The sequence below is a fragment of the Corvus moneduloides genome, chromosome 1, assembly GCF_009650955.1.
Source record: "Corvus moneduloides isolate bCorMon1 chromosome 1, bCorMon1.pri, whole genome shotgun sequence".
NCBI lineage: Eukaryota > Metazoa > Chordata > Aves > Passeriformes > Corvidae > Corvus > Corvus moneduloides.
In genome coordinates, this window is record NC_045476.1 from 151,271,425 (window position 1) to 151,343,513 (window position 72,089).

General features: G+C 42.1%; 2 protein-coding genes across 2 annotated transcripts; one reads left to right on the top strand and one right to left on the bottom strand.

The window, feature by feature from the left end:
• Positions 1–3,712: 3,712 nt before the first annotated feature.
• UTP23 (UTP23 small subunit processome component) lies at positions 3,713–7,846 on the top strand. The gene is made up of 3 exons (XM_032131923.1): positions 3,713–3,945; positions 6,036–6,210; positions 7,088–7,846. The coding sequence occupies exons 1-3, from the start codon at positions 3,758–3,760 to the stop codon at positions 7,472–7,474; spliced, it is 750 nt and encodes a 249-aa protein (XP_031987814.1). The 5' UTR covers positions 3,713–3,757; the 3' UTR covers positions 7,475–7,846.
• A 28,114-nt stretch (positions 7,847–35,960) lies between these two features.
• On the bottom strand, positions 35,961–61,224 carry RAD21 (RAD21 cohesin complex component). Its single transcript, XM_032131935.1, has 14 exons — positions 61,000–61,224; positions 52,780–52,953; positions 51,260–51,389; positions 49,004–49,103; positions 47,908–48,014; positions 46,806–47,009; positions 46,232–46,357; positions 45,916–46,038; positions 44,088–44,311; positions 43,606–43,765; positions 43,137–43,288; positions 40,147–40,296; positions 39,607–39,690; positions 35,961–37,750 (listed from the first exon to the last, which is right to left on the bottom strand). Exons 2-14 carry the CDS (start codon positions 52,921–52,923, stop codon positions 37,559–37,561), a joined length of 1,896 nt encoding a protein of 631 aa, XP_031987826.1. The 5' UTR covers positions 52,924–52,953; positions 61,000–61,224; the 3' UTR covers positions 35,961–37,558.
• Between the last annotated feature and the right edge of the window lie 10,865 nt (positions 61,225–72,089).

The window sequence follows — 72,089 nt, forward strand, 5'->3', positions numbered from 1 at the left end:
ACACATGGGAAAATGAGACGTAGGGGGGTGCACATGTGAGCTGGCAGCATTCAGTACATTTGTCTTACTGAACTCTTTGCCTGACCACAGCAACTAGTCCTACCTTTTTATGAAGCTTGTTCCTAGCTATTCTTTCTCATCTAAATATCCTGCCCCAGTGTATTTAATCCTGTGGATGTGTAATCTGCTATCAGATTTAAACTGGACTAGCTAGTTAGCAGGAGGAGACACACATACATGGATAGGAGGGTCAGTGTTCAGGCATGGGCATTAGATGGACCGAGGGGCCACGGTGATTTGTGAATGAGGGTGTTCTGGTGAGTCCAAGGAGTGAGGGTGTGTGAGTGATTACCTGGGCATTCCAGTCCTGTTCAGCTGGAGAGGGGGAGCAGGACTTCACTCTCTACTTACGTGTTGTGGCGAGGGTGGATGGTGACCTTCTGGAAGTGCCTCCAACAAAGGGAGTCACTCGGCAGGCCACTTCTCACGCACTCACACACACACTGGATAGCTTATAATCCACAAAGAGGCCGACGACAAGGAGCAGGGGAGGGGCATCGTGTGGGGTTCCACAAGGCAGTTTACTGCCACACAGGCGAAGCGATCCAGGGATGTAGATAAAGGAACAACGAAGGGTCCAAGATTTAAATATGGGACCGGATAGGGGCGGAGAAAACACCAGGGACCAATGGTCGGGGAATGCAGGGGTGGAGCATAGGCGGGGTTAAGGTAGGGGAGCCAGTAAGGGAGTAGCGAGGGAGGAGCAAGGGAGCAAAAGCCAATGGGAGAACCGGGAAGGGAGAACTTTCCACAGGGAAGACCTATAGGGTAAAAAGGGGGCAGGAAGGCCAACGGGCCAACCAGGAAAACAGAACCGGTGTATATCAACGTAATTGGTATAGTTAACAGAAAGCCTCTTAGAAGAGACCCTTTTCTTTCACCCTAACCTAGTAAAGCCCTAGGGCTCATCCTTCCGGGGGGCTGTTGTGGTTCCTTCATTGACAGGCTCACCGGCCTCCACAATTATGTGTCATTTCTGGTAGAGTTCTGTGTGCCATGGTAGTCTGAATGGCTGGCTCTGTTAGTGTCCTGTGTGTGTGCCACGCTTGTCCAGGACACATGGGAGCATAAGAATCCTGCTGGGTCCAGAGAGGATGGATGGTGTGTGGATGGATTTCAGCAGCCAGAAGCAGCAAACCCCACGCACCAGAGATGTCTGGATTCAACACCTCTCATAAGATCCCTAGGCTTTTTTTTTTTTTTTTTTTTTTATATCCACTTTACAGATGGCTCATGGGAATAGTAAAATAATTGAACTTGAAAGAAATAAGGTGAATTTTAGTATATGCAAAATATTGTCAAAGTATGAAAGAAAATGCTGAGAGAACTGTACTTCTCTGCACTGCTATAGTAGGCTTATAGACATTTTTAACATTTTAAATTTAAATTTAAAAATAAATTTTAAAATAATTGCATAAAAGTGAAATGCAATTTACATAATTATACTGAAAGTAGTTTATCATCCAATTAATGTCATCTTCTGACCAATGGAGCAGGAGGAATCTGTGCTGGTTTGCCTGCTAGCCTGCCTTCTGAACATACTCCACCATACCAGCTGCATTACAACTTGTCTGTAATGATGCTATTTACCAGGGGAACTGTATCTCATCACAATGGTATTTAACACCCTACTCTGGATTTTATCTTACTTTGCACTTATTTGAAAAACTAGTTCAAACTCTCATTTACTTGTTTTTCATTTTTAGGTCTATTTTGTAATAGCAGCTGTTATCTATCACTGGTGATTCCTCATTCTAGCTGTAAGATGTGGGAAGTGTTTTTAATATGGAATAACTGCCTGTCTTTGGGCAGTTACTTAGTTGTCATCACATACACACAAAGCAAAAACAAGCAAGCAAAAACCTACTTGACGAAAAAATAATTTGTCTAGTAAGGTTTTACTTTGGAGTTTTTCTGAATGTTTTTGTTTAACATTTTCAATAATGAAACTGTGCAGTTAGATAGGAGAACTGGGTCATCGTGGCATTATGGAAACGTGTCAGCCACAGGACTGAAGTTTAATAAAGATCTTTAGATATAAGACTATGTCTAATAATGAATTCAACATTTCACTTAGCTCATAAGGCGGCATATATCCATGTATGTCCATGATACGAGCACGCACAACTGTCCCCTGAAGACAGTTGGAAAGAAGGATTTAATGGCAGAAAAATACTGTCAACAGCACAACTGGATCCCATGGAAAATATTCTCAATCACCTGTTCTTTGCACTCTTCATTCTAAGTGCTTTGAAATATCTTCCCATGTAAACATTTGAATTCTAGAATAGTAATCAAATCCTTTATTTTTCAGTTTCTCTTAACACCAACTAACTTGCTTGGAAGCACTTATTTTCCATATCTATTTTCTAGCAAAAAGGCCAATATGACAGCTGGGTATTTGCTTAAACAACCTTAGAGCAGCCTGACTGATTACAGCAAACTGGCAGGTGCTTGCCGTGGTTTTGCTTGTAATACAGTTTTCTCAGGCAGAAAGATGTCTCCTGTGGAACCTGCATAGCAAGACAGATGTCTCCAATTATCATTTTGATGGTGTTAAGGTATCACATCCCCTTGCCTGCCTAAAACCAAGGGCATTAAGTTCAGTTTTTAATGCCAGATGCCTGGTGTGCTCATGTTTTGTGTTGGACAGGGAGGAGTTTGTGCAATGGCTTTTTCAATGACGGCTGTGTCCCCAGGCTGCAGTGTAATTAAATAGTCACAGAAAAAAAGTTATTAAAATGTAGAATGGGCTTTTCAACTTCGGTTTTGTGCACATTGAACTTAGATTGATGTAGCCAATACAGGCAAACAATATAAATGGGCACTGATTAAACGTTCCTAAGTATTCCTAAACCTTCCACGTAACCAGCATCAGGGTGAGAGGATGTAGTGTTAACCTGTGCCAGGAGAGGTTTACATTGGACATTAGGTGGAATTGCTCAACAGAAGGGGTGATTAGACATTGGAATGGACTGCCCAGGGAGGAGGTGGAATCACCGCCTCTGGAGATGCTTAAGGAAAGACTGAATATGGCACTCAGTGCCATGGTCTGGTTGACAAGTTGGTGTTGGGTCCTAAGTTGGACTCGATAACCTCTGAGGGCTTTTCCAACCGAATTGATTATGTGATTCTGTGTGCTGAAGTGTGATTAAACTACTGTCTCTGCGACAGCAACTGTGATTTTATCAATACAGTGAACTAGTAAAAAAAGAAAACTCTGCATTTCTGACCTCAGCAAACGGCAGGAACCAGCACAGCACCGCAAAACAAGGGGCAGTGAACCAGCCCTGAGGCTGCCCGTATGCTGGGATGGACGGGCAGGTGGGACCCTCCGGGGGCGGGGCAGCTCCCCGGCCACGCACCGTGACCCCGGCCGGTCCCGGCTCTGCGGGGCAGGCCCCGGCGCTGCCTGGCCGGTTCCGGCTCTCCGGAGGAGGCCCCGCGGCCCCGGCGCTGCCCGGCCGGTTCCGGCTCTCCGGAGGAGGCCCCGCGGCCCCGGCGCTGCCCGGCCGGTTCCGGCTCTCCGGAGGAGGCCCCGCGGCCCCGGCGCTGCCCGGCCGGTTCCGGCTCTCCGGAGGAGGCCCCGCGGCCCCGGCGCTGCCCGGCCGGTTCCGGCTCTCCGGGAGAGGCCCCGCCCGGGCCTGGCGCAGCTTCCGGGGCAGCCGCGGCCGTTCCGGGCGGCGGCGCGGGCGCCATGGGGGTGACGAGACAGAAACACGCCAAGAAGATAATGGGCTTCTACAAGCACAACTTCCAGTTCCGCGAGCCCTTCCAGGTGCTGCTGGACGGCACCTTCTGCCAGGCCGCGCTCCGCAACAAGATCCAGATCCGGGAGCAGCTGCCCGGGTACCTGGACGGCGCCGCGCAGCTCTGCACCACGCGGTACGGCGGGGAGCGCGCTCCGGCCTCCCGGGGCCCTGGGGAGGAGGTGGCGCTGGGGGCTGAGGGTGACTTGCAAGAGGTTGGGAGCATTCCTCAGACCCTGCTGCCTTTCCGAAGGTGGCATGAGGGGCCAGCGGTAAGCCCGCTGTGTGAGGGAGGGCCGGGTGGGTCTCTTCCCAGGCCCTTCCCACCCGCCGCGTCTGATTGGTGAAGTAACAGCAGGGGCAAGCTGAGATCTCCTGGGCCTGGCGAGTTCCTGCCTTGCTGGAGCTGCAGCCTACCAGTGCCAGGTTGTTTCCAAAGTAGCTGTTGACAAGAGAGGACAACAATGTGCTAGACAAAGACATGGAAGTAAAGCATGTACACTACATACTGAAGTTGCATCCAAGTTGCCTTTGTTATTACTTATGTTTATTGTATGTATTAAAATACAAAAACCCAGTTACATTGTATATCTGCAATAACACAGAATAGCCAACTGCCCACTAGGGAGGCAATTAGTGAAAATACCAGGAAGATGTATACCTTCGGCTTGAAAAACACACTGAGCCTTCTTGCACAGCATATGGAACTGGCCTGCACTTCCAAACAGTATGAAGTATTGAGTCATGTCCTTAGCTGTGAAGTGTTTGGGAATTGTTTTGATCCAAACTGTATTCCTGTCATGTAGAAATGTCACTTCTTGCTGCTTCTTTAAGCAATATCTGTTGGTCATTTTGACCAGGTTCCACGTAGGCCAGCTGAATGGACTCATTTTCTCTGCTGTCAGAACACTGAGTTGCTGAGACAGCACCTCAATGTTATGAAAAGAACCTTGCCGGGGAAATGAGCTGACTCGCTGTGACCCCCAGGTGGGGTCTCACTAGAGTGGAGTCATGGGGAGAATCCCCTTCCTCACCTTGCTGCCTACACTGCTTTTGATGAAGCCCAGGACACAGCCTTGGACACAGCCCAGGCTTTCACACTGCCAGCTCATGTTGAGTGTCTTGTCCACCAACACCTTCCAGGTCACTCATCAGGGCTGCTCTCAATCCATTCTCTTCCCAGCCTGTATTTGTGCTTGGGTTGCCCTGACCCATATACAGGACCTTGCACTTGGCATTGTTGAACTTCATAAGGATTACACAAGCCCATCTCAAGCCTGCCCAGGCCCCTCTGGATGGCATCCTTTCCCTCCAGAGAGTTAACTGCACCACACAGCTCGGTGTCAATGGCAAACTTGCTGAGGGTGCACTGGATCCCACTGTCCATGTCACTGACAAAGATATTAAACAGGTCCCAATACCAACCCTTGGGGAATGACACTTGTCACTGGTCTCCACTTGGACATTGAGCTGTTTACTGGAACTCTTCAAGTGCAACCCTCCAGTGAATCCCATATCCACCAAGTAATCTATCTGTTAAATCCATGCCTCCAGGTTAAAGACAAGGATGTTGTGTGGAGCAGTGTGAAAAGCTTTGCATAAGTCCAGTTGGGTGACATCTGTTGCCCTTCCTTATCCATCAGCACTGTAACTCTGTCATAGAAGGCCACCATATTTTTCATCATTTCCCCTTAGTGAAGCCATGTTGGCTGTCACCAGTCAGCTCCGTGTTTTCCACATGATTTATGTACTTTCCAGGAGGATCTGCTCCATAATCTTGCCAGACACAGAGGTGAGACTGACTGGCCTATTGTTCCCCAGATCTTTTATTTCCATTTTTTAAAATAAATTAAATTTTAAAGTTTTATAATAAGTTAATTTTAAAATAAATTAAATTTAAAAAATAATTTTATTTGTTAAGTAGTGGTTCATATGCTAGGTAGTATCCAAACTTAAATTTAAGGACTCAGCATTGTCACTGATGTGAATCATTTTTAAATCATTTAATATATCTTAATGTTATTACTGGTTAATCTTGTTTACAGCCAAGGAAACCTTGCTGATGTCTTCAGATGGGCTATTGCTTTTTTCTCGTTGCCATTTACAAATCATAGAGCCTGAACAACTGGGTGTTGCTCATTCCTAAGTAACTCACATCAGCCTTTTGCTGTTGTAAAAAGTATGAGGTTTTTTTGTTTAAAAATCATTGTCTCTTTTGGTTTTCAGATGTGTTATAAAAGAACTTGAATCACTGGGGAAAGCACTGTATGGAGCAAAATTAATTGCCCAGAGATTTGAAGTTCGAAGCTGTTCTCACCATAAGAATCCTGTGAGTGGTTCAACCTGTTTACTTTCCATGATTGATGATGGCAACCCTCATCACTTCTTTATTGCTACACAGGTAAAAGCTCATGGGAAATATAAGTCCATTTCTTTTGAAGTGATGCTTTGATACCTAAGGATAAAGAAGCCTACAATAACCTCGATTATGAGGTTTTTAAATAGTTTGTGGGAATTAATCATGTAAAGCCTTACTTGCTCTTTAATGTATTTCCTGATTATGAATCAGGTAATCTTTTCTCTTACTTGAACAACTAGATTTTTTTTACTTTGTAATGATATTGAGTAGTTGAGCTGAAAGTGTACAAAACATCATGACTACCTATTGACATGTAAAAAACAACTCGTGAATGCTAATTTGTATATTGCTTGTGTGTGCATCCCCTTCCCTGAACTGCTTTGCACAGTAGTCTGAAAAATGAAATTGTTAACATCCATATAACTTCAATTTTAAAAAATCTTGAAGTAAAGAATAAATAACTATACAAATAAGAAAGGCAGTTTTTTCTTGGGTTTGTTATTGGGACTGCATGTATAAATGATACACAATATATATAAAATGGTTTGTAGTAGAATTCTTCGTATTTATGTAAGACACAGGAGTTTGAAAATTATTACAGAAGAAATTATGTTACTTCTTGTGTTATGGTGGTCTGCATACAAGTGAATTGGGACTTTTTCCTCAAAAAATGTATGTATGCATATACGTGCAGGAAAAAAAAATGTTGATAAATTTTGCATCAGAAATACAGCTAGTCAGGAGAGAAGTTGAAATTTAGAGTGCTCTGAAAGATATACCAATGTATATCTGCTAGATTAAGTTTCTTATCTTTTTTATAATGTAATTTATCTTCATAGTTTTGTATTAAAAGTAGGTACATTTGAATTGCAAATACCATTTAATCCAAAAATATTGACTAAAGTATTTAATTTTGCAGGACCAGGACTTATCAAACAAAGTGAAAAGGAAGCCTGGCATTCCTCTCCTCTTTATTATTCAGAACACTATGGTGCTAGACAAACCTTCTCCTAAATCTTTGGCATTTGTTCAAAAGTTGCAGACAAATCAGCTTGTTCCAGAGTACCAAAAACAAAGTATTGTGGAGCTTAAAGAAAAAGAAGGACTAGTAAAGCAAGAAGGTGAAAAGAGAAGAAAACGCAAAAGGGCAGGCGGCCCCAATCCTCTCAGCTGTCTGAAGAAGAAAAAGAAGAAAACACAGGAGGGTCAGGAGCCTTCTGCTGAAAAGAAGAAAAGAAGAAAAAGAAAACGAAATAGAGTTAAAGCAGAAGCCATGCAGTCAGTGCAGAAGAATGAAGGAGAATAAACCCATCTTTGTAAACACCACAGAGCTTGAACATTGTTAGAACTTTGGAAAAAAAATATTAATATGCAGTCATATGAAATTGAGTTGTTAATATTAAAATTTATTTTTATGAGATGGTTCTGCTTATTACTGTATCACAACATTTGTAGGTTATTGTCCTAATAATTTATTGTTATTTAGTATTGGGTTTGTGACAAAATACTTAGGAACCCTCATATTTTGTTACTCTCTCCAGCATCTTGGTTTGTGTCAAAATTCACATGATATGTAGCAATTTTTTAGAAATGCTTCTTGGCTTACATGTGGATGTTGGTGGGATATTAGACTTCTTTCTAAATCGAGGTTGTTAATAAAACTAGTTTTTACAACTGGCTTGTTGGAGATCATGAAACTTACCTAAAATAACACAATATCTTATTTATCTCTATTGTTTGAATACAAAAGTTAACTCTTGCAAAGAGACCGCAAGCCCTCGAAAGCCCTGTCCAGCCTAAATTTCTCTGTAAGTGCCATATGAACCAATGTCTCTTGGTGTTGATCTTTATTTATTAAGAAAATCCTGGAGGGTGTGCAATGTGTTGATATTCCTGGCACTGTAAGGGCATCTTTAGTCTTGCCTATTTTATCTGTAGTTTGTTCTTAATTTTTAATAGGAAAAATGCAACTTAAAAATGCTAAATCAAAGCACTGGTAATGCCATCACAGTATAGCAGAGCCATGCAGGAGTCCTGGAAAACAAGCAGCTGAAGGTGATGGGACTCAGGCCCTGCTGCCTGTTCTGCTGTTTTGTAAGGTTATGAACAGAACAGAACTGGGTTGGGGGAGAGTTGTGGTTTAACCCCATATGGCAGCTCAACCCCATGCAGCCGTTCAGTCAACTTCCCCTGTGTTGGGATGGAGAGAATCAGAAGGGTGAAGCGAGAGAACTTCTGGCCTAAGATAAAGACAGTTTAATAGGGGAAGTAAAAAGCATGCAAAGCACACAAAACACACGCAAAGCAAAACAAGGAATTCACAACTTCCCATGGACAGGCGGGTGTTCAGCCATCCCCAGGAAAGCAGAGCTCCATCAAGTGTAATGGTGACTTGGGAAGACAAATGCCACCACTCTGAACATCTTCCCACTGTCTTTCCCAGCTTTATATGCTGAGTGTTATGCCATATGGTATGGAATATCCCTAGGGTCAGTTGGGATCAGCTGCCCTGGCTGTGTCCCCTTCCAACTCCTTGTTGTCTCCCCTGCCTACTTGCTGGTAGGGTGAGAAGCAAAAATGCCTTGACCCTTTATAAGCACTGCTCAGCAATAACAAAAACATCCCGACACTTAAGCACAAATCCAAAAACATAGATACTGTGAAGAAAACTATTCCAGCCTAAAGCAGCACCAGGAGAGAGTTTCCAAAACTGTTTCAAGTACCTGATTTTCTATAGTAACTCTTGCTTCCTATGCCTCCTTAAATGTTTTGTGGCATTAGAGTAGGAAGTGAGTGACTGAGATGACAATAGAGGTATGTGACATAGCACATGCTGTGGCATCAGTGTACTCTCACACTGTTCCAGTCATTTCTCGCCAGATTTTTAACTTTTCTCGATGCATTTCTTCTTAACTGAGATGTTCTTAAAAGGAAAGCTTTCTGTTTCTTGACCTACATGGGTTTAAGCTGTGTGTTCTAAACAATTCTTCAGCCTGTGTATCATGCATTTGCAAAGTAGTTCTTGTGCACTGTCTGAACAGCTTCTTGAACGTCTGGAGCACACACCTATAATGTATGATGCTTTCTGTTGGCTTTTCAAATTATATGGACAGTTGTTTCACAGAGTTTGAGAAACCAGCTCAAGTGATGGGAGTTGGCCAGTCTTAGCAGACTGTGTGGGGTCATGTCTTCAGAACGTTCCCTCTGGCCAGCACAGGGAGGTGTGTGGTGTGCTCTGTGCTTCCAGCATGGGACACTGCTGCTGTAGCCCCAGCACAGGCCTTCCTCGCAACACAGCTGCTAGAAGCAGACTGTGGCTGTATTGTTCCGTATGAGAGACCATATACATCTTTGGTACGGACTGTGAGAGACAGAAGCAGGGAAGAAGGGTGCTGTAGTCAAGATGAAAGCTTTAATTGACACTTAAAACAGTCACGCTCATCGTGGTATTGTTCCTACATGGATTGCTGAAGTGCGTCCTGAGGAGAAATTCAGTAACTCCTAGAAATACCTTAATGCAGCATATTTGTTTGATGTATATCCCCTTTCTCAAGCTGTCACAGTCCCTATACACTCATTTATTTGGGCACAGTCCCATATTAATGTAGTTTTGCTTCCCATTCCTCCATAAATATTGCTTATATTTTTTCCCACTCCCAAAACCCACCCACAGACATCACTGCTGTAAGTAAATCTTAGAGCAGACAGCAGAGTTGGTTCACCATCAAAATCTCATTCTGAGTCAAAAGTATATTAAAACCCAGAAACTTTACTAAAAATATTGTTTTTAAAAATAGAGCAGAAAATACTCTAATTATTTACAGTAGTCCCTTTCGTTGTCATTAAAACACAAAGCTTAAAAACGCCTTTTTTAAAAAACTGTAAACAGACAAAAACATAATTTCTGTAAAAAAAAGAGTAACAGTCCCCTGATGACTCCCACCTTAAGGAATTTAAAACAATATTTATCTATGTTTCCTTAGAATTTGAACACTAAGGACTCACGGTGCTGCCATTGGGAAGAACTGGAATACGAAGGGGAGTGAGCTCTTAAGAGAAAAACTGGAAAATTTATCTGCCGCATACCTGCAACTCTCCTCCAGCGTGGTAAGTAATTTGTCTGTCAGCTGTGGGGGAGAGCTCCCACCCAGGCAACAAGCAGAGGCAACCAGACCATGTGTTTTACCGCTCTGAAATTTGAAAGAGAAGCCCAGCCTAGTTTCCAAGTGAAGCAAGGCCTGCAGGCCGCAGCTGACTGGCTGTATTTATACCATTAAATCAGTAATCCCGGGAGCAGCCGGCAGCACCGAGCCCAGCTGGCAGGGCTGGCTCTGCCCGGGCTGGGCTCTCGCAGCTCACACCGCTGCGGCTCCCGGAGAGCGGGCCCTGCGGGTGCTCTGGGGCTGCGCTGCCTTTGCCTGCTGCGTTTGGTGAGGTTTAGCTGGCCCAGGCTATAAACCATGACAGGTCCCTCTAGGAATTCAGTGGTGTGAATCTCTAGGAGCATTCCTGGGCCTGTCAGAAACACCACTGTGGGAGTACCCATGGAGCTAACTTTGCTGCCATAGGTGTTCACTCCATGTACTGCCTTCTTCATCAATCAAAGGTCTGGAGTTGTGGCCACAACTCTGCTATAGACAGGGTTCCCAATATAACTTCTCTTATGAAGTTCAGGATTGTTTTGCTCTAGGGTGCTAGAGGGACTGGTTTCAGTTTTGAAACTACAGAAGCCAGAGGTAAATTAAAAGGAGCTTGACCAAAAACTTCTTTGGGGCTATTGATTTCGTCTTTTCTCAGACAGCATAAACATTTACCCCAAATCCTAGGCAGTAGCTCACGAAATCTTTTTCTTAAAAGAAGGGAAATAACCGGTGTTGTACAATACAGTGTATGCTACATGTGCAGAGTAATAGAAGAAGAAAACAATAATACATCAGCCACAGTCTGCAGGGCATTAATGCTGAATTTAGGACGGAATCTCATCTACCAGCAGCAGAAGATATTTACCTAGACTGCCTGCCAATTCAATTGGCTGGATTTATATGTTAGTGTGATCCAGTACTACACAATAAATCACTCCCTGAGCATCTGTTAATGACACTAAATAGATGAGTTAATTAGAAGCTTCTGGAACCTGGGATGTTGAATCATTAAAGTAAATATGAATATGGTATGACTTGAGGAATACATACATTCTGGTGGTGAAAGGAAAATAGGATGTCCAGATCAGTCCTGCTCATTTGTTTTCAGCTACACTGATACAGTGTGAATGACTTCACCATCAGCTTTATAGTGTTCCTGGAGTTTTTTGAACATGTTCTGTCAGATACAAGATGAAGAAGGTCGGAACAATACCATTATTTATACTCACTGCATCTTTCATATAGAAGTTTCACAAACAGCTACTGTATATTTCATACCTCTGTGTGGGCGTAATATCTCACACAGGGAGCAGCCAGAGATACGGGAATGAACAAATAAGAGCCCCAGCAGGTGTTATCATTTACAATTTAAGGGAGAAAAATTGCAGTATTCCGAGAGAGAATGACAGAAAGCAAAAGTTTTCGTACCCAGAGAGTCAGGAGTGAGAGAGAGATGGCACCTTGTGATTTAGGAATGGCCTAACTAATGCTGGGAAAGGAGCTTGTGATGTATTTCTGGTAATTATTATGTCTGTGCACTCCAAGCCCCAGATTTGTCTCAGAGAGCTCAGCTGTCTGAGCATGGAGGCAGTCATTTTGTAAAAGTTGCTACAGCTTGTTATAGAAGAGACAGGCTGGGCTCCCTTGGGGGGACTTTGTTTTCTGATTTCTTCTCCTGCGGTTGAAGGGAGCACATGCAGCTGTGCTTTGTGTATGGATACAGGAAAACAATGAAGCTGTTAACAAGGGTCCAATTAAAAACAACCCAGAGCTGAGAGCTGGGTGGAAGAAAAAAGACAATATATTAGTCACTGAGATTTAAAGAAACCAAGGAAAAGAGAAAAATATACATGAGGGTTTCAGGGTGTTAACTGGAGAAAAGAATTGGTCAGCAGTGAAAGATGAACCAGAAATGGCTCAGCAGAGTAGGGAACAGAATAATAAACTATAAACAAGTTTTATAAAAAATCCTTCTAATTACATTTAGAAAACCTCATTACCCTTTGTGGCTCAGTTTCTGCCTTTTCAAAACAGTGAGCTGGACTGACTAAACCACTCACAGATCCTGTGCTGATAGCCCAAGAAGTCCTGCAGAATGTCGGTCTCATGACACCAAACACTTGGTATCTTTATGGTTTTTCAATATCATACACTTTGCAGAACTGCAGGTTTGCAGCCAAATCATTCTGCTGTAGATCTTGCCTGACCTTGCGTGTGGCTCACTGCCCAGCATGCAGATATTACATCCAGGAGCACCCCTACTCATGCCATTACTGATAGGGTTAATTGCTCCTGAGGGTACTCACAGCAATACTCTGGGATAGCCAGCCAGAAGTTCTGGCATGGTATGGGTTCTTTTTAAAGTCTAATCTCCTTCCAAGAACTCAGTAGGGGACCTCAAAGTTTCTTGTCGCAGTCTTGACTTCTCGTTGATCCAGAATGATCATGTAGCCATGTTAATTCCTCTGGGGCCAAAGAAACTACTGATTTGACTCTTCAGGGCAGATACTCTTTTAGACCGTCTTGGAGAAACACTGAAGAAATTTTTCACTTTGTGAATTGGCACCCACTTCGATAGGCAGGTTTTCAGAACAAATGCAGGGAACACTATTCTAGAATTTCTGGCTCCCCCTTTCTACCCTGACCTCTCTTTCAGCTCCCAAGAATACAAGCAGGGCTGTTCTGGGATGGTCCAAAAATCTGTCTCAGCCAGCATCACGCCTCCAATAGTGGCTGAATGTTGTTCCTCAGGAGTAGAATGAAAATTGACAAAACATCTTTTTGGTGCTTCCCCAAATGACTTTCCAACTTTTTGACAATTTATTAGGGAGTTCCTGACCCAAGAAAAATATTTTGGTTTTAACAGCAGACAATGAATTTCTGTTTCACTGATTCGTTCAATCTCTCCTTGGAACCATGTAAACTTTAAACCTCTGATTTTCTGTGGCAAGGAGTTGCACAACTTGAACACATCTTATGAAAAATAATGTGTCAGTTTTGAATCTACTGCCTACCAGCTGGCTCTTATAATGGGTGAAAGTTTAAGCAGTCATTCTGATGCCTGAGATGGCCATCTAAAAACAGAGACTAGACAAGAATAAGGGAATAGAAGTAGGTATTTATTTGAAGGGCATTCAAGATACACCCTGGGGAGTTAAAAGGCTACACCCAAGATGAACCCTGGGTGACGAGTTCTTCACACTTTTGTAAGTTTGGTCCGTTTGCATATCAGGATCAATTCTCCAATTGCAACCCCAGTTAATGATGCAACTACCCCAAGTTTGCCCTCCTCTTCAGAGGCCTTAGTTTACATATTTTGGGGCCTGGGACAATGTAGGTGTCCTTGGAGAGCAAACCTAGAGTGGCTTATTATGTCTAACTGGCATAATAGAACAGTAGCTAACAGGCCACAAGAAACTTCAGAGTTACTAGGCAGTACAGGATTTGAAAAATATAGAAGTTAAAACCTAAAGCATCAATTCCTTAGTCACTCTTCCCATGCCACTTGTGATTGAAGAGACATCCGTGATATTTCCCCTCACTCATCTATTTTCCAAGCTGAAGTGTCACAAACAGCAGCACCTAACAGGAAAGCAAATTTCTGCTTAGTCAGGCACACTTGAGAAAACCAGAGTCTCTGCTTTCTGATGGATGTTCTTCAAGGAAGAGTGTGGACAGGAAGAGTCTTGTGAGAAAAGGTGCAGGACAGGAACTCTGCATTCAGCTCTTTGTTTGCCACGGACTCCATGGGTGCCTGAGCTGAATGCCATTGCCCTTGAACATGTCTGGGCTTCTTGCCCATGGAATGACAGTGTATGTGCTTCCCTGGGCTCCCAAGCCCTCCAGAGATTGGCATCACTAGCATTCACAACTCAGCTGGCTGCTGTGCTGATACTATTGTAAAAGGCCAGTCTTTGCCCAATACACAATAAATCTTAATATAACTGAGCTGCACACTAGGCTTAGGATTGTATCCCTGTACCCTAAAATTAAGATGTAAATGATAACTTGAATAAGGTAGAATCATAGAACAGCCCAGGTTGGAAAAGACCTTGAAAGATCATTTGGTCCAACCATTCACAGGACAAGAAGCCTAAAGGAGATTATCTAGCACCCTGTTCAATGATGTCTGAAAAACCTCCAGTAATGGGGACTCTATCCCATCCCTGGGTGTGGTGATCTGTTTACCCACTGCTTTTCTGATCCTATATTGTTCCAACCCCCCCCCCCCCCCTCCCCCCCCGCTTTCCCTTGCTCCTAGCCCTGGCCACTCCCTCGGGTTCTCCCTAGTGGTTCCTGTACCCCAACTCCACCCATGCACCGCCCCTGCAAAGTGACAAAACCCCCCTGTCCCCAGATCACGGGGTCTCTCTGCTTCTGGAGATCACTGGGACAAGATTTAAGATTAAAGATCCTCTTAAACCCTTATGGAGAGACCCTTCTCGCCTCCTTCGCCGTCACTGTGTTGTAGAGCTGATAGCTGGCCGGAGCAAGAGTGTGGAGCCGTCCGGAAAGGACTACGGGATGTCAGAATGGCTGTCCTGCCCTAAGCAGCTCCACTGAGCCCTCAGGGAACGCTGCAGCTTGCTAAACTAAACCTAGCACTACAACACCAGGGGAGATTGTTCCACTGAATGATTGCTCCTTGTGTAAAAAATGTCTTTTTTATATTGATATGAAACCTCTGCTAGTGCCGCTTGTTTCTGTTGCCCTTTGTATTCTCCATTAAACTCTTGGTGAAGAGGGAGTGTCCTCTTGTAACCACCATTTAAACACTGGAATACAGTGATGAGCTCTCCCTGAGCCTTCTCCACGGAAAAAAGACCTAACTCCTTCAGTCTTCCCTCACAGAACAGGTTCTGCAGCTCTCTGATAATCTTCATGGCCCCTCTTTGGACCCTCCTCAGTCTGTTTACATCTTTCTTGAATTGTGGGGGCCAGAACGAGACACACTACTCCAGGTGCAGCCTGACAAGCACTGAGTGGGATGGTGAAGTCCCTACCACTGCAAGTTAAGCCCCTGCAGATGCAGCCCAGGATCCAGTTTACCTTTGTGGCTGCAGCCACACGCTGCTGACTCGTGGTCAGCTTGTTATCCACCTGGACCCCAGGTCCCTTTCAGTGATGCTGCTCCCCAAGCACAGATCCTGGCCTGTTCTGGGCTCTTTGGTTATGTTTGGTTGTGTCCCAGGTGCAGGACCTTGCATTTGTTAAACTTCATCCAGTTCTTTCTCACCTGCTCTCCCAGCCTGCCCATGTCTCTGTGAGATGTCTCTCCCTTCTGACGTGTCCCCCTCACCATCTACTTTGGTGTCATCAGTAAACTTGTTGAGGCTGCTTTCAGTCCCAGCATTCAGATCTTTTATGAAGATGTTCAGCATCATGGGGCCCAGTGTTGATTCCTGGGGGATCCACCCCTGGTATCCATGACTTTTCAAATATTATAGACAGTGGCCTTGCACTGAGAAACAGCTAATTTTCCTGGCCTGTTTAGCAATGGTCCTGTGTCTTACCTGTGATTCTGCTTATTGGTCATGTGTCTGAAGAGCCATTTCTTGTTGTTCTTGACATCTCTGGCTAATTTCAGGTCTAGCCAATCCTTAGCTTTCTTGACTGCCTCTCTGCATGCCCTGCCATGGTTCTCTTAGTCCTCACAGGCTACATGGCTGCATGTCCATAGCTAGAATCTCCCCCCAAGTCCTGTGTTTGTATTTTTATCCCACTTGAAGGCCTTGCCTCTCAGTATCCATAATGACTTCTCAGAATATGAGTTGTCTCCTTATGTTAGAATGTTTTTTATTAATTAAATTGGATATTAAAAAAAAAAAAAAAGGAGTTCTGCATCATCACTAGAATGCCCACAGAACTGCAGTGTTTCTTTTTGTCTTGTGTAGAAAAGAAGTCAGATTTATTGTTGCCCTGAACACAAACACCACCACTTGTGTCAAGGTTGAGTGTGAGATAAATTTGCACAAAGATTGGTGCTATCAGAACCCAGGCAGACCTGCCAAGTTTCTGAGAAGAAGATAGTAAAATTAAAATGGGGATATGGCATTCAAACAAATCACTGCATTATGCCAAACAGTGGAATTTTCTTTCATCTATCTGGCCTTTTGTGATTTCTGGGGGACTTGCTTTCGTCTGTATTTACTCCTTAATGATAGTGAGAACTAGAACATTGTTATTACATATGCTTGACAATATCAAAATGGTAGGCAATTAGCTTCAGTTATGTAAAATATCTGAGGGGCATTTAATTTATTAGATTTTTACTTGGTCTCTGTGTGTAATGGACCCAGAAAAGATAAGAAATAAGGTTGTAAAATTAATCTGAAAAAAATCTTGTTTCCTCCCCCCACTCCTTCAATCATTGAGATTTTTTATTATTATTTTTTGGAGTTGTTGTTGCTGTTTTTGTTATTTATAACTTATTTAATTATGTGCTTTAGAATAATTTTTGGTGGGCACTTGCCAGTTTACTAATATTCATTGCCCACTACCTGATGGTGTCACAAACATACCATCTGTTCACTTGTGCCTTTCAGAACTCTCTGAAATAGCTAGCTGACTCAAGCTGCAGGTGGTAGGATTGCTCAAAATACATAATTACCAAACTTCTAAGTAACAATACTTTTCTTTCATGTATACTTTTATAAAATCACATTTGATTAAGGCTTTCTCAACTACCCTCCAGTTATATACAAACTTAACCTCCACCACAAATATATCTGATAGCATTATGCTGAAGAAAAAGGCTAATGCCCCACTTTCACATTTTTTTCTGAAGGATTTCTCAGCATGGCTTTTTTTCCATGATTGGGCCAAAACTGTATATCCCAGTCCCTGGACACATTTCTCTTGACATCGTGCTCACCAACTAGTGATAAGCACCACTTTTTTGGTATATTTGAGTGTGTCCCATCTTGGCTCTTCCATCTAACAGATTGTGGATGGGAGACTGGATCTCAAAGCCGGGAGCACTTGTGCAGGACCGTGCTTGTGGCTCGGCTGTTTTGTGGCTGCAGTGCCCTTCCCTTTGGTTACTAATGAATTAACCCCTGTTAGAACATTTTCAAAACAGAAATCTCAGCAGGTTACAATAATAATAATAATGTAATTCTATCAAAAGGGAAAATAAAGCAGTATTTTTGATAGTGGATATCTCTACAGGCTTTTACTTGAATTCTCTGAAACAGCCAGTGTTATTTCTGTGACCAAAGATTAATTTCTGTGCCATTATCAAATGTAACCCTTGAGGAATTAATTGCATTTGTATCTCATATTGAAGTCCTATTTATATGATCAAGCAATCTGGAACAGATAAGCCCCTTCTTGGGAAACCTCTGCTGCTCAACAATATTTGCCTTTGCCTCAGACAGGTTATGCCCCCTGGGACCGCAGGAGCTCACTAAAGCACCATTTGTAATGCAGCGTGACAAATCCCGGAGCCACGGCGATAATCTCTGCAAACTCTGTACAAACAGTCCCTGTGCCTCAGCAAAAGTGATTAATGGGCTCTGCGGAATCAGCATACGGCCCTCTGCATTAATTACTTCGGAGGGACGCTAAGTGGAAAGCCGCAGGATGTGGGGGAGGCCGCGGGCCGGGCGGGCCCCGCTGTGCTGGGGAAGGGGAGCGGGGCAGCCCGGGCTCCCCGGGCCCAGGGGCGGCTCAGGGCAGTGTGGGGTCCCGGGGCGGCTCAGGGCAGTGTGGGGTCCCGGGGCAGCCGGGACGGCTTGGCCTGGGTGGGCTCGGGACGGGCACTGAGCCGCAGCGCTGCTCCGCAGACGCCTCTTGTGCCCTGCTCACGCCGGGCGCTGTGGAGGAGAGAGAACCCCGCCGAGCCCGGCCTTGGAGTGGGGCCAGGGAGAGCACCTGGGGGGCCGGAGGGGACGTGGTCCTTCAGGAGAGACCCCGGTTTGCAATATTCCCTCTCTCTCTGCCATAACTGCCGTGATTTAAAATGCACAGGCCCTTTGTAAATTACTGCAGCTCTGCTGCAATGACTGAAACGGGGCCAGTTTATCTCCAGGGAAGATCTAAGCCTAAACGTTTTACAGAGAAAGAAAGAAGATGAGGAGAGAAGCATGTATTTATCATTCCAGTGTGTTCTCTGGGCCTCAACCAAGCCGAAAACTTCTACATCTTGTCTCAAGTCCTTCTAATCCCGGCTAGAGGATTCTGGTTAGAGACCCCCATGGAAAAGTCTTAATGAATTTACCATGCATTTTTTCAAATTCATTAAAAACATGTCAAATCCAGTAAAGCACACTAACCTGCCTGTATATTTTCCCCTTCTCTTACAGAAGTCTATGACAGGAATACCATGGCCTACCCAGCCCTCTTGAGTTACTCAGTGGTGGCACAGCCCCGGCCGCTCTGCCAAGTGTGATGAGTTTGTGCCCAGCTGGCTGAACCCCCAGTCCTTTAGCTGCAACAATGATTTCAGCTGGAGGAAGTCATTTGGTTATTCTGACTGTCTGATGTGATCCAGAGACCATAGAGGGCTTCACTGCACTCGGACAGGAACGATATTGATAGTACTACATCACGTGTGGAGCCACACTCTCTCGTGTAATAGCCTGTGCTGATGGACATCAGGAGGGGAACCTTTTGCTACCCTATGTTATACACAAGAAAACAAAAGCAGAAATATCTTTTCCACTTTGCATGTGAAGCATGAGAATTACAGCATTTTAGTTTCCTTGTCTTGTGCTGATCATAATATCCTAATCCATTCTTAAAGAGTGTGTTCATCTGACATTCACCCTCCTAACTGAAGCAATACACCAAAATGAATAAACATAGGAAAAGATACCTACTGAGACACTTAGCACACTAGCATGCTAAAGTAACAGAGGTTTGAAACATAGGTAAATGAATAGGAACAATTTTACATTTTTTCAAAGAACCCACCACTCATCAGGTGTAATTTGGCATTACACCCGATTTCTGACGGAACTCATCTGAGTGAGAGCTAGAAACTCAAAAGCTTACAAATCAGATGTAAAAATAGTACTAAAAATCCTGCAAAGCTGTCTGCCAGGATATTCAAGCATCTTAAAAAATGTGGCTCTCAAAAATTTACCAGTGAAGCCTGAACTAAATCTCCACAAGTAAAAGTTCACTGTTTTCCTTGCACTACTCTGTAATGAGAAGAAAATGCATGAAATATTTGGAAAATAGCATGGCATCTAGTTTTACAGAGTATAGCCTCCTGAAATTGCTGGGATAAAAACAGGGCAGCAAGAAAGTCACAGACACAGCAAGGAGGCTTAGGTCTCTCTTCTGAGAAATAAGACAGCTTGAGTTTTAAAGGGACTTTAAATAAAACAAGCAATAAAATAAAGTCATTATTTCAAATTGTTTTGAAGTTTTGCCACTTATTTGGCTAATCAGTGGGCACAGAGAGCAGGGACAGCAGGGAGGGTGATCTGTGTAGAGGCACTTAATCCAGAAGGTCTGGAGGGAGGATGTGCTGTGACATCCATATGAGTGGCTTTCTATGTGCCATAAACAATTAGATGGACATTCAGTACTGGAATAGCAAATTCAGAGTCATGGATATAATCAAAGGAAACGTGTCTCTAATCACAGGTGACTTTTCCACTTCCAAAGCCACACAGCTGGAATCATTACTACAGGACATGTCTAGCTCTGTGCTGGAATAGCCTTTCCACAAGGCAGATGGGTCCTGAGAGCAGTACCTGGCAATTTGCTGATGGGAAGAAATTGGGCAGATAGCCTGAGGGCACCAGGTCCACTTAGTAACCTTTATTATGCAACTTATGGAAGAAGTCTTTTTTCATCTTTGGGAAGTTTGTAGCTGTTGTGGTATTTGGAGAGAGCAGTTAACCCGAAACCACTGGCAGCAGCTCAGCATGAAGAGGCCATGTTAAAGAGGGACCTCTCAGAACTCTTTAAATCGGATTTCCTCAAAGTGAAACAGGATGGGACTGCAATGTTTTCTTGGCATGGCCCTGAAACCAAAATGATTCCTCACTGACTAAATAGTTTCATGAGCTGGTTAGACTACAGCCTGAAGCCAGAGATGGAAAGGAAGCTCCCTTTTCCTTGAATTCTGCTCCTTTTTCTCACGAAAGCTGGAAACAGGACTAACACAAAGTAGTTCCTTTCACTGCCAACATCAAACTCCAGTTTGATTACTCAGTGCATCAATTTACTGATTCTGTGATTTGAACCCATTGGTTTATTGATTTAGTCTTAATAGGTACACTAATGCAATCACGAGATTGTTCCACTTTAATTAACTTTGCAAAATTGTAGCAGATTTACCCTTGCTGCCTTAAAAACGAACCCTTGCTTATTCTTTTCAATAAAACGCACTTCAATAAAATCCACCACACCTGTTTGTTCTGTCAGACGGCTCCAGGCAACTAGCAATATGACAAGAGGACACAGGCTGCATCAGAGGAGGTTTAGGTTGGACATTAGGAAGAAGTTCTTCACAGAAAGGGTGAGGGGGCATTGGACTGGGCTGCCTAGGGAGGTGGTGGAGTCACCATCCCTGGAGGTGTTTAAGAAAAGACTGGATGTGGCACTCAGTGCCATGGTCTAGTTGACAAGATGATGTTTGGTCATAGGTTGAACTTGATGAGGTCTCAAAGGTCTTTCCCAACCTAGTTGAATCTGTGATTCTGTGATTCTGTCAATCAGAAATGCACATTTAGAATAAAGTATTTCCAGGCCACTGGACTCTTCCTTCAGACTAGGATGAATCCATCTTCTAATACACAGAAAGTGGGAAAGGCACAGAAGGCAGCATGGAAAACAAAGCTGAACAGAGGAAAATGAGCTTTTTTTCCTCATACCATTTATTTTTCCGGTAACATACTATTCAATCTCATAATTATTTCTAACTTAATGACTGACAGGTAGAAAAGGTTCAGAAATATGACTTAGGCATGGACAAAATAACTCTTCTCACTGGTAGATGAATTTCAAGGTGTTAGTATATGCAGTAGGGTGACTTTAAATAATGGCCATAGGTTTTATTTGTACAGTACCTCACAGTCTGCTTTGCCCTCTGTCAGGTTTGATAAGGAAATAGTCCATTTAGTGTATTGAGATTTCAGCTGCAAGCCTCTGCAGAGAGTAATCATACATTTTTAGGGCATTTTCCATCCTGGCTATCTGGTGCTATTCTTGAGCTTTGCAATTTGTTGCCCATGTTTTTTGCAGCGTGATCATACCTTTTTTCTTTCTCAGCCCTCTTTCTGTTCACTGTTGCTCACAGAATTCTCCAAGACTGGTGCCCAGGTACAAAGTAAGGCTGCACAGTCCAGACCTGTGGACTTCGTGTCTTAGACAGGAAGCTCCTACACGTACTGTGTGCACTCTCAGAAAAACTCTAGTTTTCTCTTTCAGTTTCCCAGGGCCTACAGGTATAATATTTACATCTGGTATTCTTTTTTATCTGAACCAGAGCCAAAACAACTAACCACAGGGTGAATATGTAGATGAAAAGCCCTATGAGTTGGTTCTCCAGTGTGATTTTCTGAATCAAAAAATGCATAGGAAGAAGCGGGATAAAGGGTGTATTATTGGCCTAGAAAAAGTAGGATGTCTCTAAATGAAAAGATGGGTAGAAAAGAACCAGAAATTAATGGAATGTTGATGCATCTCAATTTCAGTCTGCAAAGCTACAAGCAAGAAGATGAACTGCATCTCAATGACCTGTAAAATAAACCGGGGTATTGACTACTCTGAGCTTGAAGCTGATCTAATGAAATCATACCAAGAGATGTGAACAAACAGCTGGAAGAGGAAAACAAATGGTGAAAAGACCCTGGGATAAATTGCTCACCAAAGTAACAGCAACTGCAGAAATATGTCAAATTTGTTCAAGTTTCAAGAAGAATAAACAACTGCTGACCATTCTGTGCAGTGAAAAAGCCAAAAACAATCAAAGGTTATTAGCCAAGAAACATCCACAGCATCAACAAAGCAGATCCTCTCTTCTCAGCAGCTCTCACTGGGACTTTTGCCACTTCTGGGAGCTTGCAGCAGGGAGGAAAACCGGTGACTGGAGGTTTTGCTGATCTGCACGTTCATGCAGAAGGGAACCTCTACTGATGGCAAGGCTGCTCCAAGCAAGACCCTGCTGGTCCTGTTGTCGCAGCTGGGATGCACTGGGGAGCTTCTGAGACCTGCCCTGGGACTCTGCTGGTTCAGCAGATGATGGGGAAGTGCCATGGTTTAACCTCAGCTGGTAACTCAGCCCCACACAGACACTCAGTCACCACCCCCCCACGCCCCCCCCCCCGGTGGGATGGTGGCAAGAATATGAAGTGTTAAGAGAGAAGTCTTGTGTGGATTGAGATAAAAGAGAGTTTAATAGGTAAAGCAAAAGCCATGCACACAAGCAAAGCAAAACAAGGAGTTGATTCACCACTTCCCATGGGCAGGTGGGTGTTCAGACTTTCCCAGGAAAGCAGGGCTCCATCACACGTAGCAGTGACTTGACAAATGCCACCACTCTGAATGTTCCCTCCTTCCTTCTTTTCCCCCCAGCTTTATACACTGACGATGACAGCATATGTTATGGAATATCCCTTTGGTCAGTTGGGGTCAGCTGTCTCAGCTTTGTCCCCTTCCAACTTCCTGTGCACCCCCAGCCTCTTTGCTGAGTTTTGTCTTCCTGTCTTTGATGTGTTACTGTAATGTTGTCAATAATTTAGCTAATTTTTGATGCAAAATGCACCCCCACTAATGGAAATATTTCATTTATCATCATTATCATGCTTCTTTCAGTTTTCAAACTTATGCTGCTGAGAGAGCTCCAAGGTAATCCTGTGTATCTTGAGAGTGGGACAGAGAAAACAGAAAGGCCACAGGAAGGTGCTTGGTCACCCACTCGTCCCTCCACAAATCCATGCTTTTCCTGATAAAGTGCTTTACAAAGTAATACTGAAGACCAAAAAGATTAAGCTTTTGAAATGAAGGAAGCAGCTGAGTCACAGCTTGGTAAGCAGTAGGTGAACAGTAACTGGGAAAAAAGGCCTGTTTAATATTAAATACAATACGAGATATTGTAGGAGACACTTGCATATTTTAAATGTTGTACAATGGACCACTGACACCGTATTCATGTATACACACAAGTAAATTAGATGATACTTCATTTTCTCTATCTCTCACAGAAGAGTAAGAGGCTGGATCAACTCACTCAGAAGAAACATGATTCCCCAGAGTACCCAGAGCTTCAGTTCAAAGCTCAGATCAATAAGGTATTTCTGTGCCCTAGAATAAAGAGTTGTAAATGTGTATTTGCCACCTGATTCTCTTTGTAATGTAACCAGGGGGTATGTCGCAACAAGTGATAATTGGAAAACACCACATGTGAGAAATCACCTTCCTTCAGAAAGGAGACAGCCAAAAATAGAACTGAGCAGATCACAGCGCAGGGCGCTCCAGGATCTTTCCACATGAATGAGAGGGAGTGAAAATGAAATGGCAGAATCAGAGCTGATGACAGCCTGTCTGCCTGCTAGATGTGACCTGAAAATGGATTTTATAACATTTTCAACTACTGTGAGGATTCAGGCTGCATATCTTTGTTACCTGCACACAAACAGGTTCAAGGGAAGGGCGTGGCTCTTTTTCTGGCCATGCCTTTTAGCAGGCATGAGATATCCCCAAACCCTTTGTCTTTATCTGTAGTATCTGCTATGCATCTTTCTGTGCCAAGCACTCCCCTTTCACACTGAGCAAATAATTTTAGGAGTAATGGAACTGCCATTTCCGTCAGACATGAATGCTGTGCCAGCCCTGGCTTGCTGCTGGAAAGCAGGGTCCACTGTGCAGGCTGGAGCTTGGCTGGAAGAGGTGAGCACAATGGGTTTCAAGAAAGCAGTGGGGTTTTAAGAGCAGGAGACCAAACCCAAGGTCTATTTTGTTTGGTACCCAGCTTTCAACAAGCACCAGGGCTGGGTGCCTGCAGGTTTGGGTTGGACAAAATATCTCAGGTATCTGGGAGTCTTCTTCTGGGAATGTGTCTGGCCATCAGACTGGCCACTACACAGGCGCCTGTACATCAGAGTAACTTATTTCAGCATCAAGAGCATTTTTGGTTTGCTTCTGATAAAGTGTGTGGAGAATCATCAGAGATGCATCAGAGACCCCCACCATACCTAGCTTACCTGCATATCTGGATGGAAGCATGGTCCAAGGAAGCTGCAGCTTTGTCTAAGGTTATTTTAAGGAAGGAAGAAACATCTCATCCAATCTCCTGCTCTTTGACAGCAGCCACATCCATTTCTCACAGGAGTTTTTCAATGTACCTATTCAGCAGGACAGCCTGACTAGAAGAAATCTGAAGTGCAGGATTAGAGGACAGGCTTCTGTTACAGCAGGTGCCCAACTCACCTGCCTTCACCACACAAATCACCTTGAGAGGAGAGTGACCATGGAGATTTCAACTGGACATGGAGACAACAGGCAGACAGGAGCTGCAATAGGACAACAAAACAGGAAAAGAAAATAACAAACCAGTGATCAGTGGTGAACCATGATATTCACCCAGCAGCTGATCCTCTGCCTAAGACTCTTCAGACAGCAAGTGGCTTCTGACTGCGGTAGGCAATTCGTTCTGTCCTTCCAAACCCCAAGAGCTACCACCACTTTTTTCTATCTTGTTCAACATGCAAAAAATTAAGGGATGGTCTTCCTTCTCTATACTAGGGCTTTAATTATAATTTGGAATTTGTAGTGTTTGGTAGGTTTGTATTTCTGGGGAAAGAGATGCTTTTCTGTGCTCCTTTCTCCAGTAGCAGTCATGGTGTGGGTGGTGGGTCAGATGAGGAGGTCCCTGCTTGGACTCCCTCCTCCTCTGCTAGCTAAAGCAAAATGGCAGTGCATAAGTTAACCAAAATAGTTAACCAAATTGCCCAGTGACCTTATAACAATAACAATGTTTGAATGTTACTTTTGTTCTCTCAGCATAAGGAATAAGGAGAGCGAGAAGGAGTGGCCAACATCGGTCCAGCACAATCTTCTGGGGTAACCACAGTGCTTGGTTGCAGAGGGTTGTATCTTCCCATGAGGTGATGAAGATCATCTCTCCACAACACCATTTCTGTTTGTTATGGTGCTAGAGTGAGTGACAATGAGCAGTGACATGATATCAGCTCCCATGGGACGTGATCCCCATGTTTCTGGCCAAGACCACAGAGTGACCCCCTGCCAACATCTCAGCTCCTCGGTCCCAAACTCCAGGACCAAAGCACCAATTTCACTGAAATCCAAGGGGAAATTTCTTCCCCTTCAACAGCACTGGCATTTCAGTAACTTTTTGCTTCATGTGGCAAAATGCCACACTTTCACAGAGTGGTTTTTTTTGTCCCTGTAGCAAAGCTTCTACTAGTATTGGATAGGCTTTCACCTGCCTTTGGCCTAGAGCAGTGAGATCTCCATACCTGGACAAAGAAACATTTGTCCTTTGTAGTTTGAATTCAATAAAGAAAAAGAGAAAAGAAAAGCAAAAGCAAAAGAAATGGAAGAAGATGGGGCCACAGCTGAGGGGGCTAGGACACCTGAAATCAGAAAGTCCCAAGGAGACAGAGTATTAGAAAGACAGTAGGTCAAAGCTGCACATTAAATTTATCACCAGGCTGTTATTTTTATATAGTTGGGTCATCCATCACAGGGATGTTTTCTCTAAATGAGTGAAGCATGTGGGAAGCTGCCCTTACAGTTATGTGCACATACAGAAGTAAAACACCTTGTCCTAATTTTTGCCAGAAATCTCCAAGTATGCTAAGAACACAAGGAGATTTTTTTCTGACTCCACTTACTGTAGCTCTCTCTGTTTTATAATAACTCTGCATTGAAGGTGGGACATCAATTCAATTCATTGCATGTCATTTATCAAGTTTGCAAAGATACACAGAAGCCATCCCTTTAGGGATGGGAAGTTCTGATACTCAGAGAAATGAAAGTTAATATCTACCTTGCTGGTGTAATGGAAAATGTTATTACTTTCAGAAACATATTTCAAGTTCGGAGACAAGGGTTTTAGGCAGATCTTTTGGAGAAAATTGTGGTTTATTGAAAATGGATGTAAAAGTAGATTAAGCCTCTTCCCATACCTTAATGCAACATATTTTGGAGTGTTCCAAGAGGTCTGGCCAGCTTATGAAAAATCTGAGCTTGTATGACTAATAGTCACATCCTACAAGTAAGCCCACTGTTTGCATTAAAGCAGCCTGAACACGGGGAAGTGTCTGTAAAACCAGGCAAAAGAAAATGAAACCAGGCAATTTGAAAATCCATTCTTACTGAGAAAAATATGTATGACAAACACCCTGACAAAAATCTCAACTACTGTAAAATGTTGTAGCAGCAGTAACTTCAGCAGACAAACTGGAACTGGTCTTGGAGACACAAGCACAGTTTTGTCTTCTGCTCTTCTGGCAGTGCCTAGATAAGCAGGTAAGATTTGATACCATTGGCTGACAGTTAGGTAATGTCTCAGAGAAAAATGCCATCCTCTGCTGTTAATGTTCTGCTTACTTGCCAAGGGACTTGCAAAGCAGGGAGGGCAGGACATCACCAGTGAACTTCAGCTGTGGTGAGTCTCCTCCTTAGGCAGGATTCTCATCACCAAGAGGGTCTGAGATACCCATCTCAGTGCCATGAATGGATGCAAAAGTAGGTCCAGCACAACTCTGAGTTGGGCTGTAGTTGGCACCACTGCTGAGGGGGTTGACTGTCCTGGATGCTGCTCTGGGATGGTGACAAAGTGCATCAGACCTGCATGAGCCTCCAGTAACAAACAGGTTGAGAAATGACAGCTTCCAAAAGGTAAATAGTGTCTTTCTGAGGAATATCAGGGAGTGATGCTGTTTTTAATCTAGTACCGTAAATAATAAAGTCCTTCACTATAGAAAAACTGTTATTCCTCTCCAATGTTCTTCTAAATAAATCTGTTCTGCCTCATGTTCACAATGCTCACCAAGATGAACTCCTCTACACAATTGCCCCAGCTCCAGTGCACATCAATGCCACTGTCCTTGCCTCCATCTTCAGGTCAGTCAGCATCTTCCTAGACTTTACACATGGCCAGTATATGAATGGCTCCCTCCCAGAAGGCTTCCTGACACAGATGTATAGGAGCAAGATGTGTTCCTTCCTGCTGCTCCTAAGACCAAAAGCACCAGGTCCTTCCGTGCATCTCTATGTTCCAGACAACAGATAGCGTTTTGTACAGAGAACAGGCTGTGCAAAGAACACTCCTGTAGGCTTTCAGCTTGATGGACAACCAGAAAAACTGGAATGTCACTTGAACACTGCTTCCATTGAATCTAAAAGAGAAAACTAGAGACAGTGTTTTTTGTAGGGAAAATTCAGGAAAGAATTCTTTTTTGCTACTGGAACTGGAATTGTCATGCTTCACTAAGCTAAGCATTGCTGGGAATAGAAGATCTGTGGCAGAAGTGACCTGGAATGGGAATTTATGGGCATGGAGAGAGAGAAATTGCCAGAAAAAATGGAAATCATTGAATCACAGTTATAGAATGGTTTATATTGGAAGGGACCTTAAAGATCATCTCATTCCAGCTCCCCTGCCATGGTCAGGGACACTTTCCACTCAACACCTTGTCCAGTTTGGCCTTGAATGCTTCCAGAGACAGGATCTCCACAACTTCTCTGGGCAACCTGTCTCACCACCTTCACAGTAAAGAATTTATTCCTTATGTATAATTCTGCCACCCTTAGAAGCACAGCTTCTTCAGTAAGAAATTGGTGTCTCCTGTCACTGGGAGTTGCCACCACATTCTGAGTCTATGGATGACCTTGGCCTCTAGGATTTCAAATAAAGACTCCAAAAAAGCTAGTTAACTTAAATCCAAATCAAGAAGCAATTGGACAATTACTTTCAAAGTTTTGTCACATGTCTAAATTACATGGGAGTTTAGACGTGGTCGAACTTGCAGGGTGAAGGGACCTGAGAAGACTCTTTTGCCTAGAAGACCTTTCAGATATGAGGATAGAAGAGAAAGGGAATAGAAAGAGTCTCAAAATCTGTTTTGTATACAACTAAATCTCTCCATGGCAAAGAAAGCATATGGTATGAATGCAGAAACTCATTAGTGCAGACCTTTGGGAGACACTATGATTAAGCAAAACAGAGCCAGATGAACATTTGAGAGAAACAACAAATTGCCAGTGCTGGAGAAAAATAACTGAAAGGCAAGTGACTACAGTTGCAGACTCACGAAAAGGATATTCAGGAATGTGATTTCTGGGAAACACTTTTTCCAAGAAAGGTTTCTGGCTCTTTGAGACCAATCCAGACACGGAGGGAGTAGGTTAGCTCAGTCCTCAGTGGTGAAGCAAGGAGATATTTAGGTTGTTAGCAAGGAGATATTTAGGTTGTTAGCAAGGAGCTGATGGTATTTTTCTGTGGGCTGTTTTCACTTCCTAGTACTTTAAATGTTTCAAGAATTTAAGAGCCTTCCCCAGGCTGCTCAGATTCTTGGTCCATCTTTTTACAGCGATATCTTCTAAAATTAAAATATCCTTGCAGGAATGTAATGAAGACAACTATCCTTCCCTATCTAGAAGGGAATATGAAGTCTCAACAAAAGATAAATGCGTATAACCTCACACACATCCTTTAGTCACCAGGAAATTAACTGCTTTAAATCTTCTTTTCTTGGCCTTTTGCCCACCATTACATGGCTTTCATCAAGAACTCATACCTACCAGACTTTATTGAGCATCTAAACCCTAAACCTGAAAATGATCTAATTTAGCTGATCGAAGGAGAAAAATTACAGAGAAACTACAGTTTGTAAGGGACTATTTTAAATGCTAGCTGCTTCTACTACATTTAACTGAAATCTGTGAGCTGGTTATAGGAGGCTATGTTTCAAACATGTAAAGACTATATTATGGTGATGATTTATCAAATGATACATTCTGAAATCAAAAATGTAGTGCTTCTTTGCTACTTGTACCTTTTGGTTCAACTGGATTTCTCTATCCTGTGTTTTGAACATTATTTTGAACAACATTAATTAGGAGCTAAAGCTTTCAAATAATACAAGGTTTTTGTAGTAGGCTTGTTCAATGACCTTCAAACACTAATTTTTTGCTTTAAATGTCAGACCCAAGTTCACGGTAGCGTTTTAAGTTATGTCATTGGATTTAAAACCTGGTGCCACTTGATACTTCTCCCTTGGAGCAGGTGGAAAAGAATCATGGATGAGCATTCATTACTCATATCTGTGTAACATTCAGGTGAAACCAGCCTGATTTTTGCTTAGAAGTACCTTGTCCTGGTACTCTAGTCTAAGCCTTTCCCAAGTGATGAAGACCTGATTGTGCATCAATGACTTTGGTGCAAGGACTCTGTCCTAACTGTGAGGCTCCTGGTGAAAGATGCTCTCTTCACCCTGCTCCTCACCTCTGCCACTGGGAGTTTGTGCTGTGATGGGGAACAGAGAAGTGGCTTTCCTCTGCAGCTGTGATGTGCTTGAGGTGATAGGATGCAGGAGTGCAATGTCAGGGCACACGGTCATCTTCACAGGGTTCTCTCACACGGGCTTCACTGTGGGTAGGCACAACTGGGCTTTCTAGTAGGACAGGCTGGGAAATTCCTCTGCTGGAGGGGAAGGAGGAGAGTGGAACCTCGTAGTCCAGGTGGCTTGCCAAGTACCGTTCATGGAGGAGTGTTTACACATGTGTCCTTGCACAGTGCATCTCTGAGGAAAATGTCAGCTTCTGTGGAGCTGGCAAACCCCAAGCCCATGGCTGCCAGGGAACTGTTGGCACTCACAGCTGACTACCAGACTTGGGGCTACTGCGTAACAATATCTGTTTTCCCTTTGGGCAGAAGAACACTCAGGCCAGGGTTTTTACCTGTGTAGCCAGGAATGGTGTCGCTACACCACTGCAATCCAGCAGCTGTGGTACCCTTCTCATACAGTGCTGCCTGCCTCAACCACGCACAGCCACTGATACCATGTCCCATTTTCTTCACAGATCACAAGTACTGCTTTGCCATTTACTCAGGCATTTTGCTGCTCAGCTCCTCTTACCATAAGGAAGGAAGTGTCAAGTTCAAAAAATTACTGTTTAGTTTTTAACTAAAACCACACACATTAATACCAAAATAGAACCACACGTAGGAGATAAGAGCACGTAACCATGAAAATCTAGAGTAATAGTAGTCTTGCCTTTCCTTCCAGTATGGTAAGCATGTTTTGGTTGTGGTTTTCCACTGATGATGCCTTATTTTGCATGTGAGGTAAGGGTGCCCTTTGTTTTGCAGGACAGAATGAGCACACGTAACCTTGGTTCCAGAAATCTTATCACAGGATCAATTAGATTGGAAAAGAAGTCTGAGATCATTGAGTACAACCTATGACCAAACACCACCATGTGAACTAGACCATGGCACTAAGTGCCACATCCAATCTTTTCTTAAGTACCTCCAGGGACCATGACTGCATCACCTCCCTGGGCAGTCCATTCCAATTTATTTACCCTTTGTGTCCTTCAATGGAAAAAGTCTTGGCCCTCAAATTAAGCATAAAACTTTGTTACTGCTGAAAATCTGGGGCCTCAGGGATGATAGAAACAGAGAGGGCTTTTGAGGAAAGACAGCAGAGACATCATGCTCATGTTTGAACCCATGATTTATTGAGCAGGTGGGTAACTTTCTCATATCCTTGTCCCGGCAGCCCAACTGCGGGCCCTGTCTCTCATCCTGCTGAGTCCACCTCCACAGCTGGCAGACCTTATGTCTCCACCTTGTTTGCAATGAAAACTCAACAGTTCTCTCACTTTCGGTCCAGCCTTAGGGATTCAGAGTCCTATGGCTCCATTATACATATGCCCAGCACATGGCTGGATTTGGTACCTGCTGTATTTCCCTCAGGGCATCACACTGAGCCATAAGGGTCCTTTCCTAACAGAAATGGCAGTACTAAGTCACAAGAATAAAGTGCCATAAATGCAAAATCATTTAATGTAAGGCTATGTGTGCACCCCTCTTGCTGGACTAACACTGCTCTCTGGGGAAGGCTCATCCTCCTCCTCCCCAGCTCTGTCTGTTGAGAGTAACCTGCATCAGGCTCCAGGGAACAGCTCTGGGCAATCGGGTCAGGAGTACAAGTGAAACCTTCCTGCACAGCTGTATGCACTGGGGCCTGAGCTGTTTGTTTAGCTGTGCCTCACCAAAAGGAGCTCGTTGGTGATCAGCAAAACCTGCCCAACACCTGCAACACTCCGATGGTCACGTCACCCTGCCAAGGGAATAGCGCAAGAGAGATGGCAATGATGGTGGCTTTGCTGCTGACATGAGGATGATTTAAATATTCCTGATAGATTCCTCTTGCATGTGGTAGGTCTGCTCTTTTTGGGCTTGGTTTTAAACCGTTTTTGTATCAGCTTTGAACAGAGCCTCCCTGTAATTCCACAGGCTCAGTGGCGAAGGCAAGAGATCCCAGAGATCCCAGCCCCAGCTCACACCCCGGGGAGCAGCCTGCCACAGTTAATGAACTGGAGCTGCTCCTCACAGCTGTGGAGATGAAACTCTGCACTGGAAGCACCAGTGTCTCCTGCACTTACTTCAGTCTTGAGACATGATAAAGGAAAGCCTGCAGCTTGTGTTGCTAAATGACTGCCACCATAACAAATCTTTGTGTGCCTTTTCTAGCTCATTGCTGCCTCCCTCAGCATCAGCAGCACTCAGTACAAGTTTGCATTCATGTAATTACAAAATGCAAAATGGTACCATTAGTTTATTTTCAGGGTCTCTCATTAGTTACTTGACCAGAGAAACATTCCTAAGCATCAAATTTGGCTTTTAAATCCAAATGCTAAGCTACTTCTCCTGCTATTTTTTCTTATAACATTGACTGTGGTTTCTTATTCCTTAAACATCAGCATTTCTTTTGTTTTGGAGATTAGTCCCATAGTCAAGAAATATGAGAAGCAGCTTAATTTGTACAAAGACAAATTTAGCTGAACTTTTCTGCAAAAATGCTTAGCAGTGGAACGGTTTATGGTATTCTGATCCCTTCATTTCAGAGTTCACAATCCAGTGCAATGTGTGGTACATGCTGCCTGTGAATTTACTCCAGTTCTGGCTTCCTCTCCAGTAACATGAGGACTGGATATATTAACTTTCACAAAATGAACAGAAAATTAGTGTGGACACATCCACTGGCAGAGGCTGGGCTTGGGCTCTGTGATAGAAATACCTGATTTGAGGGAGAACTTTCAACTTCTATGTTGGAAAAACAGAATATTAATATAAGTGGTGTGCAAGTTGATGATGAACAGGCCACCACACAGTTTTAGCCAGGGCTGGGACTCCTGAATTCAAACTGCGATTTTGTGAATAATTTTCTTAGACTGGTTTAACACATATGCAAAGTTGGCACAGCCATCCAAAAAAGCAATCATCACTCCTTCCCTCCTCTATTCTCCTGCCTGGTGCTTCTTGTGTTATGCTGGCACAAGTTTCTGTGTGGCTGCCCAGTGAGCAGGATGTAGGAATTGATCCAGCTGGGAAAAAAACATGTTTCTTTTGGTGGGTTTTACCCTGAATCAGTTCCCACTATCCCCAAACCTAGAAAACTAAATTGTACAAATAATTGCCAGCATTACCTGGGCACTGGAAGGCAGGCAAAGTATTTTGAGAAAGTAGCAGAACGATTTAATTTAGAGAGGAGTCCTTGCATGGAGAACACTGCTGGCTGTAAACCCCCATCTACCCTAGAAGGATGCCAAGTGTCATGAGCAACTCTGTGTTTCTCATCACATGTATTCTTGATCAGTGTCAAACATTTATAAACATCCATGATTAAAGGTCAACCACACATCCTCAGTTATTTAGTGTTAGTTTCAGGCTATGTTATGATGTTTAATGTTTTTATTGAAAACAAAAACTGGGCAAACAAGAAAAGCAGCAGGGCTGGGTAAAGGAGAACATGTAGAGACCCAGCTCGTGACAACCAAACTACCTCTTGTATCCTTCCTGCCTGCTGGGGAATATCTAGGGCCAAATGCTATTGGAGGGTGTGTTCTCCTAGACAGTTTCTGGCACTTCATTCTACTTATAATGCAACACTAACATTAGTGTTTGGCTAATACAAATGTTCTTCTACCTGAGGTTTTTTTAATTGTTTTTTTATTGTGCATAAAGATGTTTTAAGCTACAACAAATATAAAGCCAGCTCCTGCTATAAGAACTAGAGAAAATCTTCCCTTCTTCTACCTCCTGTTCTTGTCTCTCCCATGGCTTTACCAGATGTTCAGAGGTCAGCAAGAAATGCAGAGAACTGTCCTTTCTTCCTTGTGTATTGGGACAACCTATTTCGTGGTAGTTCAGCTTTTCTCTATGTTCATGTTGCAGAAATTCACAGTATATATTCCAGCCACTTCGTGGAGGTGAAACAGAAGAAAGGTCTGAAAAAGCACAAAGATGAACTCAACCACTTGAGGAAAGAAGTACAATCAATGGACACTTGAGAGGTTTAGCAACAGAAAAGTTTACCTTAACTCCACTTCCCCTCAACAATAATATTAAGTACTATGACACACACTTGGGTGTAGCAGTGGGATGACAACAGGGAGTGAAAAATAACCCTTTGAAATTTGACTTCCTTGATTTGCTGGTGCAGGATGTCAGCTGGAAAGACCAAAGCAGAAAAGGCAATTTCGTGCCTACAGAAGATGGGCACAGATCAACATCCTCAGCAACATATACTTGACCCTCCAACAAAGGCCCTGAAGCAAAGTTAACCACAACAGCTGCCAGGTCATTGCTTAACAAGCTGTCTGGTATCAGGAAGAATTCTCTACTCACACCCTTCCCAGAAACAGAGCACTATTTAACCTCCAGCTGTAGATAACATCACCTGCCTGACTTCTTTTCCCTTCCACCCCAGTTGGAATAAAATGGAGCAGTGGGTCTTCAAGGTGGATCAGACACACAGGGCAAGAATTCATTCAACAACTCGATCTCATTGAAGAAATATTTCCTTAGATTCCTGAACTCTTCTCTTTTTCACACACCAAGGAGTAATTTGGAAAGCAGGGCATGCACAGTACCCCCACTGTGAAGAGTTAAGCTTTGCAGACAGAACAAAACTGCCACTAGCGGAATGATGGAGCACAGAGAAGCATTCACAGCAATTCCTTCCCCTCACTGCTGCACTACAGCCAAAGGCACTAGAGCCAGTCCAGCCTGACTGGGAAGCAGTGAGGAACACATTTTACAGTAATGCTCTTGATCAAATCTAAATCCCTGACAAGACAGCTTCCTGAAAAGAGATGTTACTGAGCTGTGACAAAAACGGCTTCCTATCTAGTAAAAACTAAGTGAATGCTTATGGCTAATTTCTTTAAAACCATTTCATTTGTTTGAGGAGGAACTATAATAAAATGCGGATGCTGTACTTCTTTACAAAGATGTTGGAGCACTTTAAAAAAACCCCAAAAAACAACAGCAGTCATAGGGAAAACAATGAATGCTGTGCAAAGAGAGCCCTTCCCCATCTCATCATTTGTGTCCATAACAGAGGAGGGAAATATACTTCTTGTACCTCGAGGAGCTATATAAGAACACCAGTGCTCCATCACCATTCCTTGGACCTCATTCAACAGAATTACCACAAAACCTGCTTTCCAAGAAATGTGAGCCTGTTGGTACTACTTGCAGGCCATGGTCAGAACTAGTAACGAATCCTGTACATGATGAAGCAGAGCTTGCATTCAGTGCCCCAGATTAGAGTGTCATCAGGCATACATTTGAGCAAAATCAACTTGTCATGAGTGTTGATCACAGTGGTGTAACAAAGAACCAAACTGGTGATAAAAATGTACTAGATTATGCATAGAAGCCAGAAGAGCTTTCATTCCAGCCTGAGTGCCCAAGTTCCCACACTTCTCTCTCACAGAAGTTGAACTGAAGAAATGAAAGTCACTTCTCCAGTGCTGTACCTAAACACACACACACACACACACACACACACACACACACACACACACTTGGGCTGGCTCAGCATAGGCCAGCCTGCATCCCACAGGAATTAAAGCACACACAGGATGGGCCTGGCTGCTTCCACAGGTCACTCGAAAGCAGGACAGTCCCTTGTGTGTGGAGCCTAGACTAAGTTAGCTCACTCAGCCTATGTCAATCAGAATTCACTGCCCCTATACACAAGCTCTGCAGGTAACCAGCTGACTCCACGTGCTGCAGCCACAGGCTTGGATCCAAGTGCCTGGATCTACCAGGAAGAGCATGCAACTTCAGAGGCACCGACATGCACGCAGAAGCAATTCCAGGAGCAAGGGAACAGCAGAGCTAACAGAATTCAAGCTGGGTATGTTCTGGCATTCAGAAGAGACAGGCATGTAGATGAATCACCTTTTATAGACAGTCTCCCATAATTTTCCACAGACATTTCTAGCATAGAATCCTTGAACAAAAGCACAGCCAGTGAGAGCAACACTTCCTTCCTAACAGCAAGAAATCTATTTACATACTCGAGTTTTAATATCTCAAAGAGCTAAATCTTTCCACACCCAATACCGAAATTACCAACCTCTAAGTGCTCAGTCCCTCCTACATAAATGGACGGTGTTCAAACAAGATACAGAGCTAATACGTAACAGCTTATAACACAACTTTTATTAGAAAAGTTATACATAACAGCATCAACTATTTTCAAGAATATTAACCTTGAAAAGCAACAAAAACAGACTAAAAATGTGTAACAAGAAACTAATGACCTTCTCTATAATTAAACATTCAAGTTATCTACAATGTCTCTTTTTACAAAGGGGAAAATTACGGTTTTACAGGCACATCATGTTGAAAATAAAGCTGCAGTAACTTTGTACAATTACCTTTTTCAAGGATTATTAAAACATGGTCATCATGTAGTCTCATGTAGACTTTTTTAAACATTCACATAATTTTACATTTGAGTATACACTGAAATTTCAGAGTCCCAAAATTATTTCACAAAAGTGCCAACATTAAAACCAGAACCTTCAGTGTGAATAATTTTGCCCTAAAAAAAGTTAAGACAGGTCTCCATAATCAACATATTCACATAATTTCTGGTGCTACCTGGTCTAACAGTAAAGCTTCATTCTTCAGAAATAAAAATCAAACCGGACTTCTTTTGCAAAACCGATAAAATGTTTTGAACACAGGAGTGTACATTATCAGAAAAAATTGACACTAAAACCATAAATATATCTGAAGAGTCATTAACGCACTACACAATTATGTGGAATTGTGCCCATCTATACTCTATATTCAAGGTTTGTTGCCCTTTTGGTACAGGTGGTATCTGAATTTAGCAATTATTCTTATTGTTGGATGCCTGCTTAATAAAAAAATCAGATAATTTACAATCTAGAAGTCTGTTTTAAAAAGTCTGGAGTTTATATACAGCTCTAACAAACCTAAAGCATTATGATTTCTTAAATGTTTAAATGAAATGACTAGTTTTCATTTGTCACTTATTAACGTAATTAGCCATTATCAGTAGTGGACCATAACAAGGTGATAAGTGAAAAGGAATGTTTTGTCTGAAATGCTTCACGTGTTCTGTCCTTTCATGTATCAGGTAGAGGAAGTGCTCTCCACAGACACTCATTTCCCCTTAGCATCAAGGGCTACAAAAATCTGACTGCAAAAATGCAGTGACACAGCAAGCTGACATATCAGGCACTACCTTTCATATTGGCAGCTTTAGGAGACCCACAGTATGCACAAAGATCTAGAGAAGGGGAAAAAAGTCTACTATTATGAGAAGCAGACCAAACATTTCAGATGAGTTTGGCAAAGTTTTTAATCAGACAATAGGTTGGCCATCCAGATTTACTTGTATAGATTAAAAATACCTCTATTAAATCAACTAGTCAAATTATTGTAAGACATTTTCATTGATACTCAACATCACATGCACCAATATTGCACACATCTGCTCCGAGCTGTTAAAACAATCTTTATCTGGGCGCTTGAGATGTCTGGTTTCTGCAGCTGGAACTCAAGTCACCCACCCCAGCAGTTTCACTAAAAATGTGAGTGGTGAAGTTAAAATACAAACCCCAAAATAACCCCAAGAGAAAACCAAGGACTTTATACAGACAATAAAATCTAAATTTTCTGCAATGGTCTTGTGGGCCCTACAGACGGGGCAATACACGCACGCACTGGTGAGACGAGCACCAGCTCTGCTCTGTGGAACCATTCAGATAATGTGAAACCTGGGACCAGGGGTGGCAATGATGTCACTGTAGGGCTCCTCCTGGGTCAGCTCTATAGCCTGCTGCTTTTTCAGTACCAGGAAACTGTAGAACTTTGCAGCTGCTTGTTTTCTATTTGTATTTCTGCACAGCTCAAGCAAGCTGATAGATTCTGCTCCAGTCTTAGCAAGAGCTCTCTGAAAAACACAACATTGATACCACAAATTAAACAGAGAACTACACAGAAACAACAATGTCTCTTGGCAAGATTCTGTTTGTTGTCAACCCCAGGACACTGAGGATTCAGAAGGATGGGAACATTACCACATGTACATGAAAATTTCTTTATGGATCTCAGTTAAATGAAACCTAGTAGGCTTCCTAGAGATGTGTAAAAAAAAAAACCATTCTTGAATCTGCTGAACATATTCCAGAAACACTGGTGTACAGCACAAGATTTTATTTCTGCAGCTATAACTAACCAGTCTTTTTTGACTACAGGACAATTTTTTCTATTCTTTAATAGGAATAAAACAAAAAAAAAAAAAATCAAGTTGTATTTCTCAAAATAAAGGTAATCCCAAAAATAATAAAGTAAAATTTCAAGCGCTAACATTCTTTAAAAGATGTGTAATTTTCCCAAGGTGAAAGCCTATTTATTTCTAAAACTCCTCTGTCTTAAACTAAGTACCCAAAATCACCTACATTTTCTCAAAGTCTTGGCAAGAATATATTTAAAAAAAAAAAAAATCATGAAAATACATCTTTTTTCTGGCCAGAACAACTGAGGCCTTTGATTTAAAACAGAACTGTCTGCCCTGGAATGACCTTCAACTAGATGAAAAGACATTTGGCTGGCCAAACCAAATTACTTTATATTAATCAGAATTTAACTCCAAATCTCATTGCATATTTAATGTTTCAGCCATCCAAAGTGATGCTCTTTTGGGTACACAGAAGAAAGAACTGAAAAAAACTAGTTATGGCCAAAGAGAATTCTAAAGTTCTCTTCAGAAACTGTAATGAAACAACACTACCAACTCAACATCGGTATACTTTAGAAATTATTTTTAAGCTACAGTTGTAGTGATTTGGTCTGGGACAGAGTTAATTTTCTTCACAGCAGCTCATATGGTGCTGTTTTGCATCAAGTAGGCTGGAGGTGCACAAGGAGTTGGGAGGGGACACTGCCAGAACAGCTGACCCCAACTGGCCAAAAGGATAATCCCTGCCATATGCCATCATGCTCAGCATTTAAAGCTGGGGGAGAGAAGAGGGGGGTGTGTGACCATTTGGGATTGTGGCATTCAGTAACAGCCAAATCACAGGAGTTGCCAAAATGTTTAATGGAACAAAGGAGCTACAAACTAGGATGAAAGGCAGATGAAGTCCAAGAATATGTGGAGGACACACACAGAGACTGATAAGCAAAGGAACGGTTTGCACTTCAGTTCAGGTGCACAGTGGGGTGTGCAGAAAAAAGCTCTTTAGCTCCAGCAAGCAAGAATCCATCCTACGGACAGATACATGTCTGTGCAGACTGAAGTCACATTTCCACAGTTGTTAAGAGATTCAGCTTCTCATGGCATGCAAGTTTTCAAACTAGCACAGCCAGGAAGTAAATATCCTGTAAAATGGTGTTATATCCCTAGACCCTTATGGGGGTTTGTCTAAGGACACACAGCACAAAACCAGAGGTGCTAGGGTTTCATTAAAAACACAATCAAACTCAATTATTTTAAAGTTTAAATTTCTGGGAATCTTAGTTGCACACCAAGTGTAGACACAAAGGTTGAAAAATATTTAAGTGAAAAATTTTAATTCAAATGTTCTCTGAAAAAAAGTGACAATTATGAAAGTATAGACTTAATTTTAATATATTTATTTGATATAAATTTAACCAACTACACGCATTCTTCCCCCTCTAAGGTAACTGGTATTTTAGGCTGTAACACCAACTGCAAAGAACGCTCCTTCTTGACCTTTTTAGATCAAAAGCATCACTGGGCATACTCAAAAGCTACTTTAAAAGAAAGCAAATAATCATGGGTACCTGAAGTCCATGGAGCATTTGTTGAGTCCTCTTGTTCCATCTCCTTTCTTCTTGATCCTGATCACCCCCTGTGCCGTCTTCTTCCTGCAAACAGGCGTAAAATAAAAGACATCAATGAAGTTTGTTTTGATATCCATAGAATATTAAATACTGTAGCTAAGAGACAACTTAAGTTATCCAATTTCAGGACATGCTTGGTTTTCTTGCAAAAAGCTACTTTCATTAAGTAGCACAAGCTATTTAAAATATACCACACCATTAAGTTCGAAAGTTCTTGTCTAAGGCATCAGAAAAATATAGAGTGGTTTAATCCAGCCATGTGTGAGAACAGGAGAACACTAATTTAAAACAGAATGTATATGCAAATTATAAAATTAAATAATATAAATATAATAAAATGGTCATGAAATAATTTAAGAATTACATTTCCAAGGGCTACTAATAAGGACAGACAAAAGAACTATTTCTTATGCCTTTTACTGAATCCACAGTCAAACACTTCTGGGAAACACACAAGCTGATTCTACACGGAGTTCTTACTTCTTCCTCCTCCTCCTCTTCTTTCTCCTTTTCCTTCTCCTTCTCTTTTTCTGGTAGAAGTTCTAGCTCTGGTATTAGCTGGCAGATGTTTTGGGGCTCCTCTGGAGGCATTTCTACAGGTGGTATTTCCAGCTGTTGTGATGGTGGATGCTTTAAAAGCACACAGTACAGTTAAACAAACAGTATCATTTTGCCAGTGCTTTTACAATAGAATAATGGTGCTACAGACCAGTTTAATAAAATCCAAGTATGTAAATCTTAGCCATTTATTAGAATTTTTCATTTCTGAAAACCAAAAACCAATTTTGTTTTGCTGTCCATATGTGTATTTTCAATCCTTTAGATTCTACTCAAACCAGAAATTATGGTATCACTAAAAACTAAAAATGCTTTCCAGTAACTTCACTTACTCCCCCATCCAAACTACTGATCTCATTCCATGGATCAGCACATGCAAATTTAAAATCCCACATAACCAGATGCAGTGCTACATGAACACACTTAAACTCACTGGAACAAGACATCTTCAAAATACCAAAATGCTGTTCTCATCAATACAAACATGAAGGAATTAAACACTGGTACCTGCAAAGTTTCTGAAAACGTATGAATGACTTTGGTGCTCAAGTATATTCTCAGAAAGTATTTATGTCAAGAGGAAAATCCAGAAAAGTAATTTAATAGGATTTATGTAGACAGTTTTAATAAAATTGATATATGGTACTCTCCCTCTTATAAACAGTTAAGTGCTTGCCAGCAAAGTTACCCTGACACCTGAAACTGTTTATACACATACCCTAAAATGGCTAAGCAACTTCTGATGTAGTCACACAGCAGGTATCACTACAGATTGTACATGTTGCCACAGGCCTGACCTGGCCTCTAAGATGGTCACAGAATTCCCAACACACCAAAACCCCTAATTACACTGACTTAGCACAGTTGATGCCGATTTCACTCCATGACATAGCCAAGAGGAGCAGCAGCTGCCACCCTGTTAAATAAGATAATGTAACATCTAACAGTCCCATTCTACAGTGAACAACCTGTTAGCCAAGGAATGTGCAAAGTGAGGTTAAAAAATGCACAAATATGCGACACAGCATAAACCAGGACTGTTCTCACCAGGCAAGCATACAGAAAAATACACCTTTCGTTTCGCCCATTTCCTTCTTTTCCCCTTCACAAAGTTTCCTTTCACACTGCATCACAGCTAGTGTCCAGGTCTACTCACAGCTCAACTAGGAAATCTCTCCAGACAATCAAAGTTTTTCTTTGAAGCCTTAAGCCTGGAACACTAGGACTGTCTTAAAAGACATTTCTGCAGCTAACACAATCCTTGCTTCACGGAAGCTGTTCATATACACTTGCCAAGCTGTGTTGGTTTAACACAGTCTGTTTTTTTAGTGGGGTTGGGAGATAAGCTCCTCGAAACTTCTATGTCCAGCACAGAGCCAATCACTGAAGGCTCTGATGATGGGCAGGTTACTAGCCCGATTAGACAAGTTGGTAACGCCTCTGTGATGACATATTTAAGAACAGACAAACCATGGGAAGCTCTCTTTTCCTCTCCAGAGGGGTGGTGAGACAGCTGCCGGGGCCCATCCCGGCGGGGGCAGCTGGGACCACGCGGCCGGGGCCCTCCCGAGGCCGGGACTCTCCTGAGGCCGGGACCACCCGCACAGTGCTGGCAAGGACCACACAGCCAGGGCTGGCCGTGCAGTGCCGGCAGAGACCACATGGCCAGCAGCGAGAGACATGGTGAGCAATTCTCCAATGCAGAGCCCAGACGAGATCAACCTCTCAACTGCCACTTAAAGACACCAACTTTCTTCCAAGTCAGAGAAAAAGGAAAAGTGAGGACACGTGAGGAGAACCATCATGGCAGCATCGAGGTCAGTGAAAAGAAGGAGAGGGAAAAAAGTGCTCCGAGCGCCGGAGCTGAGATTCTTCTGCAAGCCGTGGTGAGGACTATAATACAACAAACTGTTTGCCTGTAATTCATTAGGTGCCTGGAGGGGTGCAGATATCCACCTGGAGCCCGTCAGGAAGAGTACTCACGCTGGAGAGCGTGGATACTGAAAAGCTGTAATCTAGTGAGGAATCCAAACAGAGAGAGATGACCCTTGCTTACAGAGATAGAGAACCCTTGCTTCCAAACTAGAACACCTCATCCTTAAAAGACTAAACCCCATGAACTAAAATGGCCCACGCTTGGCAGGGAAGACTGCTTGGCCCATGGGAGGGACTCATATTGCAGCAGGTTTGGGCAGGACTGCTGCTTGTGGAAGTTAAAACCACGCTAGAAAAGTCACAGAGAACTATCTCCCATGGGAAGGATCCCACAGGACAGAAAAAAGAAACTCTTTTCCCTAAGCATACTGAAGAAAGATTTTTAAGAAGTGAAATACTGACCAAAACCCCATGTTTTGTTTCCTTGCACGGTCGGTGGAAAGAGGGAGGGAAAGAAAGGTGTTCTGAAGATTTGCTTTGGTTCCCATTACCCTTTTTACTTTTAATTCTGTTAATAATAAATCATCTTTATACTGTTTAAGTTTTGAACCTGTTTTGCCTTAAAGTGTTCTTTTTTTCAATAATCCTTAACTCACGAAAATGAAGTTTTCAATTCACCCTCCTCTGCTCAGCTATAGCAGAGGAAAATAAGTAGATAGTGTTTTCATGGGTGCCTGGCACTTAGCCAGCTTCCAACTGCAACAAGCACAACTTAATAAGTGATATACTAGACTCCTTGAAGACTTTTACTGAAGGAAATAGTATAATTTCTTTATTCTATCAGCATTTTAAGTGTTTCAGTAAGTTTTTCACCTAACAAAGGCACCAGAATGACTACCCAGGGACAAATGTTCTGACACTGCTACAGTGAATCTCAAAGGACCACAGAAAGCTAGGGCCTCAAATCTGTCATTTCCTACTCAAAGACACTGCCCACTTCTCACTCCCCATAAAAAGAATAGTAAAAACTTACTCACAGGTAACACTGGCTCTGGTTCTACTTGCTGTAGTTTGCGTTTAACACCTGTCTGAGCTGGTGGGGGTGGCATAACTGATTCATCCAGGTTGGTTCTGCTGCCTTCCATCATCGACTCCTGTAAACGGCTTGGTTCTTCCAGAATAGGTTCATCTATATTCCACAACAAACCTTCTTTTAGATACTTAAGAATGTAATTAGAAACTGTACCAAAATCCAATCTGCTATTATTTTAGAATTGAGCACTCTTCACAGCCTGCACTTTTAATCCACTGGTTCAAACAATTCCTAAGCTTCCCCTATTTCTAGGAAAAAAAAGTTATTTTGTGTCATAGGTTGTACATCAAGCTAAACAACCCATTACAAAGCTCACTGCTTCATACATAATCTTTGATGACTTAATACAAAGCACAAATAAAAGAGAAAAATACACTCTGAGGGAATGCCCTTCTCTTTGACAAGACACAAACCAATGACATCTCGTTGCTGCTGTTGTTGTTGCTGCTCATCTCTAGGAACCTCTGGGTTTTCAAAGTCTTTAAGGAACTCATCAAGATTGTCAGCTTCTCCACCTTTCCTCCTCTTTCTCAGGTCTTCTGGTACCAGAGGTGTAAGACAGCGAGTAAAGAGCTACAGAGGAAAGGTTACATTATTCACTACTGCAGTTCTCAGTGTCCTTTAATTTCTTTTTGGATCAAGTAATTATGGGCTATCTTTCTTTCTCAGTTTTTAAGCTCCTCTCCAACAGTACTAACATCTAAAAAAATAATTTTTTTCTGTAACTGATAACAGCAATGTTTGACGTATTTACCTTAGTTCTTTTAATATGTTTTTTCTTACAATTATGAATACTGCCATCACTGTATCACTACTTATATGCTGATGTTTGCTATACATGAGGCACAATCCTGAATACAGTCCATTTAAAAGTGAACTCGCACAAAAACATTACCTTCAGTAGCCTGTTATTCCACAAAGGCTGTGCAGGCAGAGAGAAAAGCTTTTCAACTCCACCAGTTTCTTTCCACATCATCAATTTCTTAGTAGGAGGTGCCAAATCCAAAGTAGTAACAATATCAGAGTAGTCACTTAATTGGGCTCGAATAGTCTTGCTGTCCAATTCTTTCACGCTGTCCACAATCAGCTTTCTCTTCCTCTTTGCTTTGGTTTCCTTGACTGTTGATATTTTTAGCAAGCAATGAAGGTTAGCTCAAACAGGTACCAAGCTGTAGAAGAATCCTTCAAGTTCTCTATAGGTCTCACTTGCCCACATATAAAGCTGCCTCAAGAATCTAAAGCAACTCTAGCTTTGGAAGAAGGATAAAACATCAAATACTATGAATGCTGTCCCATAACTTACACATTCTTCTGTGAATTTGAATCTACTTAAGCCTCAATGTCCTCAGCTGCACATGCCTCTCTACCCCATGGCTTGCTTGTTAGGCTGTGCAAACATTGGCCACTGAGTTGAACAGAGGATGAAGTACCTCTTGCATGAGGAAAGGCTGAGAGATTTGGTTTTGTTCAGCCTGGACAAGGGCAGTTTTGGAGTGACCTAATTGTGGCCTTCCACTACCTGAAGGGAGCCTACAAGGAAGATGGAGGAGACTTTTTACAAAGACATGTAGTGACAGGGTAGACGGGAGGGCTGCAAACTGACAGAAAGCAGGTTCAGACTAGATACTAGGAAGAAATTCTTTACTGTGAATGTGGTGAGGCACTGGAAGAGGTTGCCCACAGAAGTTGTGGGTGCCCCATCCTTGTGAGTGTTCAAGGCCAGGTTGGATGGAGGTCTGAGATACCTGGTCTAGTGGAAGGTGTTCCTGTTTATGGCAGGACGGTGGAACCAGATCTTCACGATCCCTTCCAATCCCAGCCATTTTACGAGTCTAATCACAGATTCAAAATACCACACCCACTTTTTCCCCTAAGCCCTACCTGAGCTTTAGTGGCGTTCATGTGGGTGGTTGTTTTAACAGTAAACTTCTGACCGTGCTCTAGGATGACTTTACTGTGCTCAAAGCCTGGTACTCTGCGGCAGACCCTGAAGCTCTGGCAAATGCTGTCTTTGCTGATCCCAGCAGATAAGCTGGACCCCTGCTGCCAGCCTGCCACGAGAGGGCAGTGCCAGGGCTCTACCACAGGCCAAGCAGGGAATCAGGGCCTGGAGCTCAGTCTAAAAAGCACAGGACAAGCTACTTTTTTTCCAAACATGAATTTTTTTAATAAAGCAGGGGTCTGTATATAAGCCAAATATAGTATTAGTTAAATAAAGCAAGTTTCTTGCATTAAAGAAAAAGGGAAATCCCTACTTAGTAGAAATTAAAATACAAAGGTGCATCTCCCAAACTCAGCAATTCATTAAAGCTACAAATCACTAGAAGAGCACTCGTTCTCACTGTAAACAGTCACTCCTGCCCTTCAAACACAGCACATAAAGAACTGTGCTGCACTACAGATCCTGTATTAAAGACATGCTGAGTTCCATTCCAACTCTGTGCATTTTAACTAGCATGTTTATCTAAAGCTACAGTATCATGCTGTTACACGTACTGACTGCAGAAATGACAAACTAGTATTCTCCCAAGACCATCCATGCTACCTCTCTGGGAAGTACTGGAAAGCTAGTATTAGAATAAAAGGAATTCAGCACTTGATCCCTGTTTTCCCTCCCAAGTGAGAAGCAAAATCAGCAGCAGTGCCAGACATTCATTTCCACTCCATCAAGTTAAGGTGGTCTCTGACAAACTGTGTAAAACATTCCCCAACAGTTCACTCACCCGTTATGTCAATAGGCTCCAGAGCAAAAGCTTCCTCTTCATTGGGAACAAGCGTCGTCTGGTCAGTCATGGTTGGTAAAGGTTCCACGGGATCTACCGAGTCTGGGCTGTCTGGGCCTCCCACTGCAATTACAACAAACACCTTGCACTAGGGTCAAAACATCAACAAGCTGTGCTACCCTTCCCATCCCCTCCTCCACACTTTCAGGTGGTTTACCGTATTTCACACTTCTGAGCTTAATATGCTTTTAAAGAATTAGAATCCAAATTAAATGAGTTGAAAGTAATTCTAGATCTAGTCCTAGATCATACTCACTTGATACATTATCATCATCATCCATATCATCATGGGGAGGCTGCTCTGGCATCATTACTCCACTTTCTGAGAGTGCAGGTGGGTCATCAAAAATACCACCATCATTATTACTGAGAAGTTTGTCATCTGAAGCAACCATATGAAAGAATCAGTTTTGCATCCACAAATGAGTATAGACACATTTACAAAGAAGTACAGACAAGTTTATTACAACATAGACAAAGATAGTGCAAAAGTTAGAAACCAGTACTTTCAATGCTGACATAGAAGAAAGTAGCATTTCAAGGTGCATTTCAGCTCTAATTCTGAACTTACAGATAACCTTTATTACAATATACTTGCCACATATTTTACATCTAAGATTTTTTGAACTTTGTTTGAAATATGCCAACACTTAATGTGCTGTGAGTCATCTATACTACTGTAGCACTCACAAACTGGAATTTCACTGGGCAAGACATAACTTTTGACAGGGATCTTGGCAACAAAGGAAACAACTTCCCCTCACCTACCCAAGAACTAATTAATTAAGGCAGGAGGTGGGATAGAGGAAGAACAAATTTCTCAAACTTACCCAATATTCCACCATCATTTCCTTCTCCAAAATTATCATCTTTGTATTGGTCTTCATATTCCAGGTGATTAGATTTCTCATTGAGGTGACTGGTGCTCTGTTCAGGTTCCAGTAGGAGATTGGAAGCACTAGTGCTCACTAGCATGTCATCCTCAAATGCACTGCCTTCTCTCATCATCTCACGATCATCCATCCCAAAGTCACCTGCAAGAATACAATTTCACTGCTAAAAGTGCTAAAGAACCAAGATGCAAGAGACCTACCTAACTGATCAATAAAGACCCATGTAAGACCAAACTTTAATTCAATTTATCCTATTTGCAGAGTTAACAACAAGATGTAAGGAATTGTGCCCAGCAACACCATAGCAAAAAAATACTGTTCAAACAATTATAAAAATAACTATCTCCTCTTCAAAGCATTTTATTGTACTTATTTGCATTGATATTAGCAAGATCCTACTAAATTTTATCTCCACAGAAACCAAAGAATTCAATGGAATTTGAAAAAGTTGTGCCTTATGCCTTGAGGCTGAGCTTCAAGTACAGAAAACAAACCAATACCAAGTCAACACTATTCCTAGATTATTCTTTCAAAACAATTACTGAATTATGGATTATAATACTATATATTGGGAACCAGACATTTAAATAAAACTGTCTTTAGGCTTTGATTCAGATGTTAGAACACTGTCCTTGAAAGATACCCAAAGCAGCAAACTTGTTGCCACTGACTGATTCAGCTTTAGAAATCTCCCAGTGGTTTCTGACTGAGAGCCTGTTTATGATTAAAGCAACAGCTCACTTCATATTCACATCACATTTTGAAAATTGTAATTGTCACTACTTCACTGATTAACTCGACTGAAGATTCTTCAGCTTTTCTTTCTGCCTATTCTAGGCAGCTAGAAGTTTGCTGAGCATTAGAGGACAGACTTTCTGGAAAAACTGTCACAAAATAACTAAAAATTAAATGTAGAAAACCACAGCATGTTTGATCTAATTTGCTTTGTGCATAATGGGCATTCCATAGTAATTGCAAAACCGTATCTTACAATAACTGAAATTAGATAGTAGCACATAATAACACATGAGATCTTTACCAAAGTCATTATCCTGGAGGATACTGATGTTGCCTACTTCCTCTCTCATTGTAATTTCTTCCACTCTGCTCTGGTTCAAACTGAACTGCTGAGCCACATCAATATCACTTAAACAAACAGAAGGCAATTATTAAAAATCCCATTAAAAAATTAAAAACAGATAAAGCCTGCTAAAATAAACATTACATTATTTAGTAAAAAGCAATTTTACATTCAAGTCAATTATTGAAAAAAGTAAGTGAACACTGAATAGAAACTACTACTTAAAACAGTGAGACCATTAATGGTTCAAAACTATCATCCAAATTGCGTTAGATTCTGGGAAATATATCAGTAATCTCTCTTACTCCTCGCTGTGTTTGGGTTACTAATTTCAAAGGCCAAACTAACAATCAAGAAAAGACTTCCTCCCCTTCAACTCAAAAGCTATTAATGTAGTTTATCAAACACTGTATTTTGCACCAGTACCAAGTTAACACTCTGTGGTGTATGAAGGTACATTTCTTATAAAGACACAGAAATTTTATGCAGTTTCAAATTAGTATATACTCTAATTTGAATATAAACTATATAGAACACTGAATAAGCTGTATTCTAAAAACTCCCTTATGGATCATTCAAATAACAAGAATATAATAATAAAAAACATCAGGTTTTTTAAGATTAAGAACTATTCAGGTTGTATACTTGTTATATGTACAAGTAATCTATAAGTATTAAGTTTAAAAAATTAAAAGTGCCATTTCAAAAGCTCAACAACATTTCCGTAAAACTAATCTTGTCTAACCTAAGTATGTATGTGATGTAGGGTGCCTTGGACAGAAGAAAAAACAAAGTTATAACAGATAGCTGAGTTTTTCAAAAGCTCCTGTACGGACAGCTTTAACTTCAGTTAAAGTCAATGCTACTATGAACTTAAAATCAACACAAAGATGACTGCACACTTCCTTATTAGTGTATTAAAAGCCCTAAGAATAGAAGTTACCTACAGACTTTTTTTTTTACATTCAGCAATGAGTTAGCTGTTTAAAACCAGGTTCTCCTCAACTAAAACCAATTATCATTTTCATGGAAATGAAAAAAACCCCAAACTTACTCTAGATCAGGAAGTGGTTGGTCAAAATCATGAAACTCCTCAGGTAAGGTAATAGCATTGTAAGCAGCCTCTCTGTTTTCCTCAGGCAAATCAACAACTCCTGCAAATAAGAACACCCAGACATGAGTTCCCATTCCTTACGAGGACAGCATTTTTCCCTGAGCCATTAGCATTTTCTCCCTGCATGAGCTTACTGTGTTTAAATTTGTTGAACTGAACTGATGCTGAACTGATGTTGACACCTACAAAGAAACCTTAAATAATGCTAGTAAGTGAGATTCCAACTAAATTCAAAACATATATCCTCAAGCCTTTGCACTCTATATAAACCTGGAAGCCTCAAATCAATCAGTAATGTTTGTGTGGCACTATGCAGAGCTGTGCAGCCAACACAGGCATCATATGTTTCACAACACTGCAAGTACCTGTTCCAAAATAATTTCATCATGATACACAGTATGAGCTGCAAGGTTCTACTTTACAGTGGCAGCACAGTGTGACTACTTTGCTGCTGGTCCTTTATTCAGTTCCATCAGCTCCAGAAGTCCCGAACAGTACTGACTGCACTTGGGGCACACTAACTCATAGGCTTCTGCACGTAAAAGAGCTGCATTACCAAAACCACACACATTTTCTTTTCTTATCCTCTGGAGATGTGTAATCTTATTCAGCAGGCATTCTCAGGGCATGACCACCAGATTGGGCATCACAAAACCAGTGCCAGTAATTGGTCCCTCTCTTTTATTCAAAGTCTTAAAGGTCAGGGCACTTGAAAGTGCATGGGAAATGCAGGTTCAACTCCTTCTGTAACTTTCCGAAGATCTGAGCTCTATGCTCTGCCTTCTGACCCACACATGCAACACAGGCAATTCTGAGGTACTGATACTTCAGAAACACTCTGCCCACTGTGCTCCCCTCTGTAATGAATAATCAAAGAACCACTGTCCATAGACACCAGGAAGAAGCAAGAGTCTGTAGTTTACTCATCATGGTACTTGACTGGGAATGAAGAAAACTAGTCCATCCTTTCAGGGCTGTTCAATATTTTTGGCTGCCTGGTGCTTGAAATGAAACATGTAAATGATTCTCAGAACAGACAAGACTCAGGACAATGCCTAAGGCACACAAAGCTGATAAACTGAGAGTAAATGCTATAAGATGAGTATTTCAGCTTGTGTCAGGCCAGAATGTCACTTTTTGTAAGTCTTAAATTTTAAGGTGGTTCACCTTCGACATGCACTCTGTTAGGAGTGAGAAAATTGGGAAACAGACTGCCTTGTGAAATTAAAATAAATTTATGTTCTTATCACCCAGGAAAGTTAAACACAGTAGTAAACAAAAAATTGGCAACAGTCAACAAATTGCCACTGAAAGCTACAAAAAATTCAATACCTGAATTCAATGCCTGAATCAAACCTGTAGGTCAGGAAATTAAAATAAAGGGAACATACCCCTAACTTTTCTCAAGTTACTGCTGCACTGGCTTTCAAGAATTGCCTTTTTAGAAAAAAAGCCTCCCTCAAGTTCAGCTTTTAAATCTATTGCACTCACTAACCTAAAAAGGGAGAATATGATTTAGCAGCTGTGAGCATCCAGCAGCATCACTCCAACAGCTACACTGTAGCTGGAAAAAAGTTCCCCAGGCCGGAATTAAAGAAAACTATCTTGAAAGCCATGAAAGCCAAATAATTAATTGACTGCTAGATGGAAAAGTAATTTCAGATATTAATATGGTACCCTGTCTTCATGGAAAATATTTTAAGTAAGCAACTATAGAGGGGGAAATTACGTTGCACACATACAAAAGGGAGATTATCTTTGATGCACGCATTACAGTTCACATTACTTTCAGAAACTAAAATGTGAAAGTGGAAAAAAAAAAGCTTACTTTTATGTTTCTGTCGTAACTCATGGCAAAAGAATCCTCACCCTTGACAGAAACAAGTCCCCTTCTGTGCTTCTTTTCAGTAGGGCACTGGCCTTTTTCAGACAGAAGGTAAAAGCCATGCAGTGTATTTCCATTTAACATCACACACCAGCTTTTACTGAATCAGCATTAGAGAAGTTTTTGTTCAGAATTCAGTTAAAAGATGTTTTTCAGCAGACAACTCAACCAGCCAGCTAGCTGCAATAATTACCTCTCCTATAACCTATACCTTTATGTAATTACACAGATCTAAAGGCAGAATTGTATGCCTTCTTAATAAATACATTTGTCAGTGTAACTTTTCAGAGTGCTTAGTTAAGAACAGATACCTGGACGAAAAGCCATCTTAATCTTAATGAAAGCCTCATTACAGTCTGCAAGAAGATATTTTGCTTTCCTGTGGTAGATTCTAACAACACCTAGTAAGAGATGTCCTGAGGTTCGGAGTGCCATCTTCACCTAAAAACACATTGCACAATCAGTTATTAGATGCAATCAGAACTAGATGTAGCCTCCCTTTTCCCTCCAGTCAGCTTTACATGAATTTTCTCAATAAAATCAAATATCCAAAATAAGCATAAAAATCAGCAGAAATCTGAAGAAACAAAGAAAGCAAAGTCCAGTTCAAGATGATACTCTATTACATTATTTATGGATGACCTGGCAAATATCAGTAAATTAATTAACAGCTCACTCCAGGAATTCCCAAATACTGCTCTGTCTAGTTAAAAAATAAGTGACAAAGCCTGTTTTTACCACACATTTTTATCTTTTTTTCTACCACCTTTGCTACTTTGTGGAAAATTGTGAATTATGGAAAAAGTGAAAAATAAAGTTCAACAACCATAAACAGATTTGGTTAAGTAAAATCTGGTTTAAAACTGTTAGCTACCTCTCCATCTTCTGTCCTGGAGTTAAAAAGAAAATCAGAGAAAAAAAAGTGGAAGATGTGGAGTGCCTATAAATAAGCACTGCCACACTTAACAATTTTAAGTTCCTTTCCTCTTCAATTTCACTGCTTTACTACGTAATGAAGTATCTGCTGTGGGAACGCAAAACTGAAAAAATTTAGAGAAGGACTCTTCTTTATGTATTTCAGGCTGAAAGAGCATGAAATTTGTGTTGAATGGTACATGGAAGAACTGTCTCACAGAAAGAGTAAGCCATACAGCATTTAACATCAGCCTGTAAGAATTCAAAATTTTTACTGCCTCCAATGTCTTTTTAATATTTTAGCTGATGAACTGTTACATAAAGTTAAATATATGAAAGAGTGCCTGTTAGTTTCTCTTTTCTCTAAAAGAATGTTCCAGCTCACTAGTGAATCTACCAACATTATCTTCTTCCTAAATCCTTCCAGAGCTGATAATGAAGCAAATCACTATTCTGGAAGAGTAAGCATCTCTGTGATTGTACAATACACTTTTTGCTTACACTTAGCAGTTCTTCTAAGATCTAAACTAGCATTATAAGAACTGTTAACATTTGTATTGACTAAGATAAAAGATATAAATTTTCTTTTGTTTTCAAATAGCTGCTTTTTGTATAAGACATTCAGACATCTGTTAACTGACAAAAGCCACAACTGTACCACTAGTTCTAAAATGAATAATTTCATTGTCATGAGTAGTAGAGGGGAAGAAAAACAAAAACATGTAAAAACATCAAGCTACGTAAAATTTCCTCCACTTTCACAACAGAGTATTTCGTATCTAAGCAGACCTTTCCACCCTTCAAAACAGCAACATTAAGAACTTCATTTGCTTCAGTGACTCAAATAGTAAGTACCACCAGTACACACAAGTTCTTTTCACCGCAAGGTAACATCACATTAGGGTAAAATGGGTACCTTTGGGGAAATGATACTCTCCACGCTGCTCTCCAGATTACATTCAAAAACATGGGCTTTGGTCAGCTTCTTATCCCAATGGGCTGCCAGCCAGATTTTGGCCAGCGGCCCACGCTTGCTCAGGACAAAGTGGGCATAGAACATGGTCCCAGATGTCTAAGACAAAGTGCAAACCTGTAAAGAGAAAGGCAAATATTTCTTTCTGCAATTTTTATTTTATGAGGAACATCCTTGTAAACACCCTCTTATCCTCAGAAGTACATGTTTGCTTTTCAACCACTGAGGTCAGACTATTTGTTTAATATGTTTAAGAAGCCAACACTTACAAATGGTGTCCATGTAATAGCATATATATGTGTTTATTATAGAGTAATTATAAAGCAGAAGTAACACCCACTAACAGCCACATACACAACTTAAAAATGTTTATCATCCCTCAAGAAAAAATAATCTTGAATCTTTTAACCTTTAGGGTAATGATACCAAACTCTCCTAGCGCAAAGAAGCACGTCTCAGTTTTCATTCCAGAGTAGCTTTCTACAACTTCCATTTCTTTCTACTCTTAATACAGTAGCTACTACTGTACTATACCAGCATATATTGTATATTGTTCCCAAAAAAGGTTCATCATTATAAAATATACAGTCCTAAATCTTTTTGGACTTCACTATAATTTCATAAACAGGAAGCACAATTATGTCTACATTTCTGAACAGGTTGTTCTCCATGTCATACTTTTTTAATCAAGTGTTGATAAAAACGGTGAGAAAAATGACTGCACTATTCCAAACTTCCTTAAGACTTCATTTTCTTTCTCCTCAACCAGAAAAAAAAAGAGACACTCTTACCTATTTATCTAGTAACTACTTTGTTATGGCTGATAAGATGCCAACCCATCAAACCATGGGGAATCAGAACAGCATGATGTCTTATGATCTAAACATGCCAGTTCCATGCATGAGGTAAGTGTATTATTCAGTTAACTACAACTAGAAGGGGGAAAAAAAAAAGTTTGCTTTAAAAAAGTAGAAGAATCTCCACAAAGAGTTTTTCCAGTAGTTTCTATACTCCAGGAAAATTAATCAAAAGAAAAGAACAGGAAAGATAAAATAAGTGCATTTCAGTTTTTACTTCCTCCATGCCTACAGAAAAACTGCCTGAGGAAGCACAGCAAGTCACAACTGTTATTGCTAGAAATTTAAGTAGAGGGGCAAGAGAAGCACTGACTTTACTGATTCAGTGGAAATAAAGCCAACCTCTAAACATCTGGATAACAAATGAAAAAATGCAGATCTAAAAGTCAAGTCCAAGAATTTCTTTTTTCCATTTTGAGAGTTGCATAACAGAACTGATTATCAAGTTACTCTCTTAATGACAGATTGGCCACCAATTCCATCCATAACCAAAACACTGGAGAGGATTTAAAGGAAATAAAGGCCATGTTCAGCTTAAACTCTAATTAACTCAGTATACAGAATTAATACTCCTCTTAGGAGTGAGGTTAATAGCTTTTAGTCATAATGAAGTTGCAAATTGACAAAAAGTTAGAATGCCATTTTTATTTGTTGAGATTGTATGAGGGCTAAGGACAGCACTGCACAAAGATGGACACGAGCAAGTTTTTCCAGGAAGCACAATTAAATAAATTTTGGATAAACATTATCAAAAGGAAGGTATTCTACTTTCTTTCCCCCCAGTAATTTTTGAAAGACATCACACTGTCTTAAGGCCAGCAGACAATTCAATCCTTGCGTATTTCTGAAGGCCTCAGTATTTTTGTGTATGCAGAGACATAACTGTGCTGCACAGCATTTTGGTATCTTGAGTTGCTACCAGATCCATGCAGTACTCTGGTAACATTATGCCTGTGAATTACCCCTGAACATGAGGAATAGGGGAAAGCACAAACACAGAGTAAACAAACTCACTTGTATTAGTCCATTAAAAGCATTCATCAATGGTTGCAAAAACGTACTTTGATTAGTGGAGTTTGGCACAATTATTAAAATAGATAGCATGGGTTTCACAGAACTTCAAACATATGGTTAACTGAAAACATACTTAAGTTTCCTGTTAAATGTGAAACCTGCTATTTGGACAACTCTGACAAAAACAATTTATATCACTTTAAATGTGTTTCTCTTCATCCATCACTGAAGCCTTGCCATACTGAAATACATTAAGGGAAACAGCGACAATCAGACTACAGACGGTTTTGAAGTGTGTTGGGGTCTCCTCCCCCGCCGTGTAGCCCTGGGAGAGGGGCCCTGAGGGCACAGACACGGGGTTTCCCTGCCCCTGCTCAGCCTCGTTCCCATTGGTTGGTTTGTGTTCCCTGCGCGGGCAGAAGGACCCTCGGGTCCCGTGACTGGAACAGTTCCTCGGCAGAGCTCCGGCCATGCAGCTGGAGAAATAAACATCTCTGAAACATCTAGCAAGAATCTGTCTGTCCTATATATTTCCTTTCCACGGGACTCCTGGTTTGATATATGCGTGTTGCAGGATCCCCACTGCAACATAATGGTGGAGAATTGTGAGTAGAACGATCCCCGATCCCTAAGCGACTGATTTGTGTGAGTAAACCCTGGAAACTTTGGATTCCTCTTCTTGGTTTTGTTTTGCTGTTCCGTATCTGAACTATGGAGGAACCGTGGGGAAGACTCTTGGCTCTCAGAGCCGCATATGGACATTTATCTTAAACTTAAAATGATTCTTGAACAACGATTTGTAAATTTTAGCTTGATTCAAGCTCAAAAAGAACTGAAACACTTCCTGGCATAGTTGTTTAAGAACTTTTTCTATGTTTCTTGGGATTTAATTATTACCAAGGGCTTTTGGAAAACCGTTTGGACACAGTTAATACTGGAGTCAAAATATATGCCGATGGAAGAATATTTTCGTGAATATTATTTAATTATCGAGACTGTTGAGCAATGTCAGCTGTGCCTTGGCGAAGGGAAGCCTGGCGCAGGGACCGTGCGGCCCAGGCCACGTGCACCGAGCCCTCTGCGAGCAGCAGCGAGGCAGTTCCCGCGTGCGGGTGGAGCCAAGCGAGCCGCAGTGTCGGCGGCGGAGCGAGGCGCGGCAGGAGCGGCGGGACCCGGCGGTGCCCGCCCAGCCCCGCGCAGCGCGTGGTGGAGCGAGCCCCGTGAACGCCCGACCGAGAGGGGCGGCATACGGGCGGTGGCTGGCAGCAGCGGCAGTAGAACGGAGCCGCGCCCAGCCGAAACGCGCGCTGGAGCGGGGCGGGGGGGGGGGTCGTCGCTCGGGGGCCCGGCCGAGATGTGGGTGCAGCGCCCGGCATCGGCAGTGAAGCTGCGATCAGAGGAGGCGACGCACGGAGAACTGAGCGGCGCGGCCCGGCCCGGCCCGCACAGCCCCGAACGTGACCCCGGGAAGAGCGCGCAGGCACCAGCAGCCCCGACAATTCCAACACGGGAGCGACCGAAGGAGAGAGCAAAGACGCAGCGAGACAGAAAACAGCAGCCACTCGGAAAAAGGAAAAGATCGTAGTAACTAAGATCTTAGGGATAGTAAAATGGTATAATGTTAAGCAAAATTATGGTTTTATAACAAGGTGTGACAACCAGCAAGACATATTCGTGCATAGAACTGCTATTAAAAAGAATAACCCTGAAAAATGCATCCCAAGCTTGGGAGATGGAGAGGTGGTGGAATTCAAAATTGTACTAGGGAGAAAAGGGTTACAAGCATCGCAGGTCACTGGGCCTGATGGTGTTCCTGTAAAAGGCAGTATATATGCAAAAAATCGTAGTCATGTTAGACAATATCTCCACTGTAAGCCCCCCCTACAGTCTCCCTTTCCTAATCCCACCTTTCCCTTTTACCCTATGTCCTGTTACCCCCAGTGTATTCCCAATCCGTTTTTTCATCCATGGTTTCCCTCACAAAACCATGCTTTTGCCAATTGTTTCCCCAAAAATCCCTTTCCAATGCCGAGTGGGGGATGAAAAGGGGGAGGGAAGAAGTTAAACCCTCTCCTGCCTCAGTTTCCCCACAAAGCATGCTCAGAGAATTCTGTCTCCCTTCTGTCAGCCCTAAGATGTTCCAGAGAATCTGTTTGGACATTTAAAGACTCAGGAGGTGGCTTGTTTTGTTTTGAAACTGTTCTTGCTATGTTTATCCAGTTGTTTTCATTCTCCTTTTATTAAAATAAAACGGGTGAGGTGTCGGGGTCCCTCCCCCGCCGTGTAGCCCTGGGAGAGGGGCCCTGAGGGCACAGACACGGGGTTTCCCTGCCCCTGCTCAGCCTCGTTCCCATTGGTTGTTTTGTGTTCCCTGCGCGGGCAGAAGGACCCTTGGTCCCGTGACTGGAACAGTTCCTCGGCAGAGCCCTGGCCATGCGGCTGGAGAAATAAACATCTCTGAAACAGCTATCAAGAATCTGTCTGTCCTATATATTTCCTTTCCACGGGACTCCTGGTTTGATATATGCGTGTTGCAGGATCCCCACTGCAACAGAAGTGTGTTTCAATCTGAAGTGTTATTAACAAATAATGATTTCATTCCCTAAAACAGTAATTTCTTGTCACATTATGAGTCTCTGCCACTTCCAAATTCCAGCAGATGCTCTGCTCTGCATGGCAAAAACTGGGGTACAGCAATTGTACAAAGCCTTTTATAATTCAGTCGTTTAGCGCCTCAGCGCAACTGTTCAAAGCAGGCTCCCACTTTCTCCAGATTTTTTCTTTCTTTTCAGATACTCCTTTCTGTATTTCAAGCTTTTTGTGTGATCCTTAATTCACAGGACAGTATGTTGATGCAGTGGTGTAACAGAAGAAACAGATTTTCTGGCATAATTTGGGACTGGGATGAATGTTAAAGTAACCAAGAGTTTCTGCAAGTGGCAGAGTGCTCAGGCAGAGACCTAGAATATGTAATTGGCTGAAAAAGCAACTCATAAGAATCTACAAAAGAAAGGGGTAGCTGACGGCTCTTAAAAAACTTGTAAGGTAAAATATAACTGTCAATTTTTGAAACTGACTGGATATGAAACACACAAAACTTGTTCTAAGAACTTAGGCATTTCTGTCTTGTTTGCATTCCTCTAAGGCAAAAAGAATATGTACTCACAAGGCCATGTAGGACCAAATCCTGATCTTGTCAAATCGACCTTTTAAAATACTTGGAACTTTATTGTCATTAACTTTGAATTTCCTTCAATGTGCCACAGTTGTCCTCAGGCTTTCTCTGCCTAACTTGGTCAAAAACTGCACAATTTAAAAAATATTTTTCTTCCTACAGAAGTGTAACAATTGCTCTAATTCTATACACAAAGTAAGTGAACATGTAAAGCAGAACTAATATAGTACTGGTCATACACAGGGTCTGATCCAGAATCTGCCTCATTCTCTCATCTGAGACTCTGGTAATTGCTCCTTCCAAAGTAGCAGTAAGAAAATTTGGTAGATGCTAACTATGAGTTTCATCTTAACCCACAACTCACATCTATTCCATCTTAAAATCCTTCTTCGTATTAGAATGGTTAACTATCTAACTTCTGAAGAGCACACTGGCATAGTTAGTCCCATCCTTCAAAGCATGCAGAAGAGTGCTTAATGAACTAAGAGGTGACAATAGACAGAACATTCAGCATATTTTGATTTGCCTGTGGCTCACTCTAGCTCATTAAACCCACTTGTCAGCTGCTCTCCCTAGGTTAGGTTATGTACACACACACACCCCCCACTCCACAACTAAAGTTCAGTCTTCTATTTTTTTACTGTCACCTACTTTTGTTCCTTGTTGTAAAGCTAGTCCAAAACCACAGTCGCACACAGATGAGTAGACAAATTCCATACTACAGTTTAAGAAATCAGCCAGTCGTTTTAATTCATTTGTCCTTATGCTATCCTTCAATTTCTCTTCTCTGCTGGTCTCCCCCCACATGCATAACTTCCTCCTATGCTGTTTCTGCTTTGCTAAGCTCAGGCAGCCCTGAGTGATCTGGGGAAGGGTGAGATCACCCTCTACACCTGCATCAGTCTGACCTGGCCCTACCAAACTTCAGAAGTTCAGAAGAGCACTCACTAACGCTGCCTCCCTGGCAGGTTTTGGTACCACGCTGAACACCTGGTGCCACCGAAAAAAATTCATCACAAACTCCACTAACATCACCTTACAGTTCCATGCCTCTTTTCACCACTACCTTACCTGATCTCCTTCCTTCAACCACTTTTATAATTGTCTGGTTAATCCATTTATCTGAATTTTAATATATTTCTTTGTGGCACCTGCAGCTTTACTAAAGCTCAGTGACAAGTCACCTTAATTTCTTATGTCCACAAAGTCAATTACTGAAAAAGATGAAATTGAACTAGTTCAACTTGTTATATCCTTGATAAATACATACAGCATTTTCCATTTGTCTCCAGGTCTTGTTTTTCCCACCAACAATTTTTCAGAAATTCTATGGCTGAAGTTGCACTACCAGGTCTATTAATTACTCAAACCGCAGCACTCCGTTACAGGAACTTCATTCACTGTTCTTCAATTACAATATACTACACACCTACATTAATCAGATAGAACCAGCGCCCCACTAAGGTTACTAATTCAAAAGCCAGATCACTCACAAGTACTGTACGGAGCTGGAGATTACTGAACACTATGAATACTGCTGTCCTCTTCCCTCAATTCTACATTCATACCTAGCCCTCAGCAGGTATCGTGCCCTTGCCCCTACATTCAGAATGCTCAATCAGTAGGAAAGACATCTTTTTAATTTAAGGCCCCGTCTCCATTATCTGAACCTCACGTTGCAGAAACCATGTACTAACACACTCCTCAAAGGTACATAAGCTGAAAAGAATCCCTTAGGTTACTCCATCTTTTGCAGTTGTTACTTCTCTGCACTGTTCACCCAAAGAACCCAAATGAAACTTTTTAACATTTTACCTCTAAGAAGTTAAACTGATATAGTAACTAAAGGAAATACTCTAATTTCTGTGGGAAATCCCATGGTATAAGCAAGACATGATTCATTTGTGTGGTAATTTAAGTTTATTGTAGGTCTCTAACTTTTTGCTCCTCCTTTTATTAGCCCCATCACGCTTACTTCCTCTCCAGTTAAAACTTTATCCAAGAGGGCTTTGCTTTCCCAAATTTTGTAGAATGTCAAATAGTCACATATGAACCTTCATAAAATAAAACACAAGCCTGACCCTAATGCTTTGATGTCCCCTGTTTTTGAAGATACGAGTTTTAGTGAGTAAGAGATTAAGGAAAGCCTACTTATTGCCCACATTCACACAGTGTGAGCCTAAATGGTAACTTCTCCAAATTTACAGTATTTTCTTTATGTGTCTAAATTTAAAAAAAAGGCATTTTCAGTGAAAGATGCCAATAAGTCACAGTGACCCCAAGTTTCCTTTGTTACTGATAAACACCCAACGTCCTGTTTTATATTGAACAAAGCACTTCTATTCAGCATCAGAAAAATCTTAAAAACTATAGCAAGATTTCTAACAGTGTCTGTAAGAGCAGGATCTTGGTTCCTCAAAAAGCCGGCATTTTTGAAGGGCCCTTTTATTTGCAGCTGAACAGCCACAGTGTCCAGAAGGCACTTCGTATGCCACTAGCGAGGTTGTAAGAGAATTCAGTACCCTGCTCCATCCATGACAGAAGAAAAATTACACTTAAAAACTGAGGAGTGGCAAATGAAACTTTGTTCCTGCCGCTCCCCCCCCCCGCCCCCCCCCGCCCGCTGCTGTTCGTTCAGCGAACCCACAGCCTGTTACATCGCGGCGGCCCCCGGGCCTCCCCACGGCTCCCTCGGCTTCCCCGTGACCCGGCTCCCCGGTGAAGGTCCCTGCGGATCCGGGCGTGTGCCCACTCCAGGTGCACAGACCGCGCCGCCCCTGCAGCTCCGCACTCCGCCCGGGCCGCGCTCCCCTCGGGCCCGGCCCGTGCCGCCGCCAGGCCGCGCTCAGGGCCCCGCTGCGCCTGGCCTCGCCTCAGATCGCCCCGGACACCCGGCTCCGGGCAGGGTCCCGAGGCGACCCCGGCGCCCTGCCCTTTCTGGGGAGCCCCAGGTGTGGCGGCGCACCAGGCGGGTCCTCCCCGCCGGGAGGGCTCGGCCGAAGAGCCGGCCCCGAGCCCGAGCATGAAGGCAGCACCCCGAGAGCCGGGCTGCGGCCGGGCCCCGCCGGGCCCCTTCGGGCGGCGGCAGCGACCGCGACGGCCGGAGCCACTCCTTACCCTGCTCCGGGCCCGGGGGCCGCTCGCTGCTCCTGCCCTGCCGAGCCGAGCCGAGCCGGGCCGGGCCGAGCCCGAGCCGAGCCGAGCCGAGCAGCGCCGAACCGAACGGAAGCTGAGCCGAAGCCAAGCCGGGCCGAGCCGAGCGGAGCCGAGCGGAGCCGAACCGCTCGCTCAAGCGAACAAGATGGCGGCCGCGGTCCTTCCTGCGCGCGAACGCGCCGTTCAAACAGCAGGATGTTTACGGTCAAATTCGCCCCCGGCCCCGGCCTCGCCACTGCGCGTGCGCACGGCCGGCGAGGCCCGGCACTGCGCGTGCGTGCGGCCCCAGGAGGCGGGGCAGAGTCGCGTGAATGACGAACGGCCGCTGAGTGACAGCGGCGCGCGGGCCCGGCGGGGGCGGGGCCTCCGCGGGGGCGGGGCAGCTGCGCGTGCGCGTCTCCTGCGGGGAGCGGCCGGGTTGTGAGGGCGGCCCGCCCTCGTTCTGCCCGAACGGGGCTGTGCGCTCCTCGTTAGCTCGGTGTAAAACGTGTGAAACAAACATTCTCTTCTTTCGCAGCCTGCTCCCTGGGAGGAGGTGGCACACCAGGTCTTTCTGATCCCTGCAGCCCCCCATGCTGCCGGGGCGCTGCAGGTGTTTGTGCTATGGGGGTAGTTCGTTGACATGGGGAACAACTGCGGGCACCACTCACTTTCTTTGTTCGGACTAATTTGGTTTCGACAGTATGTAGAAAGGTTTTCTTGATCCTAATTGACTAATTTATGATGGCCACGTAGGATGTAATGGAGAGGGATGTATGGCTACAACTGGACTCTAAACAGGAGTCAATCTCTAGGTAAAAGCAATGGAAAAGTAAAACAAGGACAGGTTTGGGGAACAGGGATTTTTCTGGTCTCTCTCAGGCACTAGGGAGTCTGAAGCTATGAGTACATACCATTCTGGATGAACAACAAACAGCCTTTGGTCCAAAGAGACCCAAAATACAAAAATCTCGTTAAAATAACCTCTGAAACAACACTTCTAGTGCAATGGATCATCAGTTTACAAAGGTAATGTCAGAATACCAATAAAATCTGCCTACTGAGGGTTTAAGGAGTATTACTGCTATTTATGATACCCAGATAATATATCTTAGGGGATGATAACATCAGCAAATAACATGTAAAAACATGCAGGCTCAGTCTCCTGGTTCTCTTCCCTTAGATTCGATTTGAAGATTTCAGCATTCATTTTCGTTCATAATGTCTCACTAGATCCTTTATTCAGAATAAACATTGATTCTCTGTGTGTCCCACATGGATTTCTGGCAGATATAGTAAGATTTCAAGGGTTTTCTTCTGCAAGAAAACATTTGCTGTATCACTACTCTCCTGTATCTCCATATGGAGTTAGAGGTCCCGGCATTGAACCAGGGAGTGTCCAGGCCATCGACCACTGGCTGATAAGATGCCTGCATTAGTTTAACAGTGCTGATACATTGGGTTGCATCAAAGTCCACCAAAAGTGTGGACCAGCAAAGCTGCATCATTTGCTGCTGTAGGAAGTAGCCACTCACAGTAGGGGGAATAAAAAGCCACACCAGTAAAGTGACAGCACAGTGGTGTTGATGCCTTTTCCTGGTCTTAAAAATCAAGAGTCAAACACGTCTGGAAGGGAAAAAGGGATTTTACCTTGGTATTTATTTTAAGGATCCTTAGGCACACTACGTCCAGGTTGAATGCACCAAAATGCACACTGCAATGCACACCCCACACAAGATCTGGTATAACATTATAGTCTTACTAATTAGCATATCTATCAAAAATTCCCCAATGAGAGGCTCGAATGAGCCCCCCCCTCCCCCGTCATGGGTTAGCAAGCATAGTCCTGGAAGTGATGTTCTTGCAAAGGGGTGCTTACAGCTTCCTCTGTGACTTCACAGAACCTATCAGCTGGCCAGTTTGAATATGGACAATTCTTTGAGCCACTTAAAGTTGTGACCGCCTCTGTGATCCACACTTAAGAATAGAAACCCTGAGGCAGAGGCTCTCTCTCATTTCCGGTGCTGGGACAGGTGGCTGCGGGCTCCGTGCGGGGGCCAGTGGGCCCAGCCCAGGCCCTGCTCGGGCCAGGCCGGGCTGGGCCACGGCCATCCTGGAGCCAATGGGCCCTGTTCCACCTGCAGAACCCCCCCACAGCAGGGCTGTGGGCAGCTGGAGCGGCCTGGCTCCCCCTCTCCAGCGCGGCCAAGATTCAGCTGAAGCTGCCCTGCTGTCCGGCAAGATCATGTGAGCAACAGCGATAAGCGAAATTCCAGCTTCAAGGCCTAGGTGAGATTAACCCTTTTAGTGCTGTGAAGAGCTGAAAACCTGAGGGAGAAGAAAGAGGAGATGCTTAAAGCTGAAATTCTGTTGTAAAGCTATGATATATCAGAGTACCTGTTGTAATTTCATGAAGGCATGGGGGGTGGAGCGTTCAACTTGTACTTGTGAGCAAAAGCACCTGTGCTGAGATAGGCAGATGCTGACGCAGCTGTAATTTAATGAGAAATTTGAACAGGGAGAGATGGAAGTGATGAGGACTTTTGCTCCAAATGGAAAAGGAGGAGACCTCAGTTCCTAGAGATGCTCCCAGAGATAGTCCTAGAGATGAAGATGAGGAGGACCCTTTGCTTCCAGGGAAGGAGAAGGGCCTCTGTTCTTAGAGATGAAATGCTGCCAGAGATGGGTGAAGAGAACTTTTGTTTCTGAATGGCTCAACCTTAAATTTGTACCCCAGTAATTCAAGAGTGGACCCTCAAAAGCAGTTGTGGGAAAAGCTGCAAGTCATGGGAAGGGACTCACATGCGAGCAGAGAACCAACCTGGGCGGCTGTCTCGTTGTGATAATGTTTTCATAGCATGGGCAAGAGAGACTCCTCTTCCTAAATGGACTGAACAAGGTTATTATGGAAGTGGTAAACAGACTGAATATCTCAAGGGTTGTCTTTTTACATTGTCAGTGGGAGAAGGGAGGAAGGTTGGGGGAGGAGAAGTGTTCTGAAGGTGTGGTATAATTTTTTTTTCTTCTTTTAGATCTGTTAATAAACTTCCTTATATTCTTTCAAGTTTGGTGCCTGCTTTGCATTTCTCCTAATTCTTATCTCACAGAAGGTAAACAGTAATGAGTATTTTGGACCAAACCACTACACTAAATTGGTGTTTCCACCCGGTTCAAACCAAACCCACTACACCTCCCCAAGGAACCTTCCCCTGGATGGTTCTATCTTCATTTACAAAATGCATTCTGGAGAGGACCTCGGTGCCTGGGAGCATTTTGATCCCTAACTATGAAGCTTCTAAGATGTTTAGTCTCTCAGCTTGGCAAACAAGTCCAAGAATGTAGGCAAAAGGCACTAAGAATACAAAAGTTGTAACAAGGTATAACAGGGGTATAAAAGAAAAGGCAAAAAAATCATCATGGCATTAGTGTGAGTCAGAAACCCCAGCGCTTCAGGCCCTGACCCATGTTACTGATGTAACATCCACAGCGCCGCCTGGCTCTGGCTCTTGCCCTGCTCAGCGCTTACCTCAGTTGCATCCATTTTAGTATGAAATCCTTCTTTCTCTGGCTCAGAAGACACTAAGGATTAGTGGCTTTTGGTCAAAATTGCCTTTCTAGCTAGTATCGGCCAGTGTGTGCCAGTTGCTTGCTTAGAAGCCCTACATCATACTGCCATTGACTGAGCAGAAACTTAACAACGGGAAGGAATTACAATTATTTTTTCTTTAGTTGTCACTACCAATTCTTTAATAGTTGCCCATTTAAAAAATAAAATAAAATAAAATAAAATAAAATAAAATAAAATGTTTCTCATTGTTTTTCTCATGCTCTCTACTGTTTGAGCAAGCAATTCTTTCTATAAAAGACATCCTTTTTGAAAACAAAACTAGGAGTTATAGCTAAACTTTTGGTAATAACTACCATGTAGTTAAAAGCATTAAGCTAATACATAGGTCCAGTCTTTTCCAAATGACTCTCTGTAGTCAGTTTTCAATTTTTCCAGAGTTTAGTTTCCAGTCTTTCCATTCTTTGTTATTATTGGACTTTAAATGTATATACTTCAAAGAAGCAAATATATGCAAATCCCAGAGAGTTTATAGTCTAAATTTGGCTCAGTTTAAATCTAAAGGATTTGAATTGTTATCACATCTGTTTCTCATGGCAATATGTGACTACTGCAAAGATCAGTCAGTAATCTTGTCGTCTAATTTATTCTTGAATATATTCTAAAATTATGCCAGTCTAATTTAATGTTATTTATTTTTTCCACTGTCTAGTCAGTTTGATATTTTTCTGTTTCATCTAAAAAGAATGCTTCTTTCTGTCAAAATTAAAAATCAAGACAATCATTTGCATGGTCTAAAATTAAGGTTAATTGCCTGATATAAAAATGTTTCATTTGTACTGTGAAGATGAATGCACTTCATGAACAAGTTGGTATTTAAGCTTCAGCATAATTTTCAGACATTTTGTTAAGCATTAAAGCAATTACAGTACAGTAAATAAGGAAGATCAAAATACAGTGTGTGTTGGAACTCATGTCCATTGAGTTCCATCCACTGACCTATCAATTTTAAAATACCATAAATAAGTTTCCTTCTTTATTAATAATACATTAAATTACTGCATGGTTCTTTCAAAAATTTGTGATTAAGTCAAGTATTTTTCAACCTTTTGCACTTACATATATTCTCCACTACTAATTTTTTTTGCAGTTTTGGTGGTTTTCTTAACTCAGCTTGAAAAGTTCCCTGAATGCCCTGGCCTGAGACAGACAATGTAACTGATCTTCCTGTCTCCATTTTTTTTTTCTCAAGAGCTGCCACAAGCACTGATTTGTATGTGGCACTCCATACTTTGCTGAATTTCTCTTCAGGCTCTGCTCAGCCACATGCATTCCAGATGGTACTTAAAAAAGCAAGTTTGTGACTACGATGTATGCTCTTGCTAGCACATAGCAGATCACATTATCCAGTGACATTTAGGAAGAAACTGAGGCAAAAAGCCTATTTTTGTTTTCAGCTTTGGTCAAGTGTATCTGTCAGGCAACAAAATCATAATTTGCAAATGCAGAACAGCTTAGTTCTTAGGAGAAAAGACAACATGTTTTAATTACTTTTGCTTAACTGAAGTAATCATTTTTCCCTGACAAACATTCTCCCTTGAAATTTGAAATCCAAATTCGCTCCTGAGTCACACACCCATCCTCCAGTTCCTTCCAATCTAAGCTGCTTTGCCCAATCACTTCCAATTACTGGCAACAATAAATTGCTTGTTTGAGCCATCAAAAAAGAAATTCAGGACAGTCACAGTCACACTTCTATCATGTGAAGTAGAAGGAAAACCACCATAATTTGTGATTTGATCTGTTAACTCTAAAAATATCAATATTCCAAGGCAGATAATCCAAGGTTTGTTCAATATGTTGGACCTTCTCTGAGGAAGAATTTCAGTCTCTGTTTACAGGTTTGCTGCAGCTTTACAGAAGAGCAGGAGGTGCTGGAAAGGGACCTGTTATGCAAGTGCACATGGACAGAAGTTTTTAACTGTAAGCCATGACTGCCCTTAGGTGATCCATAGGTGAAATGGTTTCTGAAAGTGTCATTCAGCTAACATGACGAAATCATTGTGGTGCTCTGTTCTGAACATTAGATAGACATCAGAATACAAATATTTGCACTCCAGCTGGTAGTTTAGACTCCTGATTTCAGTGTGGGCCATCTGGCACAGGTCCGTGGGAAGTATGTGAAAAATGAGAATAACTCAAAACACCAATTTCTTGCCACTTGGCCTTTAGTTCAGGATACATCCTTTTACCAAAAGCTCCAAGCAGAAAGGTTTTATACTTGCTGGGAATTCTTTACATGGAAAGTCGAAGATGTTTCCTATCAGTGTATTTAATTTGAGGATGGTTTTGATTGGGATAGAGTTTTCTCCAGTAGCTGGTACAGTGCAATGTTTTGAAATTATTATGAGAATGATGTTGATAACACACTGATGTTTTGGTTGCTGCTAGGTAGTGCATACTTTAAATCAAGGATTTTCAGTTTCCCATGCTCTGCCAGTGAGGAGTTTCATGAAAAGCTTGGGGGAAGCATGGCCAGGATGTCTGACTGGCATATTCTATACCATAGAACATCATGCCCAGTATATAAACGGGGAGAGTTGCCCAAGAGCCAGTGATCACAGGGACGGGCTGGGCATCAGTCGGCGGGTGGTGAGCAACTGTACTGTGCATCACTTGTTTTTCGAGGGTTTTATTCTTCTCTCTCTCCTTTTTATTAAATTATTTTTTATTATTACTATTATTAATATTAAAATAATTATTATTTTCTTTTGTTTCCATTATTACACTGTTCTTATCTCAAACCGTATGTTTTACTTTTTGTAACTCTTCTCCCCACTGGCATGGGGAATGAGTAAGTGGCTGTGTGGTACTTGGTTGCCAGCTCTAATTAGACCATGACAGAGGAACACAAAGAGATATAAATGAGGCAAAAGAAAGTTTGGATTTCTGAAATTGCAATGGAAATTCAGGTCTCAGTATTTGCTAATCCTGGATAGATGGAATGTTGTTAGGATCTGACACAGTAAATCATGCATCATGGAATCAGTACAAGTAAACTTGTTTGTATTGGGGTTTTCAAGGTTTCTGTAATTTTGTTTCTTAAAATGAGAAATATTTTTTCCCAGCTGAGAAGAAATGGTATAAGAATTTCAACTATCTATAGACTCAGTATTCTTGCACTGGCCTTTTTGATTCTGTTATGTATCAGCCCACTTCTGCTTAACAATTTTTAAAGTATTTAAGTTTATGGTTATTCAAGAAGAAAACTTTGAAAACATCCTTCCTTTTTCTTTCTAGCAGATTTTGTTTCCAGTAAACTGAAACAAGTGTTTAACCATTTCTAATACTAGTTTTCTGGAAAGGCTGCTTTTTTTTTTTTTTTAATAATTGCAGCTGATCAGGTGGAGTTTTCCTTGCGTACTGGAGCTTAATAGGTTTCAGAGTTAACCAGTAAACACCTGTAATGCTCTCTTGGGCCTAAAGGTTTCAACTTGCTGCTCAATTGCAGTCTTTCTTCTCCCCTGTCTTCTGTTACACTCTTCCCATGTGCTCCTGGCTTTCTCCTCCCAACCTGCTAGCCACTATTTGTAGTCATTTTTAACTTCTATAGTTGATCAACGGGTGGAACTGATGAGGAAGCTGGCAGGTAATAAATGGTCCAGGGAAAAGAGCCCAAGGACAGCTCTGCACGGTAGAGAGAGACTGAAGGCAAGCATCAGAAATACAGAAGACACACTGATTTTTAAATGGCTTTTCAGTCAAATATGCCAACTTTTTTACTTTGAGTGCTGATGCTCTACAGCAGTTTAATTGAGAGCAGTCTTACAATAATGTGTATTTTGCACAAATGAAAGTATACCTTACATCTCCATCAGCACGGTGGTATTCACGTAGTACTTGCCCTGAGAGCAGTTTGATACTGAAATGCAGTTAGGATAGTGTTATCTCATCCATAGAACCAGAAAGGCATGTATTGCTGATGTATATGAAAATTATCTGTTATTGATAATGTCTGAAAACACTCCCAAAATACAATGCACAAGGAATTTCATAATTTCTTAGCAATTATAATCCACCATATTTTTCACTAAATAGAGAACTTTAAAAAAAAAGAGTACATAATTAAATTCTTTAAGTAATCATGAAAGCTTCTTTAACTGTGGCTCTGAGGCTAGGACATCTCTGGAAGATAACATACAAATTAACTAGATTTTGGCACACTAGGAATTAGATGGATCAGAAAATGAAGGAATTCATGAGAGAGCTAAGTATATATTGTTGCTCCAGTTGTTGCTAGGCAATTTGATTTGACCTCCCTTTCATCTGACTTCTCAGGCTCCTGTGATGTCAATTAATATAATTATTTTTTGTGTATTGACATGCAAGCTGTATTTAGATCGAAAGTACTCTTTTATTAATCTACTGTATTTGTAGCATAGTTGTGCTGTGTTGGTAGGCGTGTCTTTTGAGTTAAATTTGTCAAAGAAGACAAGTCTGCTTCTTTGGTAAGTTACACTTGTCAGCTTTCCAAATTATGCTTTTCTGCATTCCAGCATTTGCTCAAAGTGATAACCATGGTGCAGGCAATAACCGTGGAGTGATCTCCCTTCTGGTTACTTTGCAGCTCCTGTACTGAATGTACCTGTCAATGTTTCACAAGTCTGGAAGCAGCTTTGCACAGAATGAGTCTGCTCCAACAGCTGCTCCCACTGTTGTCCATCTTTGACACTACAGGGACAATATAGGAGTTACAGAATATTCTGAGCTGGAAAGGACCCACAGGGATCATCAAGTCCAAGTCTTAAATCAGGCCCATACAGGGATTGAACCCACAACCTTGGCATTATTAGCGCCATGCTCTATCCAACTGAGTTAATCCCAGGGTTAATATGTAGGTGCTGTTTTGGAAACCACCATCAACAGTGTGTCTGGCCCCCAAAAGTGCAGTCATCCCCTGGTGACATATCGAAGACAGGAGGTACAAGTTGTCTCCTGCTCTCAGACACTGTTGTTGCAGCACAGAAGACTCTTTTGAAAGAGTATGGAAAATTTTATCAGGATTATACTTTGGTACAATTGTAAGTGATGTCTGGAAACAAATCCTGATTTCATACTCAGAATTACATTGACTTCCAACTTAGCTTGTTAAGTGTCCTCCAAGTCTTCATAGAAGCTGTCCTGAAAAATGTGGTGTTTGAAAGGGGAGTGAAGAGTAAAGCAATTCTCTTCCCCAAGCTGATCATGTCATTTAAAATAAATTCCATTCTCTGTATGCAGATGCATCATGGTGAAGTAAAAATCATCACACTGAACACAGATAAAACATCCCCATTAGTGTGACATGAATAAAATAAATATTCCTATTGCAAGGTAACCTTGTAGTCAAGGCTGAAGTCTTGAGAAAAATTGTAGAATAGAGATTCTGAGTCAAACTATGTAACATTAATGGATGTTGAGCAAGGTTGTCCAGTGGCATAAATCAGTTTGCCATTAAATCAAGTACTGGAAGTTAGTAGAAATACAGTATTTCATATCAAATGAGTATCAGGTTTTAAAATCTTTTAGGAGTGAAAAAGCAGTTTCCTCATTGAATTTATCCTTTTTGTTAGCTATGCACTTTTTCTTTGTGTGTTCTTACATTTCACAGTTCCTGTTTGCAGTTGCTTTACACTTCAAAGTTGTAATTTAAACATTTTTCAGTACAAATTGTCTGGGACTATCTATCTGTTTAAATTTTCTCCTGGACATTTTACTGTTATATATAGGTATGACTATATTTGTTTCTTTGGTCAAGTAGGACAATTAATTACAGACTTTAAGTGGGTGACATGATTTGTAGAGAATTATGATGGGAGTTAGTATGATGTGGTGGATGAAAATAGACATTAAATAAAGAATAAAGCCAAAAGCCGTTCAGCCATAAAAACCTATATATTATATATACAGTATAATAGCCATACTACTTAATTTCTAGTACTATTAAACATGTCAGTATAGTTTCTCCATCTTCATAATCATGAATGATTTTTACAGGATGTTGTAATTTCATTCTGTTAATAATAAAGATCTGTTTTATGTAATATAACCCCACAAACAATAAATTTTTGTAGATGAATGAATCATGCTTTATATGAAGAGTGCATTTATAAATACTTCATGTAAAATTAATGGATGATCAATAAATTTAATAAGTGAATTACATATAGAATAAGCTGAAGGTGCCTGGAAACACGTAAGTGGAAGATGTTGGTGATTTTTATGTACCAAGGTCATAAGGAAGCTACAGACATATTGGCTGCTAGGGCAGTCTTGAAGAGTGACCAAGCTGTACTTTGACGTGCATTTGTGGACTGGTGAACCAGAAAAGTCTCCTCTGGTTGTCACACTTCTGCAGACAAATGACATGACCTGGAACAGTCAGCAACAGTAACGGCAGTCAAGGCAGAGTTGCTTGGGAAATGGAGCATCTCTCTTCATTTGTCCTCTGCTCATTCAGCCTTCGTATACCTTGTCCATTTTCCCCTCTGCTTAACACTAGTGAGGTCACATCCCAAGCACTTTATAAAGGCTGGGCCCTGGCTCATACCGGGGAGTTGTCAGCACACTGCAGAGGACTTCTAAACCCTTTGGTGAGGGAACTGAGTATGTGGCATATGAGGGTAGGCAGAGCCAAGTGAACTTCAGCCAAGGGAATACCAGGTTCCAGTCGGCTTCAAGAGCAGTCTTACACTGTTGAAAGGGGCCATAGAAGAGACAGGGTAGTGAAAGAATAAGAAGCAGCAGTTGCAGGAAAACAGGATTGGAAGGTGATTTACTTTAAAACATTTCTGATTTCACACATGGTCTCACACTTCCATAGACTAGCACCGGGACATCTTTACCCAGTTGTCTATCCAGCACGTAGGCATCAGGATGCTTGAATACAGGTGTTTTGTTGAAGGACGATGACACTGGCTATTGAGGCTCATCTTGTCTCCTGGTCTCTTCTTAGGTTGAGAGCTAAAGCTGATTTTTACGCATGCTTTTTTCTACCCTTTAGGGCATCTAAGGAATGAGTTTCTTCATCCTATCCCACTTGTCACCTCTATGAGCTGTCAGCATTTACTCACTCTTTTTTGTCTCTGATGTGAGTGTCCTGAGAAGCTGCTATCTGTGTGTTAGGATCGTAATGAACTGCTAATCTCTATATGCCTTCAATACATTCAGTGCACAGCCCTCTGGGATATGGGCCACTCGTCCCAGCTCATCAAACTTACTGAGGAGGCTGTTATGTCCCACCTCTGAGGCAGAGTAACTGAGGTTAGATCATTCCGGGTGAATTAGAGTGAAACAACACTGAATGACCAGTGTATACATGAGGCAGGTTTATTTTAAAACAATTTGGTTGCAAGAGAAAGGAGGTATGTAGTCATTTTGGTTTTCTATAAATATATGAAAATATCATGAAGAAAAAATTCTAAAAGAAGAATCATGAAAGAAAAAAGGAAAAGAAAGGGACAAGAGC

What these genes read in the sequence shown, in the direction of transcription:
- UTP23 (XM_032131923.1), top strand. Translation starts at nt 3,758, where the DNA reads ATGGGGGTGACGAGACAGAAACACGCCAAGAAGATAATGGGCTTCTAC. An exon ending in GCGCAGCTCTGCACCACGCG is followed by an intron (nt 3,946 to 6,035) that starts GTACGGCGGGGA and finishes TTTGGTTTTCAG; the next exon opens with ATGTGTTATAAAAGAACTTG. An exon ending in ACTTCTTTATTGCTACACAG is followed by an intron (nt 6,211 to 7,087) that starts GTAAAAGCTCAT and finishes TTAATTTTGCAG; the next exon opens with GACCAGGACTTATCAAACAA.
- RAD21 (XM_032131935.1), bottom strand. Translation starts at nt 52,923, where the DNA reads ATGTTCTATGCCCACTTTGTCCTGAGCAAGCGTGGGCCGCTGGCCAAA. An exon ending in AAATGATGGTGGAATATTGG is followed by an intron (nt 46,358 to 46,805) that starts GTAAGTTTGAGA and finishes TGGTTGCTTCAG; the next exon opens with ATGACAAACTTCTCAGTAAT. An exon ending in TGATGATGATAATGTATCAA is followed by an intron (nt 46,039 to 46,231) that starts GTGAGTATGATC and finishes TTGTAATTGCAG; the next exon opens with TGGGAGGCCCAGACAGCCCA.